This window comes from Hippopotamus amphibius, chromosome 16 (genome assembly GCF_030028045.1).
Source record: "Hippopotamus amphibius kiboko isolate mHipAmp2 chromosome 16, mHipAmp2.hap2, whole genome shotgun sequence".
Taxonomy (NCBI): Eukaryota; Metazoa; Chordata; class Mammalia; order Artiodactyla; family Hippopotamidae; genus Hippopotamus; species Hippopotamus amphibius.
In genome coordinates, this window is record NC_080201.1 from 51,007,569 (window position 1) to 51,079,657 (window position 72,089).

Sequence of the window (72,089 nt, forward strand, 5' to 3'; positions counted from 1 at the left end):
TATGCCTGTTGTTGTGCCAGTACCACACTGTTTTGATTACTGTAGCTTTGTAGTATTTTCTGAAGTCTGGGAGCATTATGCTTCCTGCTTTGTTCTTTTTTTTTCTTTCATTCACTTTATTTTTTTTTAAAGATTTATTTATTTATTTATTTATTTATTTATTTTTGACTGTGTTGGGTCTTTGTTGATGCATGCAGGCTTTCTCTGTGTGGCGAGTGGGAGTTACACTTCAATGCAGTGCACAGGTTTCTCATTGCGGTGGCTTCTCTTGTTGTGCAGCATGGGCCCTAGGCATGCAGGCTTCAGTAGTTGCAGCACGTGGACTCAGTAGTTGTGGCTCTTGGGCTCTGGAACACAGGTTTATTGGTTGTAGCACACGGGGTTAGTTGCTCTGCAGCATGTGGAATCTTCCCAGCTCAGGGATCAAACCTGTGTTCCCTGAATTGGCAGGTGAATTCTTAACCACTGCACTACCTGCGAAGCCCCTGAAGTTTTATAGTTGTCAGCATATGAGTCTTTTAGCTACTTGGTGAGGTTTATTCCTAAGTATTTTTTTTTGATGTGATTTTAAAAGGGATCATTTTTTTTACATTCCCTTTCAGATATTTCATTGTTAGTGTAAATAAATGCAACTGATTTCTGTGTGTTAATCTTGTATCCAGCTACCTTGCTGAATTCGTGTATCAGTTCTAGTAGTTTCTGTGAATTTCACCTGATATGCCTCATATTACAAAGTTACTTCCCCAAATCACCAATTATAGCTTTGTGATTATAGACAGATCCGTCATATCTTGGTTTAGTTTCTGAAATGGGGAAAGGATTTGATTCAGAGTGTTTGACATATATAGTAGGTACTATTTAAGGATATCGTTAGTAATGTCTTTGCAGACATTTCAATGACCCTGTCCCTTACTCCTTGTGTCAGAGAAATAGCTATCCTCTTAGCTTCCTTGATCTTTTCCATAGTACTCTCACACCCCTCTTGGTGATGACCACTTATTCTTTTTTCCCCAAAGCAAGAACCAAACCCTATTAAGTTTTCAGAAGTTTTAATGACCAAGTTTTGGGGAAGGGTGAGGAGGCACCATTCTGTTAGTGAACTCTGGGAGTCGCATGGTCACTTAGATGGAGGAATCTCCTTGACAGTGAGGAGTCTGGTCACATCCCTCTCTAGCAGACACACACTGAGGACAGGGGGACATCTCTCCACACCTGCAGGAACTTCACAGATTGTGGTGGCAGTCGATGGGCAAGGCTGTAATATTTTTGGCCATTTACCATTACCTGGAAGGGAAAACGTGTCAGAAATACGTATGCCACCCAACAAACTTTCAGTCTTCCTTTCTACTTCTGCCCTAATACACACACCATCCACTCAGAAAACCCCTATTAAAACATCAAAACCCAGTAGATATACTTCTTTTTATAGACTAACTTTTGGGACTACTTTGGAGCCTTGTTCACTCTATTTTCTGTATTTCTCTATTCCTCCAGGGAGGGTCTGCCACTCTCTGTTGCATGGTCTGTATTTGCTTGGCCTTTCCTCTAGCTTAGAAACTTCTCATGGCCAAGAACTGTGTCTCGTGAATCTTGAGTCCCTGTCTCTTGCACAGGGTATCACAAGTTAACTGGTTGATAAGTGTTCATTGAATGCATACATTTCAGTTCTGCACAACTTTGCTGCCATTTACTCTGATCACTTAGTTTATTCATTGAGTAGCTTAGATTTGGGGTGATGGTGAAGAATGAAACTCAAGAGGTCCTAGAGAGGTAGAATAATACAGATAGCTAAAAGTAGGATGTTATTTTAACAACTTATAGACATAAGAAAAGATGCTCTACCTCAGTCTGAAAAATATTCTTTTTTTTGTGTAGCCATTTAAAAAGGTCAGAATATTTGAACATATTCTTTATTGGTGAGGCTCTCCAGAAACAGTCATTTTTGGGGGGTTAGTTTGTCATGTTTAAAATCCACATGCTTTTTGAACCAGTTCTTCCTCCAGTGTGAGTACTGGAAGGTCGATAATGACACAAGTGTGGAAGAGAAACCTTAATGCAGCACCACTCGTGAGAGCAAAACATTGGAAACCACCTAAGTGTGCATTAATAAGGGTCAAGTTAAATCACTTTTGGTAATTCTTCTATTGGAATGTTATTCAAACATTGAATGATGAAGCTTCATGGATAGAACTGTTTCTCTAAGAGATATTCTTAGATCACAAAGAAACTGTCGTCCTCCTGGTATGATACATAGAGAAACTCATAGCACCATTTCCTTAAAAAGAAATGAAAGTATATCTATATATGTGTGTGTGTGAATACACAGTGGATAAATAGATATACTTGTATAAGCATATATTACCTCTGGAAGGAGTGTAAAGAAACTAGTAACTGTTGTCCTGCTTTGAGAGAGAAAGACTTATATTGGATGGATTATTATTACTCATATGCATATTTTAACTCTTTAGTGACATAAAAATTCAAATAATCACAGCATAGGTAGCAATGATAACTATGGGTGAAATCAGAGCAAGTTCTCCACCTTGAGGGAAATGGCATGTAAACTGATCTTGACCCTGGTTAGATTTGGGGAAAGACCGGAGGATGGCAGCACAAGCAGAGGGTGCTTTGTGATGAAAGGGGCAGGAGAGTTATGGGAGATGGACCCTGAAGGACACTTGGAGCAAGGCCAGGGAGAGCTTTGTCCTCCTCTGAGCAGCTGTAGAGGCCATAGAATGGATGGTTCCTGGGTGCACTTACCTGGTACTCATTTTGCAGCACCAAGATGTGCATTTCAAATGGTTGGCCATCCACAAAGGGCATTTTGGAGGATGCCACCTCAGAGTCCCAGCTCCCATTCTGACGGCTGTTTATCTTCATAGATGTGCCAAAGGACACTCGGAAATGGAAGGCGATGTCTGAGTTCTCATCAGTCCCAGTGTGGAAATCCACCTGCATTTGTGGGTTCTTGCTGATGGGCAAGCACATAGCATGTTGAACAGGCCTCTTCCTTCTGGAGGAACCCACATTTGACACACACATACACATCCTTTCCCAATTTCTCTGGTAGAAGGAAGACCTTCCTGGAGGATACTATAATCCTTCTTCCTGTGGAGCTGCTTCAACTCACCCTGCCCAGGGTGGTGGGATGGCCTGTTTCTTGGCCCAAGACTCAAATTGAGCAGCAGTCACTGGCCTGGGCCTACTGGTTGTTCATCCCCTGGAAGCCCTATGGCCCTTGATAAAGAGCTAAAGCCCTGAGCCCTTCTCCCAGACCCCAAGACCTCTGCAAGTGCAGGCTTAATGCCTGGTACTACGGGAGTCTCCAGGACATGCCCCTGCATTGTGCTACTCTTATGCTATTTACACGTCAGATTTTAACACTAATATATGAAGTGACACCCGCCCATACTCTAATATTCTCACTTCTCCTTCACCTCCCCACCCATGGACTACAGAGTACCCACCTGAAAGAGATGGCAGGTTTCCCTCTGATTGTCACTGAAGAACCGACAGACAAGGACACATGCTGTGTGTATGGGACCTGCCATGGGGAGAGGAGAATGGATGAGGGGCAAGGCCAGGTGTGGGCTCCCCTCCTAGAGCAGTTCCCAGGGGTGCAGCAGGTTACACATCAAAGGATAAACTGAGAGGACCTCCCATCTCCCCACCTCACCACAGGCAGGTCCCTGTGTCCTTGAAGAGATGCGAGGGTCACAGTTCAGAGGAAGAGCTCCAGAGCCAGGCTGCCTGGATTCAAATCCTGAATCTGCCCCTTACTAGCAGTGAGATCTTAGATCCATTACTTGAACTCTCCCTGCCTCAGTTTCCTCAGTACAAGGAGGAGTATCAGAGATTCCTACTTCCTAGGGTGCTCTCAGGAATAGATGAGCTAATATATGTAACACCTTTAGCCTAATCACTGGCACATGCAGGGTCCATAGAGGGGGGACATGTCAGAAGGGGGAGAACCCTTTCAGGAAATCCGCCTGCAATTATTTTCCACCATCTGCAACTCTGAAGACAAGACTTGAGGATGGAAAAAATATAAAAATGTTAAAAATTCACTGCAGTGAAAAACATTTCTTTAAAGGGAGAGGGACATAATAATGGAAAAGGAAACCCCTGTGTGTGGAACATATATGCATGAAGATTATCAAGGGGAACGCTTGTGCTTTCAAAAATGTGTACAACACTGTTGAGGACACAGTCAGTACTTGTGCGAAGGGTGTGGTGCGGGGAGCCGCCCTGGAAAAGGGGTCCTGCTCTCAGGACATGGCTCTGGGAGCTGCCTTAATTCAAGGGTTTGTGTAAAACAGACATAGCTCTCTGTCCCACCACCCCTGACCTTGAGTATGCTGGAACAAAGAGCATGTGATCCCTTGGGCTGCAGTACGTGCGCACATAGACTCATCACATAAGTACATCCTGAGACAGTACATCTTGAGACCGTTAACGGAATGTGCAGAACAGTCTCCCCTTGGGGAGGAGGCAAGTTGTAACAAAGAAGGAGCCATTTCTTTTGTCCCCCTTTTCCGAATCTGTAGAAAAAGCCACCGTATAATAAAGAAGTTTGTCAGTTGCCCTAGAATGTTTCTGCATTCTGGGCTCCTGATCCTCTCGACCTCATTCTTTGTGTGTTTGTCTTTCTTTCTTTCTTAGCCACGTCATGTTTGCCTAAGGACCTGATCGATTTTGCCGGCAGGCTCCGGCAGTGTGGGACAGGAAGGTAATTGGGAGAATCTACAAGTTGTTGACTGCTATCTCCTGTAAACTGTCTGGAATGAGGCTGAATTTGTTTCTTGCAGCTTCAGGTGATTTGATTCTCTGAAACCAAGTGCCCCAACAGCTTTCCCCTGGGGGCCAGGATCTGCTCACTTTCCTCCTGTGAGGCAGTGGGAAGGGCTGACTTGGAGGGGAGACCCAAGGTGGAGTGTGTGTGCACCCAGACTAGACATGCAGCACCCTATAGTCTGAGGTCACCTTCTCCCACTCTTCTTGAGGCATCTAAGGAATCACTCATTCTGCTCTCATGAATGCTCAGAGATGAGTTCTGGGTAACTCACAGTCCACAAGGCCACCAGTTCTGCCAACATTGATACCCATGGAAAGACCCACAGTCATTTAAACAGTCACTTCTGTGTAGAGGAGAACCCTCACATGCAGACAAGTCCACACACATATTCACAGATCAACACCAAGTCACAAATTCTCACACACACACTTTCACACATATAGTCACACAAAGACATGCAGCTCACCATGTTACACATACCTCCCTACATTCTTACTCACTGTAACATGCACTGGTGTGCTGTATGCACACACACAGAGCCATGAAGACAAATGCACAGCCTTACCTCCTTGCACTCCCTCATCCCAGTCAGTGTCCACCTCCCACACAGTCACAGTGTCTCAATAAAGTTCACTCTCAGTCAGATAGTATCAAATGCTGACATAGGATCACACTGGTCCAGGCTCAACACATGATTCCCCACAGGGATTCTGTATCGTATATCCCCAGGGTCTCTCTCTTCCACACACTCATGACTCTCAGTAAAACATTCCAAATACAAATGCACATATTTTCATCTTACATGATCTTCTACATTTTCCTCCTCCCTTTATCTGACCTGGGATCATTGATGACTGTCTTTTCAACTCACCTGTTGCTCTGGCATCATTGTCTTCCTCAGGGCAGCTCTTGCAAACTGTGTCCAGTTGTGTGTGTGAAACTCTTGGAGTTGCAGAATATAAATGATGCCTGGCAGCCCCACTCTCTGGCTTTCTTCCTGATTCTAAGCCTCAAAGTTTCCCAACAGGGTGAGAGGGGGTGGGGTGTCAGAAATAGAATCAGTCACAACTATGCCTGTGGATCTGTCCTTGAGCAGGGTGTGTTTGTGATACAACAGGAAATTCAGTGAGAGAAATGCCCAAGGAGAATGGATTAGCAGGGGAAATGTAAGAATAGAAGTGTTGGAGAGAGGAGGTGAGTGGGTCTAAAATCCAGCCTACATGCCTCTTACCAAGTCTTTACCCCACAGGCAGAATCCACACAAAAGGTGTACATTTTTCTAAGAATTGGTGATCCTAGTGTTGCACAACGGAACTTGGGTCCACTTGCCTGCCTTGCAGCAAAGCCAACTTTCTGATAGCTCGTGATGAAGTATAGAGCTTACTGCAGGTGCCAAGCACGAAGAATGGGCAGCTCATGCTCAAAAGACATGAACTCCCTGATGGCTTCCAGGGAAGGGTTTTAAAGGGCAACATTTGGGGTGAAGACTACAGGGTGCATGCTTTTTTTCTGATTGGTTGATGGTGAGGTAACAGGGTGATGTTTTGGGAATCTTAATCATCAACCTTCTGGTCCAACCAGTTTGGGGTCTAGTTGCTTGTGGTCAACGTGTTAGTCACCGTTCTGCACATGGGTGGGGGGTGGGTCCCTAGTTTCTTCAGAACAACTCAAAAGTATGCATCAGATTGTTAAGTATACCACTTGAGGAGAAATTAGGACTCCTCAAGTTTTATCACTAAACTATTGTTTTAGGCATCATTACTTTTCTTGCTCAACTGCTCCTCCTGTGTTTCTGCATTCCCTCCCTTCCCCAATTAGCAGCACCTTGAGTCTACTCTTTGGAACTTCTTGAAGGCCTAGGATACTTAAGCTTTTTTGTACAAACACGAAATGTGGGACATGGAAGGACTTCTGTACCCAGGAGGGCCCTGCAGGGTCCTGCTTGGTTTCAATCCCCCCTTTTCTTTGATACTCCTCAGTCCTGAGGGGAACAGGGGTGGGACAAGAAATAGAATACAATTTTAGGTAGAGAGGCTAATCATAAACTCATTAGGAGAGTTCAGTTTTATGGGAACACAGAATTAATCCCTACTATCTTTTTTTTTTTTGGCTGAGTTGGGTCTTTGTTGTTGCTCTCAGGCTTTTCTCTAGTTGTGGTGAGTGGTGGCTACTGTTATTGCAGTGCGCAGGCTTCTCATTGTGGTGGCTTCTCTTGTTGTGGAGCACGGGCTCTAGGTGCACATGCTTCAGCACTTTGAGCACCCCTGTGCAGTGGTTGCGGCATATGGGCCCTGGAGCATGCAGGCTTCAGTCGTTGTGATGTGCGGGCTCTAGAGCTCAGGCTCAGTAGTTGTGGTGCACGTGCGTAGTTGCTCTGTGGCATGTGGGATCTTCCCAGACCAGGGATCGAACCCATGTCCCTTGCATTGGCAGGTGGATTCTTAACCACTTTGCCACCAAGGAAGTCCCCCCTCCTCCTGTCTTAACCTTCCCCAAATCTTTGAGGGGACAGGGCAGTGACTGCTCTGGCTACTCACTGCTGAAACAGGGCATAGTCCTATCTCAGTTTGGGGAATGGACAATGAGTTGGAGATATTCATGTGTTCCAGGTCCTGGATCAGAGTCTTGCATGATTAACATGTTAGTCCCTTGGCCCACCCTTTTGGTGCCACAGACCCAATTAGAAATAGGAGAAGGAGTGACAACTCGAACTTTAATAAACCTTGCAAAATAAATCCTATTTCTTGAGGAATTCAGGAGAATAAGTTTGAAAACCATTGTGTACCTTGCACTTTTGAGACTTCTTGTAGCCAGTTGTGTAATTTTATCTAAGTAGATTTTAACTTCAGAGTAATATATACATACCAGGAGCTGTTGGCCACTACACGTATGTCTCCCTTTCTGCTAAAATCTAACATAAAGCAATTGTATCATCTAGTACTATTCTGGCTAAAGAATCTAGTGCCTTCTGTTGGGAGGCTATGGTTTGAGCTGTCTCCTTTGTTACTATTCCCAAAGTGAGAACAAGTTTAATAGTTACAGAAGGAGACCTTGAGGTCACAAGGCTACAGCTGGCATTTGCCAGCAGACACTGCTTTGAGAACAGCCAGCAGACTGCTTTGAGAATGGCATCCCAGAGTCCATCAGAGTTCAGAAAATTAAAGTTCTCAGCAGTACAGGAATGTGTCTAAAATTACATCCACAGTGGTGATCCAGCTCCATCTTGGTTGCCTGAACCACAGCCACTCCACTTTGACGTTTAAATGAATCCCCCCTTCAGTGGCCAAAGCAGATATACTACATGTGTTCATAGGCCACAAACAGGCTGCTCTAGTCAGCATAAAGTTGAAGTTGCATCATGTATAAGCCAAAATGACTTACCCATACTTCACATATATGAAAATTTCTTCAGCTATTTCCCCTTATGTCTATAAATCTTTTGATCAAAATATTTGTCCGTCAATGCCAGGGTGGTTGCTTCTGGCCCTGGGTCCACCATGTCCTTCAGTGCTCAACCTCCTTTTTGTGTGTGTGTGTGTGTGTATGTATATGTATATGTATGTGTGTGTATTTGCCTAGTTATTAGTTATTCTTATTGGGGGAAACTAATCAGACATAGTGAACAAGCTCAGAGATACGCTAATGGGGAGACATTTTATAGGTTATAAATTTTATAAATTATATGGAATTGTTGCACAGACATCATACAGATGCTTTTTACAGCAGACTTTAAGCAAGCAGTGATACATGTCCTGTGTAGTTATAGTCTGACAACTTCACTAGAGAATTTTCTTTCCGTCCTAAACATTAGGGACAAAAGTATGGTTAGAGGTAAAATAATAACTTTCAATGTTGATAGGGAGAAAACCATTTGGTAAACAGTTCCATGAAATTAGTAGAATGGGTCTTAGAGCCAGGCTGGGTCCAGATTCTTGGGTCAGCTGCCTACCACTGCTGTGGTCTTTTTCTCATCCTAGTGTGGGTGTCATTTGGGGTCAGCAATCCTTTCTGTAGACCAGCCCAATGCAGAGGCCCTTTTTATGTGTGAAATATACATTCGAGTCAATTCCCTTCATTTTACTTCATGTGAGCTAGTTAAGAATACTTGATGTGGGTCCTTTTATCTAGGTTGGAGACAGTTCTTTAAATAATGCCTTTTCCAGGAATTCCCTGGTGGTCCAGCGGTTAGGGCTCTGCACTTCCACTGCTGGGGTCACGGGTTTGATCCCTGGTCAGGGAACTAAGATCCCACATGCTGCACTGTGCGGCCAAAAAAGTGGGAAAAAAAGTCATAAATGATGCCTTTTCCACTTTGCATAATGTGGTTGCAGGTCATGAGGCATCTGATTTTTATCAAAAGATAGATTGCTGTGATACACTTCAGAAAGAAACATAGAGTGTCCTTTCAATAATTCAATTAAACTTTACAGTAATGTAATACACCATGAAGGCGCTATCTGGGAGGTGATACTAAATACAGACCTCAATTAAGAAAACTAGATACTAAATACAGTCCTCAGTTAACAAAACTAGAATTTAATATCCACTGAAACATGATCTTCTTCTCTCTAAAATTACCCTCATTTTAATAAAATATAAACACACTAAGACTGATTGGTTTGAAAAATGTCTGCTTTCAGTAAACTTGTCCTGACTTTTACGTAAGTGTAATTGATGACCTAAGTACTTTTAAATTAGCTGTGCTTTAACTTTTTATGAGGAACCTCAGATTGTGCTCATAAAAGGACTCTCAAGGCCAGGAAAGCCATGTCAAGGGCTTGCCACAGATTCTGCCTGCACTATCTGTATATTTGGATGAATTCTTCCCTTCTTGAGGTCTTCACAATATCTTGAGGTTCCTGCACCTGTCAGGAGGTGACCTTCCTTATTCGCCTGATAAGGCTGCTGGGAAGCTAAGAGTTTTCAATTTCTAAAGGGATCAATAGAGAGAAAAGATGAATCTTTCACCTCTGCTTACAAAGGTATAATTTACCAAGTTGCTGTAAATCATAGTTTGAGGCTAAAGGTTTTCTTATATCTGGAAATCACAGATTAAAAGCCACTGATATCGAAGATAAAGCCCATAAAAATTATAACCATATTCACCACTTCACTCAGTCCTATGTAACTAATTCCTTATTGTTGTTTTATGAAGCCTTCAAGGTTTCCGTGAGAATTAATCAATTTCTTATCCAGTTCAGCAGTATTTTCTGAAGTATATCATATATGTGTACTTGTCAAAAATTCCTTTTTATGACTTTTTTAAAAATGTGTCATGTTGAAGAAACTTGGTTTTTTTATTTGTTTGTTTTTTAATTTACTTATATTTATTTTTGGTCGCATTGGGTCTTCTTTGCTGCACGTGGGCTTTCTCTGGTTGCGAGTAGGCATTGCTCCTCATTGCAATGTGTGGGCTTCTCATTGTAGTGGCTTCTTTTGTTGGAGAGAATGAGCTATAGGTGCATGGGTTACAGTAGTTGCAGCATGTGGGCTCAGTAGTTGTGGCACACAGGCTTAGTTTTTCTGCAGCATGTAGGATCTTCCTGGACCAGGGATTGCATCCATGTCCCCTGCATTGGCAGGCGGATTCTTAACCACTGCACCACCAGGGAAGTCCCTTTATGACTCTTCTTGAGGGTGAGGTTTTTTTGGGGAAAAAACAGAATAAAACAATAACTGTCTATAAATGACAAAAGACTTAAAAATGCATAAAGATCTGATTACAATGCAACTGAAAAAGAAACTTGGTTATTGCTGTGACATACAACATTTAAACTAGAATTATGACTAATACCATTATACCAGGACATACAAGATTTTTAAAGAAATTTCATATAATTTCTAGAATATCCATAACATTTAGCCACACAGTATAACCCAAGAAGGCTTGTCACTCATTGGGCAATGCTTCCCATATGACTTAACATACCAAATAATCCTAGTGGGTTTAACATTTCTCTCAGAGATGCTTCAGGGTTCCTTTCTAAAAATCTTCCAGAATTTTTTGTATCCGTATTGGTTTGTCCCTTATTTTCTTTCCCATTTAGAAATAAGCAGCTTTAGGACCAAATGACTTTTATTCTCCTTAACAAAATGCATTTCCATTCCTCATACCTTCTTTTATTGAAAACACTCATTCTTACTTTCCTTGCATACTGAAATGTTTCCCTCATTATTTCTAATAGCTTCAATTATACATTACAATTTTTAACTCTTAAAATCCTTAGTATTGACATTTATATACTATCAAATGTAAAATAGATAGCTAGTGGGAAGCAGCTGCCTAACACAGGGAGATCAACTAGATAATTGGTGATGACCTAGAGGGGTGGGATAGGGAGGGTGGGAGGGAGGCTTAATAGGGAGGGGATATGGTTATATAGGTATAAATACAGCTGATTCGCTTTGTTGTACAGCAGAAACTGGCATAACAGTGTAAAGCTCTTATATTCCAGTAAAGACTGGAAAAAATGTAATTGACTTTTATCTGTTGAAAAAAAAAACAAAAACAAACAAAAAACCACCTTAATGTCTAATGAAAACCAAAAAGCAAGCAGTTGTGAACAAATTAGCATTTCCTGATTGGCAAATTTATGAACATATTCTAGAAACATAGATGTGTGTCTAATAAATGCAGACATCTTTAGTTTTTCTCTCACAAGTAGACAAAAGTAGTAAACTTGGACCTGTTTAGAAATTAATATTGCAGTATTTTATCCTATTTGAAACGGTCTGGATATTCAGTGAATTCCCATTACTTAATTTAGCAAAACTCTAAAGTTTCAAATTACGACCACCACCAACAAAAGTCTGGAGAGACTATTTCTGAGTAGGCATTCTTAAAGTGTAATTATTCCCAAAGAGTTCACCCTAAAACTCTTCTCATTTACATTTAACTTACTTAAAAGTTTTATCATATCTAATTACTTTCCTTTTTGACAAATTTTATAACAGGAATAATATCTTAATGATTTTCAGTAAACCTACATATAATAAAAATGTCATAATTAATATTGATGACTCTAAGGACATGTCCATATTAATTCAACCAGTAAGCTTAAACTATCTTCCATACCAGACATTAACTTAATAATAAATATTTCCCAGATCATGTGAACTGGAAATTCATTTGGGTTAGTTTCTTTTTTATATTTCTGAGAATTTATGTAAGTGCTTAATTGCCTTTAAGCCAAAATATATATATATATATAGTTCATTTACAAATTAATTTTGATATAATACCATCCAAAGGTAAAGACATATCATATCCATAATGTATGAGTACAAGACATACATTCATATAGACATAGAGAGCGCAGAGTTTTCCCGCTTCAGTGTTGGGTTTTATTTAAGTTTTTGTTTTTGGTTTTTGGTTTTTTGTTTTTGCTGTGAACCATTTTTAAAGCCTTTATTGAATTTTGTTACAATATTGCTTCTGTTTTATGTTTTGTTTTGTTTTTGGCCAGGGGGCATGTGGGATCCTGTCTCCCCCACCAGGGGTTGAACACTCACCCCCTGCATTGGAAGGCAAAGTTTTAACCACTGGACTGCCAGAGAAGTCCCCCTGCTTGAGTTTTTAAAAAGTCTGTTTTACCTTTTTTTCTTCCATCTCAAGAATTGGAGATGGGCAGATAAGATGAGTTCCTGAGAGTCCTGGTAGAATATTTACATCTCAGAGGCACAGGAAGAGAAATGCAGGTTCATCCTAGGAGCCAACTTCCTTTAACTGCATATGCAAAAACCAGTTTTAGAATGTCATGGCCCCATGACATGAGGGGGCCAAAATGACCCCATCTTGGCCATTTTCAGGGCAAGATTTCTTTCAGTTTGCATATAGCCAATTTAGTTTAAACAAATAACTGTAACAGATAATGATACACATCACTTATTGACATTCACAGGCCTCACTTTCAGGTGCACTTATTGGCTCTGAATCACACACAAGACCAAATTTAAGCTGTCAGTTTCCAGGAGTATCTAGATCACATTCAGATTACCAGGACTCGCTAAGGAAGGTCAAAATCAGGGTCCTCTAACAAGGGTCAATACCAGGAGTGTCTCTGAGAATGATTAATCCTTTCACTTCTTTCTCTCCTAGCAGTGCTGTGCCCCCGCAACAGGACCCCCTAATGAGGGTCAGAATCAGGGCCCTGACAGAATAAAATTTATATTCAAAGGCAGGTCAAGAAAATGTAAACATGAAAGGTGTCCATTTGGGCCTCTTCCCTCCCTAGTGTGCAGTGTGCATCTGCATTACACATTGATCAGACCTTGTCAGAGATGGGAGTGCCTACTGGACCATAAAGATAGTTTTTCCCCTTTTATTCTGATGCTAACAGTGTAACTTCTTAAAAGAATACAGTTCTTTCCCAACTCCATAGAGGGTCGTGGTGACTTGTTGCTTGCTTTGTGTTTACCTGGACTGTGCATCCTTGGTGAACTTTATGTAAAATATCAATATGCCATTTTGATGTGCTATCCTTTGTTTAGAAAATATATATGAATGTGCTTTCAACTTGTAACAGATGGAACAGTTCTCATTGCTTTCCAAAAGTCTGTCTCCTGGGTTGTAATTCTCAGCTTGGCTTGAGAGAAGTCCCTCTACCCCTTACAAAAACCTTTAAATTGAATTTCCATTGCAGTATTCTTGGCATAGTTGGCAGGGTATTAGAGACACCCACCAGGGGACACCTAGAGTCTACCCTGAACAGGTGCTTGGTACCAGCATGGTGCCCATTGAGCCCCACCCACTTCCTGGTATTCCTCAGGTGCTTTGCTGATTTCTCCTAATATCCAGACATCATTGCTTTACATGATGTCCCGAATTTTATTTAAGCTGTTTTTCTTTGGACTTGGAGTTCTAAGAGGATGCTAGTAGATTTCCAGTGCAGGAACCTAGAGGAAACTTTGGAGTGAGCTGGGTTGGCTGGCCTTTGTAAAGATTTGGCTTATGTTGGAAAGATTTTATAGATATTTTCTGAACAACGAGTTTGCTAGTGAAATTAAAGACTGAGCCTGCACAGCTCCAAAGAAAAGGGACTTTTGTTCCTTCCGGCACAGGGCATTCTCAGGTGACTGAGAACTTGGCAGAGGTGTCTAAGGATCAGTCCTTGTGATGTGCAGCCATCCCACAGTGGATCCTACCACAGTCATTAAGTAAATTCTGCTCTCTGGGGATGCATGACGGGGCTGATCACCTAGAGCTCCAAGCAGCCATGGAAATTGTAGTCTGTCAGGAGAAGCAGACATGTAAGAGAGTGAGACCCACCCAAGGATGAGTCCTTGGGAAAATAGACTCAGAAGTAGCACATGTTTAATCTATCCCACTGCCCCTGAGAAAGCTGTTCAGATCATATCCAAATTAGGCTATGAAATTAATAATGGGAAACTGTGCTCAGAGGCCAAAGTGCTCCCTGATGGACAGGCACTTACCAGAACTCTGCCTGACTTCATGTACACTTGGAAGAAAGCCAGTTCTTGTAAGCACTTCTCTTAACTCTAAAATCGCCAGGATGGAACTCTTTTGATATTCCAAAACTGTAGAGAAAGTTGATTTGATAAAACATTTCTTCAAAATTTTGAGCCTGAGAGAACAGAAGTATTCCTAGGAGAAAACCTAAAATTATAGCTTTTACCATGTTCTTGAAATGTAAACACCGCCCACATCACCTGAGACTACAGCCTTGGCTAAATTAGTACAACCTAAAATGGAGAGAAAAAAGGTAAAAGAGGCCTTTGAAACTCAAGCAAGAAAACGATGAGATATCTGTCTGTTTCTGTCTGGATGTCTATCTGTCTGTCTGTAAATTGTAAACATGATATGTCCCTACCTCCAGATGGTGTGATTAAAATTAATTTGTAGAGAGAAAAGATGGTGGCGAAGTAGAGAGACTTGGAGTGCATCCCTCTCCACAGATGCATTGGGAATGCATGGAAGGACTCAGTAATTCCCACAGAGAACCAGCTGAACACCAGCAGACGGCCTCGGACACCAGAAAGGACTGCAGGGAGCCCGACACAGCCAGTAGGGAGGCATCTACAAAGGCTCAAAGGGGGTGAAGCGGCAGAGCTGTGGCAGATGGGAGGGAGTGAGAAACATAAGGAGGGTCCGCAGCGCAGCTCAGCATTCCCGGACCGAGACATCGATCCGCGGCTGAACGGAGGGTCCGGGAGCGGGAGCGTGGGAACCGGAGAGGTGGTTCAGGGTGAGAAACATTGTTGCCGGTAGGGTGACGGACCAAGAGGACAGGAGGGAGGAGGTCCACGGAGAGGAGTGCCCATCCCTGAGAGCTGCCCGGCCATGATGGCGGCTGGAGGCTGCAGGCTCACGGGCCGGGGGGAGGAGCCGCGTGCATAGCCTCTCTCTTTTGGCGCCTCTGCAACAGGCAGTGGAGAGACGCCCGTGGGCCACCTAAGGCGCTCAGGGATAACAAGCACTCTCAGGCACTTGGGTGGGGCTAGATTAAAACCCCTTGCAACGCCAGCAGCAGGGAGGCTGCCGAGAGAGAAAAAAAAAACACACAACAACAACAGCAACAACAGCAACAAAAAATCCGGAGAGAGGCCCAACTCTAAGACTTTCTGTTTACGCCTGAGCCATGGGCATCCCTCTGCAACAGGCACCTCCAAGCCCGACTGAAACAACAGTGCGCCACTGCTCACTCACTCCCAGGAGAAGGAGCCACTATTGTACCCTCTCCCTCCCCACACACCAATGCTTACAGACGAACAATAAAGGAACCTCTGCTGGTCACAGAATAATGCAAAAAAACCCAAGGCAAGGAGAAGGACACTTACAGCTGAGACACTAAGGAAACAGAAATAGTAGTATCAATACCTATTGAACTGGTCCATTCTGGGATCAGTTCTGGATTTTTTTTTTCTTTTTCTCTCTCTCTCTTTTTTCTTTTTTTCTTTATTAAATACGATCTTAGCCCTAAGGAATCTACAAGTTTTATAACATAATTTTTTAATGATATTTTTTCTTTCTTTTTTTTTTTTTTGCCTTTTTATATACTTCTATATCTAGCTAAGTTCTTGGTAGTACAGACAATATATCTCTCATACTTTCCTTTCATCCCTATCTTTTATACATTTCTATTCCTTTCTTTTTATTTGCATATTTCCAACCACATTACGCTCTTCTGTTCCCTTTTCTTCCAGCCATTTTAAGTTTATTTTATCTTAACATACTTATAGGCAACACTATCAGTCTGCTCAGACTCCTTGCTCTGTTCTCCAGATGATGCACTGCCTTGGTATTTAATATTAGGCTTTTGTCTTTATCTTAGTTCTTAGTACAGTTGTCTAATTACATTCTGAGAATCTCCATTCTCTCTGGTGGTACTCTGGCTCTTTTCTATATTTGATCCTAGCTTACAAAATCTCCCTGGATTAATGTTTGTATGTGTAAGGTGTTATTTGTTTGTTTGTTTGCTTTTGCGTTTGTCTCTGATGTGTTCTGTTTCAGTTGTCAGTTTCTGTTGGGTTTCTCTTTGAATATCTGATAGCACACTGGGGTTCTGTCAGCTCTTTCTAGAGCCTTATGTCCTAACGGATTCAGTAATTGTGTGTCTTATACATGTATGTGTTTCCTAGACTTAATATTCATTTAATCCAATACTTGGACATTAGTCTGAGGCTTGGACAGTCTTCTATAAACACCTCTATCGCCAGGACAAGCAACCCCAAAAGTTTGGACAACCATGAGGAAACAAAGAAACACCATGCAGGCAAAGGAGCAGGAAAAAACCCCACAAGACCAAATAAATGAGGAGGAAATAGGAAAAATGCTTGAAAAAGAATTTAGAGTAATCATAGTAAAAATGATACAAAATCTCAATAACAAAATAGAGAAAGTACAAGAAACAGTTCATAAGAACTCAGAAAAACAAACAGCAATGGATAACAAAATAACTGAAATTAAAAATACTCTAGATGCTATAACCAGCAGAATGACTGAGGCAGAAGAACGAATAAGTGAGTTGGAAGATAGAATGGGGGAAATAAACGCCACAGAGCAGGAAAAAGAAAAAAGAATAAAAAGACTAGAAGACAGTCTCAGAGACCTCAGTGATAACATTAAGCATACCAACATTCGAATTATAGGCATCCCAGAAGAAGAAGAAAAAAAGAAAGGGTCTGAGAAAATACTTCAAGAGGTTATAGTGGAAAACTTCCCCAACATGGGAAAGGAAATAATTAACCAAGTCCAAGAAGCACAGATAGTCCCATACAGAATAAACCCAAGGAGAAATACACCAAGACACATATTAATCAAACTAATGACAATTAAACATAAAGAAAAAATATTAAAAGCAGCAAGAGAAAAGCAACAAACAACATATAAGGGAAAACCCATAAGGATAACAGCTGACCTTTCTATAGAAACTCTGCTGGCCAGAAGGGAATGGCAGGATATACTGAAAGTCCTGAAAGAGAGAAACCTACAGCCAAGAATACTCTACCCAGCAAGAATCTCATTCAGATTTGAGGGAGAAATCAAAAGCTTTCCAGACAAGCAAAAGTTAAGAGAATTCAGCACCACCAAACCAGCCTTACAACAAGTGCTAAAGGAACTTCTCTAAGTAGGAAACACAAGAAAAGGAAAACACCTACAAATACAAACCCAAAACAATTAAGAAAATGGTCATTGGAACACACATGTCAATAATCACTTTAAATGTAAATGGATTCAATGCTCCAACCAAAAGACACAGACTGGCTGAATGGATACAAAAACAAGACCCTTCTATATGCTGCCTCCAAGAAACCCACTTCAGACCAAGGGATACATATAGACTGAAAGTACAGGGATGGAAAAAGATATTCCATGCAAATGGAAGTCAAAAGAAAGCTGGAGTAGCAATACTCATATCAGACAAATTAGACTTGAAAGTAAAGACTATTAAAAGAGACAAGGAAGGACACTCCATAATGATCAAGGGATCCATTCAAGAAGAACATATCACAATGGTAAATATCTATGCCCCCAACATAGGAGCACCTCAATACATAAGGCAAATGCTAACAGCTATAAAAGGGGACATCGACAGTAACACAATAATAGTGGGAGACTTGAACACCCCACTTACATCAATGGACAGATCATCCAAACAGAAAATAAATAAGGACACACAAGCTTTAAATGACACATTAGACCATCTCGACTTAATTGATATTTATAGGACATTCCATCCAAAAACGACAGACTACACTTTCTTCTCAAGTGCACACGGGACATTTTCCAGGATAGATCACATCTTGGGTCACAAATCAAACCTCAGCAAATTCAAGAAAATTGAAATCATATCAAGCATCTTCTCAGACCACAACGCCATGAGACTAGATATCAATTACAGGAAAAAACTGCAAAAAATACAAACACATGGAGACAAAAGAATTCACTCTTAAACAACCAAGGAATCACTAAAGAAATCAAAAAATATCTAGAAATAAATGACAACGAAAACACAACAACCCAAAACCTATGGGATGCAGCAAAAGCAGTTCTACGAGGGAAGTTTATAGCAATACAGTCCTACCTTAAGAAACAAGAAAATTATCGCATAAAGAACCTAACCGTACACCTAAAACAACTAGAGAAAGAAGAACAAAGAAACCCCAAAGTGAGCAGAAGGAAAGAAATCATAAAGATCAGAGCAGAAATAAATGAAAAACAAAGGAAAGAAACCATAAGAAAAATAAATAAAAGTAAAAGCTGGTTCTTTGAGAAGATTAACAAAATTGATAAACCATTAGCCAGACTCCTCAAGAAAAAAAGGGAGAAGATGCAAATCAACAGAATTAGAAATGAAAAAGGAGGAGTAACAACAGACACCGCAGAAATACAAAAGATCATGAGAGACTACTACAAACAACTATATGCCAATAAATTGGATAACCTGGAAGAAATGGATAAATTCTTAGAAAAATACAATCTTCCAAGACTGAACCAGGAAGAAATAGAAACCATGAACAGAACAATCACAAGTACGGAAATTGAGGCCGTGATTAAAAATCTCCCAACACACAAAAGCCCAGGACCAGAAGGGTTCACAGGCGAATTCTATCAAACATTTCAAGAAGAGTTAACACCTATCCTTCTCAAACTCTTCCAAAATATCGCAGAAGGCGGAACACTCCCATACTCATTCTACGAGGCTACCATCACCCTGATACCAAAACCAGGCAAAGATGTCACAAAAAAAGAAAACTACAGACCAATATCACTTACGAATATAGATGCAAAAATCCTCAACAGAATACTAGCTAACAGACTGCAACAGCACATTAAAACAATCATACACCATGATCAAGTGGGGTTTATCCCTGGGATGCAAGGATTCTTCAACATACGCAAATCAATCAACGTGATACATCATATCAACAAATTGAAGGATAAAAACCATATGATCATTTCAATAGATGCAGAAAAAGCTTTTGACAAAGTTCAACATCCATTTATGATAAAAGCTCTCCAGAAAATGGGCATAGAAGGAAATTACCTCAACATCATAAAAGCCATATATGAAAAACCAAAAGCCAACATCGTTCTCAATGGGGAAAAACTGGAAGAATTCCCTCTAAGAACAGGAACAAGACAAGGGTGTCCACTCTCACCATTATTATTCAACATAGTTTTGGAAGTTTTAGCCACAGCAATCAGAGAAGAAAAAGAAATAAAAGGAATCCAAATTGGAAAAGAAGAAGTAAAATTGTCACTCTTTGCAGATGACATGATATTATATATAGAAAACCCTAAAGACTCTACCAGAAAACTGCTAGCATTAATTGATGAGTTTAGTAAAGTAGCAGGATACAAAATTAATGCACAGAAATCTCTTGCATTCCTATACACTAACAACGGAAGAGCAGAAAGAGAAATTAAGGAAACTCTCCCATTCACCATTGCAACCAAAAGAATAGAATACCTAGGAATAAACCTGCCTAAGGAGGCGAAAGATCTGTATGCAGAAAACTTTAAGACATTGATGAAAGAAATCAAAGACGACACAAACAGATGGAGGGACATACCATGTTCCTGGATTGGAAGAATCAACAGAGTGAAAATGACTGTACTACCCAAAGCAATTTACAGATTCAATGCAATCCCGATCAAATTACCAATGGCATTTTTCACAGAACCAGAGCAAGAAATCTTACAATTTGTATGGAAACACAAAAGACCCCGAATAGCCAAAGCAATCTTGAGAAGGAAAAATGGAGTTGGTAGAATCAGGCTTCCTGACTTCAAACTATACTACAAGGCCATAGTGATCAAGACAGTATGGTACTGGCACAAAAAAAGAAAGGAAGATCAATGGAATAGAATAGAGAACTCAGAAGTAAGCCCAAACACATATGGGCACCTTATCTTTGACAAAGGAGGCACGAATATACAATGGAAAAAAGACAGCCTCTTCAACAAGTGGTGCTGGGAAAATTGGACAGCAACATGTAAAAGAATGAAATTAGAACACTTCCTAACACCATACACAAAAATAAACTCCAAATGGATTAAAGACCTACATGTAAGGCCAGAAACTATAAAACTCCTAGAGGATAACACTCTATGACATCCATCAAAGCAAGATCCTTTTTGACTCACCTCCTAGAATCATGGAAATAAAATCAAGAATAAACAAATGGGACCTCATGAAACTTAAAAGCTTTTGCACAGTGAAAGAAACCATAAACAAGACTAAAAGGCAACCCTCAGAATGGGAAAAAATAGTTGCCTATGAAACAACGGACAAAGGATTAACCCCCAAAATATACAAGCAGCTCATGAAGCTTAATACCAAGAAAGCAAATAACCCAATCCACAAATGGGCAGAAGACCTAAATAGACATTTCTCCAAAGAAGACATACAGATGGCCAACACACACATGAAAAGATGCTCAACATCACTAATCATCAGAGAAATGCAAGTCAAAGCCACAATGAGGTATCACCTCACACCAATCAGAATGGCCATCATCACAAAATCTGGAAACCACAAATGTTGGAGAGGGTGTGGAGAAAAGGGAACTCTCCTGCACTGTTGGTGGGAATGTAAGTTGGTAGAGCCACTATGGAAAACAATTTGGAGGTTCCTTAAAAAACTACAAATAGAACTACCATATGATCCAGTAATCCCACTTCTCAGCATATACCCACAGAAAACCATAATCCCAAAAGAAACTTGTACCATAATGTTTATTGCAGCACTATTTACAATAGCCAGGACATGGAAGCAACCTAAATGCCCATCAACAGACGAATGGATACAGAAGATGTGGCATATATATACAATGGAATATTACTCAGCTATAAAAAGGGATGAGATGGAGCTATATGTAATGAGGTGGATAGACCTACAGTCTGTCATACAGAGTGCAGGAAGTCAGAAAGAGAAAGACAAATATTGTATGCTAACTCACAAATACGGAATCTAAAAATGGTACTGATGAACTCAGTGAGAAGAACAAGGATGCAGATACAGAGAATGGACTGGAGAACTCGAGGTATGGGAGGGGGCGGGGGGTGAAGGGGAAACTGAGACGAAGTGAGAGAGTAGCACAGACATATATATATACTACCAAGTGTAAAATAGTCAGTGGGAAGTTGTTGTATAACAAAGGGAGTTCAACTCGAGGATGGAAGATGTCTTAGAGAACTGCAACGGGGAGGGTGGGGGGGACTCGAGGGAGGGTGGGGGGGGACTCAAGGGAGGGAGGGAATACGGGAATATGTGTATAGAAACAGATGATTGAACTTGGTGTACCCCCCAAAAAATAATAAATAAATAAATAAATAAATAAATAAATAAATAAATAAACTAATACATTTGAATGGAAAAAAAAAGCTTGGGGTAATTTAAGTTACATTTAGAAATATTTTATTGTATATACTTTTGTTTAGGTCAATCAAATAGAGCTCTTTTACAAATTAATTCTTTTTTTTTTATTTTTTGGAGGTACACCTTGTTTGAGGGCTATTTTGGTAACACCTCTCTTAAGAAGAAGGAGAAGCTACTGAAGAGATAGTAATAGGGTCTCCTTGAACTATTTATGTCCCACACTCTGAGTCTCTTCTGAACCCTCACCACACTCAGTACTACTGTGTAAGCTGACTAACTTCTTATGAAGTATTGTTGCTTTTTGCACCTAGTATTACTTTGTTTTGATGCAGTAACCTTAACCCTGAAACTTTACTTCCAGCACTAGAGGAAGAAAACAACCACAGCTGCATTTTGTTAACAGGTTATCTTCTTGCTCCCAGGAATAATTTACAAGAAGTCCCTGTTGACATGGCTGATGTAATTAGATTTACAGATGGGTTCTACTTAAAGGAGAGCAGGGACATTACCAAGCTGGATATGCAATAATGCCCACAATGGGCATCACTGAAAGCTTTTATTTACCAGAAATAAATTCAGCACAATAAGCTGAATTAATTGCCTTAACCTGAGCTAGTTAAGGTAAAGACCAGGTAACAAATATTTACACTGGCGGTCGCTACCTATGCCTTTGGAGTGGTACAAACTTTGGAATGCTATGAAAATAATGAGGTTTATAACCTCTTCAGGACAACCTATTAAAAATGGAAAGCAGGTTGCAGAGGTATTAATTCTTATACAAATGCTAAAACAGTTAGCAATTATTAAAACACCACAGCATTCCAAATCTGACACTATAGAAGCGAAAAGAAGTCAGCTTGTTGATGCTGTAGCCAAACAGGTAGCTTAAATACTCATCCTGTCTAGGCTTGAGAGTGTCCACTGTTCTCCACTAACCCTGCTAATCCAGTAAAATATTTCTTTCTACAGTTTCAAGAAATCGCTACCAAAGGAGAGAAACAAATATAGCATCAAAAAGGGGATATTTCACCCCACCACACAAGTATGGTTTAGACTTGATAAAGCAAACAAACAAACAAAGAAGTGTCTGTTGGAGGACAGTACTCTAGCATGTATGTTCTTTAACTCATTGGGCCCCTGAGAAAATGGTTTTATGGGGAAAACAATATTTTTGGAAACTTTCACCCTAGGGAAATATGTTACATTATTTTCAGAGTCTTATTGAGGCACTTTAAAAAACTGGTAACTAATTCCTTTTATGGTGAGCTCCCAGGGGATGAAAACCTTAAAGGTTATGGATTAAAACCAGAGATTTTGTTTATTGAAAAGAACGTCAAATAAGTTTTTTTGCAGCCACCTTGGAAAGAATCTTATCAGATATTGTTAACTAATCCATGCACAGCCAAACTGAAAGACAATAATTGATGAATTATCTTCTCTCATTTTTAAAAAAGCCCCTTCTTAATGGATATCAACCCCTGTTTCTAACACCAGGCTTCAATTAACTAAGACAAGCAGCACCCAGTTTGGGTGAAAAGAAAATGAGACTAGTAGCAGACAGCTCACCTAAGAGTCTTGCCCAGGTTGTAAAACCAATGCTACTAGTTCAGTTTCTGTAGGTACTGTCTATGGCTGCACAACAGTGGAACTGAGTAGTTGCAAGGGAGATCGGGTAATGTGCAAAGCTGAAAATATTTACTCTCTAGCCTTTGCAGAAAAGTCAGCAAAGTCCAGAGGAACACTGTGTACCAGGAGACACTTATAAGGATGTCCACCTTGGCAATGTTTGTCATAGTGAGATTTTGAAAAACTTTCAATGTACTGAAATAGGGGAACCCATAGATTAGGATATATACATCTAGTGGAATACTATACAGAATATAAAATTTACTAGATCTTTATGTATTAACATGGATAGAATAAAAAAACAGAAGAATGCTACATACAGCATGATATTTTTTATGTGCATGTTTAGACACTATATATGTGGATAGATATTTAAAAATAAACTGGAATGGCATATGCCAAATCCATGATTATCTTGCTTCGACTCTATATAAAGTATTTTCATTAAAACATCTGAGGTCAAAAAGTGACAAAAATCTGAAGATTCACAAACACTACAATATATTTTTTTGCCATATTGTCCTCTGTAGGTTTTGTTGTATTTAAAATTGAAGCCAGAAATACCCTAAGCTATTGAGCTATAGGGGAAAGTAACTGAACATCAATAATCCAATGCAACGGAATATAATGTAGCCCTTAAAAATGTACATGAAGAAGACATAAGAAATAATTGATTTAATTGTCCATGATTAATATAGCAATAGAATACAAAATTATCCACAAAGTAAGGTTACAATTATATATTTCTTAAAAGTGCAGTCCTTTTTTTTATTCCTTTTTTTTCCTTTTGGTTGTCTTATCGAGTTTTTCCTTTAAATCAATATATACATACAAAAAATTGCTAAGAGGACAACAGTAGATATGTTTCATTTAATACTTTTCTTTCTCTTTTATTTTCCAAATAATATTAAATAAATACATATTACTTTAAAGTGAAATGTGGCGATAGAGCTTATGTGTGGCAGATGGAACTAACTGCACACCCAGTATCCATTTTCCTGTTCATCCTACTGTGCTCAGTTAAAACACTACAAATCTTAGCCTTCCTTGCAAATATGGGTAACCACGTGATACAGTTCTAACCAATGAGAAACTGCTGGGTGCAGATCTCTAAGATGAGGTGGACTTGACTGGCCTTCACCTTTGCCCTTTGCCCTTCTACTTCTTTCCTTGAATGAGACTGTGAAGCAGGTGAGAAGCCATCTTGTGAGCATGGGGACAAAGCCACTCATGAAAGGAGGGCAGAGAGGAAAGTCAGGAGGAGTCTGGATTCCTGGAGGCATCACAGAGCTACTGCACCAACCCTGGACATCAACCCTTCCTGTTACATGAGGAAAAGCCCCTCCAAAATCCTTTCTTCTGTATGCAGCCAAACATAACCCTTAACTGAGACATCTTGCTAAAATTAAATTTTAACAAATTATACCACTGAAAGGCACATTAAAGTTTATCTAATCATGCTACCTTCAGATGAGAAAGGTAATTTTCAAAAAGGTTGAAGGCTTGAAGCTAATCTGTATCTGAACAAGGACTAGAACCCCACTCTCGCTTAAGTAAATACTTTTTTCTAAAATATTAAAATCAAGTCCACTTTAATGGTCCAGTTTGAAAACAAAAAAACAAACAAAAAATGATTTTTTTTGATGTGGACAATTTTTGTTTTCATTTTTTTATTTTGTATAGTGTGTCTCTGAGACAGTCATTTTTTTCTTTCTTCCTCCCTCTCTTCTCTCTCTCTCTATCTTGCTCTCTTTCAAGAGAGATTGAATGCCCCCCCACCAAGGAATAGATTGTATATTGTTCTGGGAAGAATGAATGTTATCTATAAACAACAGGGGATACCACAGGAACTACCCAAGTCATGCTATGATCAGGTAAATTTTTAAAGCAATGAGGCCTTTTTATTTTTTTTTAAATATATTTATTTATTTTTGGCTGCATTGTGTCTTTGTTGCTGTGCATAGGCTTTCTCTAGTTGTGGTGAGCAGGGGCTACTCTTTGTTGAGATGCGCAGGCTTCTCATTGCAGTGGCTTCTCTTCTAGAGCACAGGTTCTAGGTGCGCAGGCTTCAGTAGTTACAGTGCATGGGCTCAGTAGTTGTGGCTTTAGGGCTCTGGAGTGCAGGCTCAATAGTCATGGCACATGGGCTTAGTTGCTCCACAGCATGTGGGATCTTCCTGGACCAAGGCTCAACCCATGTCCCCTGCACTGGCAGGCGGATTCTTAACCACTGCCCCACCAGGGAAGCCCCAGATGTGGACCATTTTTAAAGTCTTTATTGAATTTGTTACAATATTGTTTCTGTTTTATGTTTCTGTTTTTTGGCATGTGGGATCTTAACTTCTTGACCAGGGATCTGAACCCATACCCCCTGCATTGGAAGGTGAAGTCTTAATCACTGGACCACCAGGGAAGTCCCTCTCTGTCAAAATTGAAAGTGATTATTTTAATTCTAGCCATGCTTTTGCCTTGTTTTTTTAAATATTTATTTGTCTGCACTGTGTCTTAGTTGCAGCACACGGAATCTTCGTTGCCGCATGTGGGATCTTCATTGTGGCATGAGGGAGTGAGTTCCCTGACCAGGGATCGAACCCAGGCCCTCTGCATTGGGAATGTGGAGTCTTAACCTCTGAACCACCAGAGAAGTCCCCTGCCCTGGTTTTTGAGATGGAAGGAAAATTCTTTAGTAAAGCTATCACAAAGTATAGGTATTGGAAGCAATTTAACTGATTGTCAGATCTGTCATCAAATTCCTTGTTCAATAACAGGCCAGTATAGGCTCCTCATGATTCCTGTCACTGACTTTTCAGATATTCCTATCATTTAGAAAATGTTTCCCCATCAGCATATAGCTACATGTTTGTTTACTACATTTGATTAATTTCCTCAATTACAAAGTTTCTATGATGGGACAGTGATATTGCAAAACCAAAAGGCTCTTGATTTTTAAGACTGCTTTGCAGGCGAGAAACTTGTACCTTAATCTAGACAATGTTGTGCTTTCATGTCAGCTGAGTTCTCTAATATAACCATTTAGTGACTCACATATAAAGTCAAATTTCTGCATTGAATGATCTGCTTCCTATTCTAGGTGAAATCTTGAGTAAATGGTTCAGCTTTGCGGATTCATGGCTTAAATCTCTGCTTCTGACTTTGTTATTTTTGTTGGCTCTGTTGATTTTGTTCTGTTACACTAATAGAGGAATAATCCTTTGTGCATCTCAATGTATATTCAAAACTCCAACTAAAATAATTATGTAAATGACTTGAAGCTGTTGATCATATCTATAGTTCTATATAAAATAATGGTCATGTACAGTGTACATACAGGTTAAAATTGCCATAAGTCCTATTGCACAACCTAGACTTGACTCTCAGTGCTTGTCAAGCATTCTACTAGCCAAACCCTCCAGAAGGAAAGAAGTGAGTTAAGACCTTCTGTGAAGGGACAGAAGATCCAGGGCAGGTAAGGCACTCCTGGCATCGGGGAATCAAATATTTGATCACCTCATACTTTCTACCAAAAGATTAATGATCAAAAGGGGGAAAACGATGAAATAAAATTTGTTTTAAAAGGCAGGACAAGAAAATTTAAACATAAAACTCTCTCTCTGTGTCATTTGGGCCTCCTCCCTCTCTCCCTAATCTGCGATGTGCATCTGCATTACACATTAATCAGAACTTCTCAAAGTGCCTTCCTGACCATAAAGATATTTTTCCCCCTTACTTCCGATGCTAGCAATATATCCTCTTAAAAGAATAGCATTCTTTGCCAACTATATCAGGGGACATTGTAACTTTGCTGCTCACCTTGTAAGTGCTTACCTGGACTATGTATCCTTGATGAACTTTATGTAGAATATCAGTGTGTCATTTTGATATGTGATCCTTTGTTTCAAAATGTATGACTGTGCCTTCAACTTCTAACGAGTGGAACATTTCTCAGAGCTTTCAGAGATTGTCTCCCAGTTCATAATCCTTAGCTTTACTCAAATAAGGTCCCTTTTTTGCCACTTAACTTGATTGTTTATTGAATTTTCCTTGACATCCCCTAATGAGGGTTAAAACCAGGACCCCCAACAAGGGTCAAAACCAGGCCCCCCTAGTTACAGCCAAAACTACAAGATTTGGACTTATGGACTTATGCACCAACACAGACACTCAAGGTAAAAGCCAAACAAATTCCAAAAGTCTCACTCTGATACAATAGCATTAAAGCCTATACATAGGAAATTTCAGCCTATTTTCTTCCCTTTTAGCATACAGTTCTAGTTGAAAGATGGTTTTATAGTCTAAAGTGCCCTTGAGGGGCTACCATTCCTCAGAGCCTAAGGGACATTGGGGCCATGCATCATTACAGTGTAATATAATTTTCTTTGTTTTCACGGGAGCATAGCCGAAGATCTCCCTGTTTTGCAAAATATACCCTAGGGGACTATAAGGTGGACTAGAGCTCTGGTTTTCCATTATTCTTTCACATGGAGATACTAGCAGGAACAGACAGGCAGACCAGTATCTGACAGCCTTTCAGGGTCACAGTTTCGTAACACAGGGAAGTTTCCTGCCTGCTGTTCCCGATGGCGCTGCAGATGAGCCTTGGTCTAAAAGGGAGTTTCGTAATTACCACTCAGGTGCTGCTGGGTGGCTGAGAAGGGGAAATCCTATTAAAGTGGCACTCCAATCAAAAGCAGATGACCAAGTCGAATGCATCCCCCCTCAAAAGGAAAATTCCAATTAAGGCCATCCAGTAGGGAAGAATGCTTTGGTGTTGTCACACATAAGGTTCTGCCACTTACCAGAGACATGTTACAGACCAAGACCAGAGCCTTCTTTCCCTCACAAAAGTAAAAGAACACCGTGGTCCAGTGGTGCCTGTTTGGTGCCAAGTACTCGGAGCTGTTCCTGAGATAAAAGTGCCCAGGCAGCCACCGGCCAGGGGTCAATGTGCCATGAGCAAGATGTCCCCTCGGGAGGGCTCTCCATGCATGATCATCACCAGAATTGTTACTGAACTGAACTGGAATTGGTCCGCTCGCCGGGAAGCAAAGCCAACTTATTGACACCAGGTTGTGGTGAAGGAAAGTATAGCATTTACTGCAGGTGCTCAGCAAGGAGAGTGGGCAGCTCATGCTCAAAAGACTCGAACCCTCACCCCCCTAGGACTTTCAAGGAAGGGTTTTTAAAGGCAACATTTGGGGTGAAGGCTGCAGGAAGCATGATTTTATTCTGATTGGTTGGTGGTGAGGTAACAGGGTGATGTTCAGGACTCTTAATCATCAACCTTCTAGTTCCAAGCAGTCTGGGGTCTACATGCTTGTGGTCAGCATGTAGTCACCACCCTCCACCTGAGTCAGGGTCTTAGTTTCTGCAGAACAACTCAAAGATGCGCATCAGGTTGTTCTGTGTATCACGAGAAGGAACTAGGACTGTATTTTATCACTGACCTGTTTTAGGCATCATTACTTTTCTTACTCAACTGCTCCTCCTTTGTCTCTGCATTCCCTCACTTCCCTAATTAGTAACTGCTTGAGTGTGCTCTTTGGAACTCAGGGAAGGCCTAGGAGACTAAAGCCCTTTCCTACAAACAAGCAACAGTGGACATGGAGGGGCTGTTGTACCTGGGAGGGCCCTGTGGGGTCCTGCTTGGTTTCAGCCCCCTCCTTTTCTTTGATACTCCTCAATTCTGAGGGGAACAGGGGTGGAACAAGAAAAGGAATCAAGTTTTGAATAGAGAGGTCAATTATAAACTTGGCATGGGAACTTGGTTTTAGGGTGGCTCAGTTTCACTGAGGGTAAGTCCTCTCTTCTGAATGTTCTGTGAAAGCATAGACGTTGATCCTCAGCAGACCCAAGATAGAGGTGGAGAAAGTCTTTGTGTCATCTCCACTCCACACTAGGTCCCTTGGGACCACTTTGCCAGGTTAGGGCTGCTCAAACTCTGTTCTGCCATACACCTGGACTCTAGCCACACTTTTCTTTTCTCTCGGTCCATGTGCATCAAAACCCCAGAGATCCTGATTCTTCTTTCAGTTCCAGGAGAAATATGAGATCCTTAAGTTCTACTCCTTGATTTGTGTGCTTCTCGGTTCCAGGCCTATCTGAGGACAGGGACAAGTTCAGGTAATCGGACTTACGCCATAATGCAGGATCCCTTCTTCAAGCTCTCCTTTAGGGCTGAGAGGAGGTATCTTCAAAACCTAAATTAGAAATTTAAAGAAGGAATGTCAGTCGTTACTGACATGAAGTAGTGTTTCCATCACCTGCATGTTAAACTGTGATTAATCAAATGAGGATTCTCTCTGTGGCTCTTGTCAACTACAAATTGGCACTTGCTATGGGCACTTGCCATTTGCCTTTACAAGGATTAAATCACTCGTGCTGCTGCAGCTGCTGGCCTTCAACAACCCCTGAAGGGAATTCAGGGTGGAGACCAGGAATGAAGCACTCTCCTTTGGAAAATGGGCAGAACAGGTCTTCAGATAGTTAGATGTTTTCAGGAGCTGATTCTATGAGCCCAACCCTTGCATCTCCTCACATCTAGAAAAGCACTAAATCCCTACATGGTGACATTTGCTCCCAATGACTAGCAGAAACCCCCTACAAAAATATATGTTTGATTGCATGTACTCCTCCTTCACCAAGATTACAAAAATCACTAAGATTACATATATACTAATCTTCCCCCCTGCCCCATTGGAACAGTTTCTCAGAGCTATCTGGGATGCTGTCTCCCAGGCTGCAGTCCTCATTTTGCCCCAAGTAAAACTTAACTCCTAACTCTTACATTTTGCATTTTTCAAGTTGAGACTCTGCAGAGATTGAGAGCAGCGGTCTGTTAGCCATTTGGGGGCAGCAAATGGGGTTGCTTCCTGCCACTCAGAGTCTCTGCATAGTAGCAGTCCCTGGACCTCCTCTGTGAGGTTATTTTCAATGACTCTCACCCCCTGAAAATCCTCAAGAGGTGTTAGTGATTATGTGATAAATATAAGGTATTTGCTTTTATGTGTTGTATTCATTTATTAGTTTAGATGGGGGAATACTTTTATGGAAGCAACATAAGACTACGATGTAATGACGACATTATAAAGGGGCTATTCTTCTGTCTTACTCTGCAAAATGTTGCTCCATTTGGTGTCTGTGCAAATTCTGGGAACTGAGAGAGACAATAGCTTTAAATGTGGTCTTCAGGTCGTTATAAGAAAGTTTTTCTTGGTTTGGGCAATTGATCCTTTGTTTGTACTATGTGAAATGTGGCATTCTCCTTTCAGACTCCCATGAAGAAGTCATGACTGGCAGGGGTGGAGAAGGTTTCTTTCTGCTTTTCCACTCTGTAGTCATAGCAGGTACAACTTCAAAGGTGCAGTCACTTCAGGCTTCTTCCACAGCAAATCACAGTCTGACTAGAAAAGCCATAAGATTTTTCTTTTGACTCGCTCTTCTTGCCAGAGCAAAGTGAAGAAAAATTGGGGGTGGGGGGTTTAGCAAGATGTAAAGATTCTTGCCTTCAGAATGACTAAGAAAATGCAACCAAATATAAGGGGAAATACCCTCTGGAAAAATAGTTACAGACCTTTTGTTTCACCTTCTTGGTCAGCTTCCAATATACATCAAGAGGGACAGTTGAAATGAACAATTATGGTAGTAGTGAAACTTGATTAAGATACTGTTTCACAATAGGGGACTATTCAATAAATTAGAGCACAGACAATTAATGAAACTTTTTTTGAGGGGGGTGGTGAGTGTATACTATTTTATTGACATTTAAATTTTACCAACAATGAGCTCAAGTATATGCTAGCCATATGTTCAGATTTTTGACATAAAGATAAAAGGACAGACAGCTTTAAGGTTGTGATATATTTAACACTGCACAATATACCCAACAACTAGACAATCTAGGGGGTGGTATAACTATACACTTAGGAACACTTAGGAGCAGAACAAGTATAGGGACAAGGCCTGGAATTGGAGGAAAAACCTGCCGTTCAGGACTGAACAGAAGTCCTTGGTTGCTGACAGAATCTCCCCTTGACTTCAGACTTGAGACAAACTGAGGGAGTCCGTCAGCATACAAAAAGCACTGAATTCAGGACAGTTAACTGGATAGATTGACCAAAGCCAGTTCAGATTGTGAGGGCCAGTCTGAAACGAGCAGGGTGGGCTGGAGGCTGGAGACGTTGCAGCTGAAGTCCAGGATCTGTAGATTTAGATGAGCCATCTTCTAAAAATGGCTGACTTCCAAACAAGTTCCTAAGATGCTTTTTCCAAACAGGGAATGGCACACTTCTAGCATTGCTAAATGGAGTTAGATCAGAAAGTTTTCAAATATTAAGCTTTCAAATTGGTATGAACAGTTTACAAAATACAAGTAAGTTGTAGAAATATGTAAAGTATAATCTTTATCATAACTTCTTGTCTTTTACTAACCTGATTTTGGCTCTGTAAAGATATACAAAAAATTGTCAATATAGTTCCTTTGAGTAAAAGAAGCTTTAGATTAAAAATTTTCTGAGCTATCCTTCCTCCCCTCCTGCCTCCCGCTCTCCTTCCTTTTTTTTCTTTTTTATTCTTTTCTCTCCCTGTCTCTTTCTCTCTCTGTCTCTTTCTTTCTCTCTTCCTTCCCTTCCTGCCTGCCTTCCACTCTGTCATTATTAAACAACCATGACTTGACTACTTCTCATCACTTGCCAATTCATTGAAGGCAGACATTTCCTCTATTTTGTTTACGACTGAGTGCCTTGCTTATAGCAGATGCTCAACAACTCTTTATTTAAAACAGAAATTTTTTTTCTATGATTTCTTTCTGGAATGCAAACAAGCATTTTTCAGAAATCAGCAGTGGGATTTCCCTGGTGGCACAGTGGTTAAGAATCCACCTGCAAATGCAGGCGACATGGGTTTGAGCCCTAGTTTGGGAAGAGCGACTAAGCCCGTGCGCTTTAGAGCCTGTGAGCCACAACTACTGAGCCCTCATGCCTCAACTACTGAAGCCCGCATGCCTAGAGCCCGTGCTCTGCAACAAGAGAAGCCACCACAATGATAAGCCTACACACAACAATGAGGAGTAGCAACCCACTCGCGACAACTGGAGAAAGCCCATGCGCTGCAACTAGAGAAAGCTTGTGCACAGCAACAAAGACCCAATGCAGCCAAAAATATAAATAAATAAATAAATAAATAAATAAATAAATAAATAAATAAATAAATAAATAAAATTTATTTATTTAAAAAAAAGAAATCAGTAGTGTTTTGAGTAGCAAAATATGGCTGGAATATGTTTTTCTTCAGAATGTATTCATGGTTTTTTATGACTAGAAGAGAAATGAAGCAAACCCAGTTTTTCAGTTTGGTTTTAAAGTTCAGTTCAGTCAGTACAATGAGGAACTGAAGTTCTCACATGCTGGGTGTAGGCAGGCTGTCATTATGAATGTAATAGGGTTTAGTAACTGAACTATCCTATTTTTCTAATGATAAATTAGGAGAAAAATGTCAAACCATAATTTAAACATCACTTATCATATCTGTGACATATAAAGAGCAGCACAAAATAAACGGACCACTTAGGAGAATATTATGAGTAACGTATAAATTGGCCAAATCACAAAAGAAATAAAAATGTCCAGTAACTGGAATCACACACTAACTCACTAGGACAGAGGTAAGTGCAAATATTATCAAGGTTGATGATAATTTCATTTACCATATAGGCAAAAAATGAAAAGGTAAATCATTTGCCATGTTGGTGATGACCTGCAAATTGGTTATCCTTTTGCATTGTGCATTGTACAGCATGTTTTGGAAGGCATTTTGAGGAATCAGCCAACACAATGCTCACAGAGTTCCCACATAGGCAGGTCTTGTGTGTGTGTGTGTGTGTGTGTGTGTGTGTGTGTGTGTGTATGTGTGTTGGGGAAGGAAAGGGTTAAATGAAAATAGGTGCAAAACTAAGGCCATAAAACCTAGAGTTGATGCATGTTAATTCCTAGTGCTGGTCCTGCACTGAATATGTGCTCAATCTATGGAGTGTAGGAGGAGGGACTGCAGTCAGAGTCAATGCCCTCTTGTTTATTGTCAAAACAAGCCTCCTTCCTCATAGAATTGTGTGGAATATGGTCTCCCAGGCAAGACAGTTCATAAGACTCTATTGTCAAGAATCCAGGACTGTTTGCTTCTTTTCTTTTCACACTGAGCTATATAATAAGATCTAAGCTCCCTTTCCTCCTTGTCTGTAAAACCTCTTCCACCTGCTTAGGTTTTCCAGACCCTGGGCTGAGGCCAACAGCAGGGTCAGTAAGGTACTGGTACATATGATGCCTCTGTGTGAATTTCAGCAAGGTGCCCTCTTCAGGACGGATGAATTTCTAAATGATTCCTTTCTGTGTGGAGTAATTGGAAGAGTGCACCCCTACTGCAGTGGGATGCATGCTCCACCTTTGCTCTGATCCTCTGTGTCACATGCAGCATCCTTGAATCCCACTGCCCTTCTGTGTCATTCACGCCCTGTCTCAGGGTATCTCTGAGCCTCCATTTTGCTGCAGATTGTCTGAGGCATAGGATCCTAAGGCCTAACTGCCCCTGGGAGTCCCCTTCTCTTATTAACTCTCTGGAACTGGATGCATTGTGGTTAATCTCTAAGCTCTGAGAGTGTGGGAGCATCATCAGTAAGTGTCTGTCCTGTTCATCTCACTGCGATACTTGTGAAGGATAGCAAGGAAGGCTTCATTCAAGAGGGACTATGCAGTGGGGTATTGCAGTAGGGGAGAGATTGAGCCTTATCTCTGAATACAAGAGGGAGAGGTGAAGATTAATAGCCAAGGAACTGGAAACATCAGGGGTAAGGGAATTCTGGCTACACAAACTCAGACAGGATTGTTGCTGGAGGCAGGCCAGGGTGATAAGATAATCAGGCTGGGGGAGGAAGCATTTGGTCAGTTACCAAGGGTGGTTAGATATCAAGGGTGAGGAATGAGAGATTTGTTCCAATGTTGAAGATGGGAGGTTTTTGCTAACCTGACCCAGCAGAATTCTCGCTAAAAGTTGACCAAGTGGGCCAAGGACAGAGCCCAAGTTCAGAACCTAGTCAAGAAGAGGGCTCAAAAGAGCCTGACTCAAGTTTAGCACCCATTTCAATATAGTTTTAATTTGCATTGCTTCCATTCTTAGTGTTGTTGAATACGTTTCTGAATGTTTAAAAGCCATTTATGTTTCCTTTTCTATGAAATGTCTTTTTTTTTCCCATGCTCATTGTTAATTTTTCTGTTGGGTGTCTGGTATATGTCTTTACCGATTTTAAAGAGCTCTTTATAGATTAAGGATCTCAAACTTCATACATCATTTATGTTGTGAGTATTTTCTCTCTTTGTTGTCTTTAGTTTAGTTTTTTTGTTTGTTTTTTGTTTTTTTAAAAATATTTATTTGGCTGTGCCAGGTCTTCGTTGCAGCATGTGGGATCCTTTGTTGCAGCATGAGGATCTTTAGTTGCTGCATGAGGGCTCATAGCTGCGGCATGCACACTCTTAGTTGCAGGATCTAGTTCCCCCACCAGAAATTGAACCCGGGCCCCCTGCATTGGTAGCACGGAGTCTTACCCACTGCACCACCAGAGACGTCCCTGTTTATCTATTTTGTATATAGTAGTGTGTATCTGCTAAATCCCAAACTCCTAATGTATGCTGCCCCCACCACCACCTTCTTTCCCCTTTGGTAACCAAGTTTATTTTCTGTGTCTGTGAGTCTGTTTCTGTTTCGTAAGTAAGTTCATTTGTGTCATATTGTAGGTTCCACATGTGAGATCATATGATATTTGTCTTTTTCTCTGACTTACTTCACTTAGTATGATAATCTCCAGGTCCACTCTTGTTGCTGCAAATGCTCTGTTTTAGTGCCTATTATATAATATACTGTTTTTCACGGCAACAACTCATTTCCCACTTTTAGATGATTAAAAGTGGTACACATACATACATACATACACACATGCTAAGTTCCCTGCTCCCCTCTCCCATAAGAAAAGGCCATGGAGAGCCTGGAGTTGTACACGTGCAGGGATATAATGAGGTGCTGGGATCCCCACCAAGGGAAAAAAGAGCTTGGAAGGTAGCATTGGATGTCAGCAAGGAAGACTGGAGTTCCATCATAAAGACCTTGCCTTTGGAGGTCATCTGAGTGAACTTGGGGTCCGTAGAAAGCTATGGGTCATAGGAGCAGATTGGCATTATTTCTTGGCATAATTTAACCATTGAATGCCCAAATGAATGAGGAGAGAGGATTATATGCCTTCTGAAATAATCCTTCCTGTTTAATTTGGGGGCCTAGTGTTCCCTGCTGGATGCTGGTCACCCCTCCAAGTTACTCCCAGTACATACACACACACCCACACACCCACACACACAAATCTATATGGATGGAGGGATGATTTACATACAGGCACCAATAAACATGAAATACAGTTTGTTACCTGTACAGTAAATAGTAAAGGGATTCCCCCAGGATAAGGCTTGGTTGGTGGGAAATGAAGTCAGAGCAGAGTGGGGCAGGAGGCTTTGGCTTTATTGATTAGGAGGTGGGTCCAGGGTGAGGGTTCCATCAGGGCCCAGAAGTGCCTCTGTTTGAAATTCCCCAGGTGTACACGCAGGCTTTGTTATATGGTTCCCAGGGTAGCAGGGATTAAGCAGGGAGGGGACAGGGGAGCCTATCAAGGACCAAACATTAAAGATGTTTGTCAGTGTAAACAATGTAGACATTATTACACTTTCCCTCATCCCAGCACACTCAGGCCTTCCCTGCAGCTTAGAACCAGTCCACGGTTCCATCTCTGTCCCTGTTGCAGCAGCTCAGCCCAGACCTGAGTTATCCCTGCTCATCTCTCTGTCACGCCAAATATGTGCTTTGTCCACAAGTCCTCTTGGCTCTACCTCAAAATTCTACATTAGTTGACCACCACGCATCACCTGACAGGTCAGTGAAGGCGGAGATTGTGTGCGATACATTAGTATTGCATTCCCATGTCCTCGAAATGGCCTTGCTCATAGTAGATGCTTCATAGTTATTTTATTTTTATTTATTTAATTTTTTAAAATGTGATTTATTAAAATTTGAAGGCAAAAACATAATTTTAAAAGATTTAGACCTATGTCAGGTGTGATAGAGTATAGATGCTTTCTTGAAATTCAAAATCAGACCCGAGAGTATCACCTTCAGAGTGTTCTAGTAGATCGAGTTTACTTCTAGTTGTCTTTGATAAAACAGTCTGTGTTCTACTCTCTTTCTTAACAGAAAAAAATGTTTTTGAAGACTCACTTTTAACTGGTTCATTAAGCCAAGAACTATTTTGCCTGATTCCTTTGCTTTTCCGCTTTAAGGGTGCGTCAGAACAGGAATGCAGGTCCTTCCCAGTTGTTTCTTAGCAGAGTGCTTTTTGGCATATTCATCTGTTTTGGTCATTTTCCCTGCTATTTCTTGAGAATTCCTCTCTCTTTGACTTCCAGTTCCAAAAGTTACATCTGCTGAGGGAGAACCTGTTCTAGTAATGAAATCTTCAAAAGACTCCTGCCATTGCCCTGTGACTGGGACCCCCAGGTTGTCTTTGGAAGTTTCTAAGGCCTCCTGAGTAGAGACTGGGACATGGAAGGAGTCTAGAGGCAAAGGAATTCTAGTATTGCTTGTAATTTTCGGAAACTTCGTTAATGTTCCTTCATTGTAAGCTGACCGCATACAAATAGAAACTTGGATATTTTGCATTTGTGCTAGGACACTCTCTTTGATTCAGGTTTTTCTTCTTCTAGTGCCTTCTTTTCTTCTTTAGATGGACTACTAAGAGTAGAATTCATCTGGGACGACCTAGTAAGTGAAAATCTGACTGATCTAAACCAGCCATTGTGGCCAGCTGACCAAGCCCAGCATCTTTAAGGAGATCCAAGAAAACATGGAATTTCTGAAAAGAATTCTCAGTGCTGACCAAAACACCTTCACCATCCAGGGTCATGCTTGTCAATGGCTGTGCATGAAGGGCTTCAGACAAAGAGAAATTTCTATTTCTTAACTGGGCATTTTCGTGTTCCAGCTCACCGACTTGTTTATCAGCCTTAAGCCTTATTACTCTTTCCTCCTTTAACTGCTTGAGGCACTCCGCCAGCTTTTCCTGCCATGGTGCTTGTTTCAAACTGATTTTTGGCTCTTCCTGAGCCCTTTCCAAGGAATCATAAACCTCTTTGACTTCTGAGGAGGAAGGACTCTGTAACCCTTTGTTTAAATGATTCTCTTCTCTTCCTTCTCAAATAAAAGGCGTGTAACATTTCTCAGAAACCAGCAGTGATTTCTATCAGTTAAATAAGTCTCAACTATTTCTTCAGAATCTCTTTATGATTATACAACATAAAGAAAAGTAAATAGAAAAATATCTCATGTTTAAAATTTAATCAGCATGAGGAAGTGAAAATTCTGGCGAACACATGCTGAGGTATGTTAGGACTTACTGCAAACAGGATTTAGTAGCTGTGCCAACTTTATTGTAATGCCAAGCCAGGAGGAAAGCTTAAACAATATTATAAAAAGTAATTAATATGTCTAATACACAAATATGTACTTTGAGGCCAGTCATGAAATGATAGTGCAAGAGAAAAATTGGCCAGTTTGCAGAATTAATAATTGTATTGACTCTGCATCTACGCTTAACCTCACTCGTGATGAGGAAACTGCAAACACTCTGTATTATGTTACGGAAAAACCCGAGTGAACTTTTTGGCCAACCTGGTAGTTTCCACAGTGCTGACAACTGCCTCATCTTCTAGAAGAAGAGGTGACTACCGTCCTGTGTTTACTGGGCATCTTCATTTAAGGTTGGCAGGAGTGATATTTAGCACAGTCTTCTTATTGCATAGTTTTGAAGAATCAAAATATAAATCTGTAGTTTACCTCACGTGAGGCAAAAAACGTCCGTGGAAAGTTAGGAGAGAATTGTAGAAGTAGGGCAAATTTGTACTTAAGATTAAAGGATTATTTGCTGGATTTGAATTGAGGGTGAGTAAATGCAGAAAGTAAGACAAATGGCAGACTTACTAGCTAAGAACACGGAGGTAATTAACCATGATTGGGGAGGGGGCATTTGGTGAAGAGATCACGGATATGCTTCATATGTTAGTTTAAAATTTTAATTCACAGGGTACAAGGGCATCTTTAAAAAAATGCCAGCAATGTCTTCCAGCTCTGTCTGCTCCTGGCACCACTGTTTATGTAGTTTGGCTTCCTGCTAAGAAGGCGGATTTCTAAGCATGTGACAGAATCTTTTTTCTTTTTTTTGAAGTCATGAGGATGACACGTTTTAATATTTATTTATTTGGTTGTGCCAGGTGTGAGTTGTGGCAGGCGGGCTCCTTACTTGTGGCATACGATCTCTTAGTTGTGGCACACGTGTGGGATCTAGTTCCCTGACCTGGGATTGAACCCAGGCCCACTGCATTGGGAGCTCAGAGTCATAACCACTGCACCACCAGGAAAGTACCCGTGTGACAGAGTCTTGTGGACAGAAAAGCTGCTAATCAAGAGCTGATCTCCTAGCGTCCCATCTTAGAGAAAGAGGAAGTAAACAGCTCTTGATTGCCCGCTCTGGGTCTCTAGTCAGTTGTTCCACTTGGAGAAGAACATCTCTAGTCGGCTTTAGGAAAAGAGGGTGGGGGCATGGCTATGAGACTAAGTACCTTATGTTTACACTCTGTATTTTAAAAAAATTAAAATTCACATGAAGTTATGAAACATAGCATGGAGAGTTCCCATGTACACCTGATCAAGCTTTCTTCCAATGATAACAGCTTGCATAACCATAGTACATTATGAAAACCAGGAAATGACGTTGGTATAACACTATTAAACACAGACTTTATTACAATTTAAGCAGTTTTTGCATATATTCAAAGAGTGTGTGTGTGTGTGATACCATGACATTTTGTCACATGCATAGACTCATGTAACCACCACCACAGTCAGGAGACAGAACTGTTCCATCAACACAAGAAACTCCTTCCATCACTAGAATTTTGTGCTGTCAAGAGTTGAATCATACAATAAGTAACCTGTTGAGATGGATATTTCTCATTCATTATAATACCCTTGAGATTCATTGCAGTTTTTCAAGTGTCATGAGTTCATTCCTTTTCATGGCTTACTAGTATTCCATTGTACCGATGTATCCCCATTAGTTTATTCATTTGCCCACTGAAAGACATTAAAGTTGTTTGCAGTTGGGGCTATGGCAAGTGAAGCTGCTATAAACATTTGTGTATAGGTTTTGGTGTGAACATGTTTTTATTTCTCAGGGATAAATATACAGGCCTTGTGATTGCTGGATTATGGCAAGAGCATGTTTATAAGAATCTGCCAAACTGTTTCCCAGAGAGACTTTAGCATTTTACATTCGTGCCAACAGTGTATGAGAGATGCAGTTGCTCCACATCCTTGTCAGCACTGGGTATTATGAGTCTGTTTTATTTTAGCCTTTCTGATAGATGTCCAGTGGTATCTCATCATGGCTTTGACTTGCCTTTCCCTAACGGCTGTAGCTGTTGAACATGTTTTCATATGCTTATTTGTCATATGTACATCCTCTGTAGCAAATTGTACAAATCTTTGTGCACTTTTTAATGAAATTATTTGTTTTCATACTGTTGAATTTAGAAAGTTTTTCATGTACATATTTTGAGAAAGAGGGCAGGGGAAGGGGAAGGAGAGCGGGAGGGAGAGAGGGAGAGAGAGAGGAGGACTATGTTTGTCCCTGAGGAGGTTGTTTTCTGCAGTAGAAGCCTGACTGAGGGAGCCAGCCTCTTGTCTTTGCAGAAAGAACCCAGAATTTGTGGTGGATTTCTGTGTGAGCCCTGCTCAAGGCAGTGACATCGCATTCCACTTCCGAGTCTATGCAAACAGTGTGGTGGTGATGAACAGTTTACATAAAGGGGGATGGAGGGAGGAAGAGAAATCTTCTTCTGACCCTTTTGTGCCAGGGCAGCCATTTGAACTTCGATTTTTGGTGCTGGAGAATGAATACCAGGTGTGCGGGCCCTAAGGGGTGAGGGGTGTGCAGCGCCATGGCTGCGGTGGGGCTGCTGTGGGGAAACATACAGAGAGTCAACTCTGATCTGATCTCAACAGACCAATTTTTTCGTTTTGTGTTTTTAATACATGTGCTTTGTAAAATTGAAGTGTAGTCGATTTACATTATTGTGTTCATTTCAGGTTTACAAAAAGGTGATTCAACTATATTCTTCTATCTATCTATCTTTATTTATTTTCAGATTATTTTGCATTATATGTTAGTACAAGATATTGAATATAGTTGCCTGTGCTGAACAGTAAATCTTTGTTCCTTATCTACTTTACATATAGTAGTTTCTATCTGTTATTCCCATACTTCTAATGTATGCCCCCCCTTCCCCGTTGGTAACCATAAGTTTATTTTCTATGTCTGTGAGTCTGTTTCTATTTTGTATATAGATTCACTTCTATTTTATTTTCGATTCCACATATAAATGCTATCATATAATATTTGTCTTTCTCTGACTTCACTAAGTATAATATTCTCTAGGTCCATTCATGTTGCTGCAAATGGCAATATTTCATTCTTTTTTATGGTTGAGTAACATTCCATGTTATTGGAATATGTATACACACACACACACACAGAGCCCATCTTTAGCAGACCAATTTGATTCCATGTCCTACCACATCCTTTCCTCCTCGTAAGGCTCAACCACAAAAGCTTACCTCCTGGTCTGATGCTTGTCTTGTCTTCTCAACAACAATGTGCCACATTTGTAGATGCAGCTCAAACATCAAATCTCTCAAGCCCTATTGGCCACCATCTCTTCCTCAGTGAGGACACTCATGTCACAGGCCAATTCTCTCCCAATCCTCCGTGCTTCAGGGCACAGATCCTATCTCCTATGCATGGCAGAAGTCCTATCCTGTGGGTGATGACTTAGAGGGCCAGGATAGAGAGGGTGGCAGGGAGTAGTGGGAGGGAGGGGATATAGGGATATATGTATAAATACAGTTGATTCACTTTGGTGTACCTCAAAAAAAAATATTCCCCATTGTCAAAGTCTTTCTGTGCTATGAACTTATAACAATACTTTAATATGACTCTATTGTAAAGCAAAAATATTGGCTCCATGAAATAAAAATGCTTTGGAATTCAAAAAAAAAGGGTTAAAGAAAGAAAAAATGCCCCTTTATAATTATGGAGATTTATAATTACTGGGTAGTTTACAACAGTCTTACTTACAAGACACCTTCCTTTTATAACTAAAGCTAGGATCTTTCTGAATATTATTATTTACTGGCTTCCCTTGCATCTGGCACCCAGTGCAGAGCATAGTATATAAAAGTACGATCTGGCTTCTGATGATAAGAGAACAAAAGGGAAAGTATAATTGGCATGACTGTATTACTTGAAGCATGTAAAGAAATTGAATTAGATCGTTTATATTCCTTATCCTTAAACTGAACTTTGCTGAGCAAGACAGAAAAAAACTGTTCAAGAAAGAACATTAAAAAGTAAATTGAATGAGGATATAATCATTACAAAGTGAAATACTTTATAAAGGACAGGTGAAATAGATTTTGGTGAAATTACAAGTAGCAAATGTGAAATGTGGAAATTAAATATAAGGAATGCAATTAGAAAAAAAAGTCCTATCCTGGGGGAAAATCATTGAACCCAACTTTTTAAGCGCGACCCTGTGCAAGCAGAGATCCAGAGTTGAATCCCACACATCTCTTGCTCTCATGGACAATCAGGAATGTGGAGGGAGAAGTGCAGCCCCACTGCCATCAGGGTAAAGCTGGGATGGGGAACTCTGGAGGCAAGAAGTGGTCCCTGGAGGATGATTCCCTACAGCAGTGTCATGGCAGGATTTCCTGGAGAAGGAGATATTTGAGCTGCTTTGCTTTTATGGGTAAAGAATTTTTACAGGCAAGGAAAAGAGGAAAGGGAAGGAGGAGGCCTAACTGTTCTGAGCTCACAAACAATATTCTCTTTCCTTAGGTGTTTGTTAATCACAAGTCCATCTATGTCTTTGCCCACCGCCTGCCCCCACAGTCTGTGAGAATGCTGGAGGTGAGGGGAGATATTGTGCTGACTTCAGTGGATACCTTATGAAACCAGGAAAATAAGGGACAGACATGAAGCCAGCTAGGATGGCTGTTCATCAGGGAGCAGTTTGGCCTTTGAGGCAGAGTTTCTTAGTATTAATTTGGTAGCCTAATTCACATGTGATTGGAACAACTTTCTGAGGGCAAAGTGATGCATCGAATGTGTGCTCTTTCTGACGAGCTCCCCAAGGACTTACCCTTGGGGTAGTTAAAATTTCTGGCAGGTCTCAGTTTCTCCCTCTGACAGACTAAAAGTGCCTTGGGTGCTTGGAGCAGTAGGTGATCAGCCCATTATGCATCCTGTCAGGCATGATATAGTTAATGGTTGTAGTGGGATCCTTTGTAGGATGGCCTCACGTCATGAGGATTTACCCTCAGCCATTTCTGCTAAGTTCTCAGTTGCCTGAGAGAGCCTTGTGGCTGGAAGGAGTAAGTGCTGCTTTTCTTTGGAGCTGTGCAGACTCAGTCTCTAATTTCACTAGCAAGCAGTTTGATACACACACACATACACACACACACACACACACACGCACGCACACACACTGTTTCTAATTGGAACCAAATTTTTAAAAAGGCCTGCTAACCCATTTCACTCCAAAGTTCCTCGTATGTCTCTGCCTAGGAAGTGTACCGGTACCCTCTTAGGACTCCCAAGAAAAATGGTTCAAATGAAATTCAGGACATTATACAGCAGTGCTGTCCAGATGTCAAGAGAATTTACCAAAGCACCTGAGAAATTCGAAGAAGTGGTGGGGCTCAAAGGGTGCCATGCTGATATAAAGCACAAACTTAGGGTAGACTCTAGGTGTCCTGTAGTGGGAGGCTCTGATATCTTTCTGACTACACCAAAAAATGTCATCAAAAATTCAGTTAACAACTAAGTTAAGGAAAAAAAAAAGGAAATTTTATTCACACCAAACTGAGGATTACAACCCAGGAGACAGACTCTCAGCGAGCTCTGAGAAGTGTTCCGCCTGTTAGAAGTTGAAGGCACAGTCTTGTACATTTTCGAGACAAACGAATGCATATAAAAATGACATACTGATATTTTACATAAAGTTCCCCAAGTATACATAGTGCAGGTAAACACTTAAAAAGCAAGCAGCAAACCACCAGGACCTGCTACAGAGCTGGGAAAGAATGCTATTCTTTTAAGAAGTTACATTGCCAGCTTCCCAAGGAAGGAAAAAAAACTTATCTTCCATCCAGGAGACAATCCCATTTTTGAGAAAATATGGTTAATGTGTAATGGAGACGCACACTGAACATCAGGGAGAGAGGGAGGAGGCCCACATGGACACATTTTATATTTAAATTTTCTTATCCTGCCTGAAAATATAAACTTTATTTCCTCAGGGTCCTGAGTTTGACCCTCATTAGGTGGTCCTGTTTTGAGTCTTGTTATTGGATCCTGGTATTTGACCCTCCTTAGAATGTCCTGGATTGGGGGGAGCTCCTCCTGGTAGGACAGCAAGGAAGTGAAAGGATTAATCTTTGTCAGAGACACTCCTGGTATTGATCCTCATTAGAGGACCCTGGTTTTGACCTTCATTAGAGGGTCCTGGTCATTTGAATGTAGTCCAGATACTCTTGGACACTGATAGGTTACGTGTGGTCTTGGGTGTGATTCAGAGCTGGCAGGTCCCTGTGGAGGTGAGGCCTGTGAATATGGATGAGTGGCATCTGCCGGTATCACTGTGTCTGTTACTGTTATTTGTTTACACAAACTTGGCTACTTGTGATCTGAAGAAATATTGCCCTGAAAATGGCCAAGATGGGGTCCTTTTGACATTCTAAAACTTTTTTTCCATATGGAGTTAGAGGAAGTTGGCTTTCTTGGAGGAACCTGCATTTCTCTTCCTGTGCATCTAAGGTGCAAATGTTCTACCAGGGCTCTCGGGAACTCATCTTTGCTTATGTGAGCATCTCTAATTTCTGAGAATGAAGAAAAATGGGAAAAGAGGCTTTTTAAAAACTGAAGTAGGAAAACTGTGAGATTTCTTTGTCTGTATGAATATGTGTATGTCTGTGTGCATTATAGATGTGACGTCTTTACCTTCAGATGGTACTGTATCAAAATTAGTTTGTAAAAGAGTACTGTTTTATTGTCTTAAAGGTAATTAAGCACTTGTATAAAGTCTCAACATAAAAAAGAAACTAACCCCAATGAATTTCAAGTACACATAATCCGGGAAATATTTAGTATTAAATTAATATCTGATATTTGAAGTTAATTTAAGCTTGTTGGTTGAATTAATACAGACAAACCTTTACAGTCATCACCATTATGACACTTTCATTGTACTTAGGTTTACTGAGAGTCAATAAGATCTTACTATTTCTGTTAACAATATTTGGCAGCAAGGAAAGTGACTGAATCTAATGAAAGTTTTAAATTAGTTAAATATAAATGAGATAAGGGTTTTGGGGTGAATGCTTTGGGAATAATTACCTTTTAGTAATGCCTCCTCAGAAATAGTCTCTGAAGACTTTTTTTTTTTGTAATTTGAAATTTTAGAGTTTTGTAAAATTAAGTTATATGATGGGAATTCACTGAATATCCAGATCATTTTAAATAAGATAAAATACTGAAACATTTCTTGATAACCAGGTCTAAATTTACCTACTTTTGTCTACTTATGAGAGAAAAACTAAAGAGGTTTGGATTTATTAGACACACATCTTGTACCACATTGAGGAAAGAAATTATGCTGTGGGAAGATGTATATTTCTAGAGGTTATAGAATATGTTCTTAAGTTTGCCAAACAAGAAGTGCGAGTATGTTCACAGTTGCTTGCTTTTTGGCTTTTGCTAGACATAAAGGTTTTTAAGAGCTAAAAACTGTAATGTTTTGTTGAAGTTACTGGAAATACCAAGGGAATCATTTCAGTGCACGAGAAAGTAAGGGTGATGAAGGAAGGTATGAGGAGTGGAAATGCATTTTGTTAAGGGGAAAAAATAGTAATTTTGTCCTAAAGCTGGTTATTTCCAAATGGGAAAGAAAACAAGGGACAGACCACTATGGACTGTTGTGGAAGGTTTGTGAAAAAGGAACCCTGAAGCATCTCTGAGAGAGATATTAAACTCACTAGGGTCATTTTGTATGTTAAATTACATTGGAAGCATTGTCCAATGAGGAACAAGCCTTCTTAGGTTCTACGGTATGGCAGATGTGATTAATGTAGATATTTTAGAAATTATATGGAATTTCTTGAAAAATCTGGTATGTCCTGGTATAATGTTATCAGTTGTAATTCTAGTTAAAATGTTGTGTCACAGCAGTAACCAAGTTTCTTTGTCAGTTGCATTGTAATCAGATCTTTAACCATGCCTTTTAAAGATTTTTGTCACTTATAGACAATTATTGTTGTACTCATGTTTTTGTGAAACAATGCTGTGTTTTTTTAGTAGCTAGTATTCTCTTATTAATTAATTAATTAACTAATTGAATTATATTGGCTGTGTTGGGCCTTTGTTGCTGCCTTCAGGCCTTCTCTAGGTGCAGAGAGCAGGGCCTACTCTTCGTTGCAGTGCTCCTCTCATTGTGATGGTTTCTCTTGTTGCAGAGTACCAGCTCTAGGCACGTGGGTTTCAGTAGTTGCAGCACGCAGGCTCAGTAGTTGCAGCTCGCAGGCTCTAGAACGCAGGCTCAGTTGTTGTGGCGCATGGGCTTAGTTGCTCCCTGGCATGTGGGATCTTCCTGGACCAGGGCTCCAACCTGTGTCCCCTGCTTTGGCCAGTGGATTCTTAACCACTGCATCACCAGGGAAGCCCCAATGCATTTTTTTAGGAATACTCATAGAAGGACTTTTTCACAAGGACAAGTTTCTGATAAGTTTCAGATCACATTTTTGAACTGGGTAAGGAACTAAAGAATTCTAACAGAAATCCTGATGTCTTCATAAAAGTGTTAGGAAAAAGGAATTAATTACATAGGACTGAGGGGAGTGGTGAGTATGCTTATAATGTTTATAGGTTTTGTCTTAAATATTACTGGTTTTTAAACTGTGCTTTCCAGATATAAGGAAACCTTACCCCTTGTGCTAATTATGATTTATAGCAACTTGGTAAATTATACCCTGTAGGCAGAATTGGAACATTTATCTTTTCTCTCTATTGATCCTGCCAAAGTTGGAAGCTCCTAGATTCCCAGCAGTCTTATCAGGTGAATAAGGAAGGTTACCCCCTGACAAGTACAGGAATCTCAAGATATCCTGATGTCCAAGCCCTTGTCATGGCTTTCCTGGCCTTGGGAGTCCTTTTAAGAGGTCACGCTCAGATTCCTTATAAAGAGTTAAAGCATAGCTAACTTGAAAAAGCCTATATCATCAATCACACATATATAAAAATCAGGCCGATTTTATTGAAACCAGAGTTATTTTACACACAAATTAGTCTTGATTTTGCTCTATTTGGTAGAAATGTGGGTAATTTTAGAGAAAAAAAGATTGATTCAGTGGATGTTAAATTTTGATTTGGTTAATTGAGGTCTGTATTGACTGTCTAAGACTCACTTCCCAGATAGCTCCTTCTTGTTATGTTACCTTATTGTAAAGTTTAATTGAAGTATAGAAAGGACAATATAAGTTTATTTTTAAGCTTATCACAGCATTCTGTCTTTGGATGAAGATCAGATGTCCTGTGACTTGCACTCAGAAGATTGTGCATACTGGAAAAGGCATCATTTAAAGGACTGTCTGCAACCTAGACAAAAGAACCCACATCAGGTACTCTTAACTAGCTCATGGGCACCCAAAATGAAGGGAATTGACTCGTGAAGTCATATCTCCCATGTAAGAAGGGCCCCCTCATTGAACTGGTCTATAGAAAGAACTGCTGACCCCACTGATACCCACACCAGGACAAGAAGTAGACGACAGCAGTGACAGGCAGCTGACCAAGAATCTGGACCCCGCCTGTAAGAGCCATTCTACTAATTTAATTGAACTGTTTACCAAACGTGTATCTCCTTCCAACATTGAAAGTTACTGTTTTACCTGTAACCAAACTGCTGCTCCCAGTGTTTAAGATGGAAAGAAAATTCTCTAGTGGAGGTGTCACAGACTGTAACTACTCATGGCAGGTATCACTGCTGGCTTTAAGTCTGCTGTTAGAAGCACTGTGACAATTCAGTATATTTATAATGTGTGGCATATGAGGTATTTCCCCATTAGAATGCCTCTGAGCTTGTTCACTGTGTCTGATTAGTTCCCCCCCACCCCAATGTGGAAAACTAGGCAAATATATATAGCGAGAGAGAAAGGAGGCCTAGCACTGAAGGACATGGTGGACCCAGGGCCAGCAGCAAGCAACCTGGCATTGAGGGACGAATATTTTGATCTATCGAAAGATTTGCAATGAAAAGGGAAAATGGTAGAGGAACTTTTCACATATTGAGGTATGACAAAGTCATTCTGGCTTATCCGTGATATAACTTGAAGTGTATGCTGCCCAGAGCAGCCTGTGTTGTGGCCTATTGAACATTCATTGTACATCTGCTTTGGCCATTGAACATGAGCATGCATTTAAAAGTCAAAATGGAGTGACTGTGGTTCAGGCATCCAGGGTGGAGCTGGATAGCCATTGTGGACATGATTTTAGACACAAACCTGTTTTGCTGAGAACTTGAATTTCCTGAACTGTGTCAGACTGAGGATGACACCAGTTGTTCTCAGAGCAGTGTCTACCTAGCTGCCAGCTGCAACCTTTTGGATTCAAGGTCTCCTCTTAGAGCTATTAATTTTTCTCTTACTTTGGGAATTGTGAAAAGCAAGAAGGTGCAAGACATAGCCTTCCAGCAGAAGTCACTGGAGTCTTTTGTCAGAATAGTAATATGCAATTACTTTAAATTAGATTTGAGCAGAAAAAGGAGACATATGTGTAGTGGCCAGTAGTTCTTATTATGTGTATATTAATACCACATCTGAAGTTAAAAGCTGCTTAGATAAAAGTAGGCAGAAGTGCCTGTTTCCGAGTGGTTTTCAGACTTATTTCCCTGAACTCCTCGAGGAATGAGATCTATTACCTAGGTTTATTAAAGTCCCACTTGTCAGTCCTTTTTTTACTTCCCAATGGGTCTGTTGCACTACAGGGTTGGCCAAGGGAATAAGGTGTTAATCACGCAAGAGTCAGATCCGAGACGTGGAACCTGGGACTCTTTCCAACTCGTTGTCCATCCCCTAAATTGAGGTAGCATTGTGCAGCTTTAGCAGGAAGTAGCTCAGAGCAGTTGTTGCCCCGTTCCCTCAGAGATTTGAGGAAAGTTAAGGCAGGAGTGGGGACTGAAACTGAGTCCCCCTGAAACCTACTTTCCCTGTCGAGTTTATGATTAACCTCTCTACCAAAAACTTTATTCCCTTTCTTGCCCCACTCCTGTTCCTCGCAGGATTGAGGATTATCAAAGAAAAGGGGGAGCTGAAATCAAGTAGGACCCTGCAGGGCCCTCCGAGGTACGAAAGCCCCTCCATGTCCCCTGTTTCTTGTTCTAGAAAAAGGCTTTAATCTCCTAGGCCTTCTCTGAGTTCCAGAGAGCAGACTAAGCAGTTGCTAATTGGGGGAAGTGAGGGAATGCAGAAACAAAAGAGGAGCAGTTGAGCAAGAAAAGTAATGATGCCTAAAGCAACAGGTCAGTGATAAAACAGAGTCCTAGTTCCTTGTCAAGTGATCCACATAACAATCTGATGCATACCTTTGAGTTGTTCTGCAGGAAGTAAGACCCCCACCCAGTGGAGGATGGTGACTTCATACACCAAGGAAAGTAGATCCCACACCGGTTGGAACCAGAAGGTTGATGATTAAGATTCCTGAAACATCACCCTGTTACCTCACTACCAACCAATCCGAAGAAAGTCATACACTCTGTCACCCTCACCCCAAATGTTGCCTTTAAAAACACTTCCCTGGAAGCCATCGGGGAGTTTCATGTCTTTTCGGTATGAACTGCCTGCTCTTCTTCCTTGGCACCAGTAATAAACTCTATATTTCCTTTGTCACGACCCCGTATCAGTAAGCTGGTTTTGCTGCATGGCAGGCAAGTGGACCCAAGTTCGGCTGTGTAACACCAGGATCACCAATTCTTTGCCATTGTGCAAATTAGAAAAAGGCACACCATTTGAGTGGATTCTGCCTGTGGGGTAGGGACGTCGTGAGAGGCATGTAGGCTGGGTTTTAGACCCACTCACCTCCTCACTCCATCACCTCTATTCGTACATCTCCCCTGCTACTCCTTCCTCCCTGGGCATTTCTCTCACTGAAGTTCCTGCTGTATCACAGACGCACCCTGCTCAAGGTTTGAGCAGGGCAATGTTTGATTGAGTCTATTTCTGACATCCACCCCCCATCCCCCCGAAACTTTGAGGCTTAGAAACAGGAAGAAAGCCAGAGGGTGGGGCTGCCAGGTATCATTTATATTCTGCAACTCCAAGAGATTCACACACACAGCTATTCACAGTTTGGAAGAGGTGTCCTGAGGAAGACACAACAATGTCAGAGGAAAAGCTGGGACGTTATGAAAGATGAAAATGTGTGCGTTTCTCTTTGGAATGTTTTACTGAGAGTTGTGAGTGTGTGAAAGAGAGAGACCCTGGGGATATACGAGGGTGAGTCAAAAATGATCCGCACTCCGGTTATATTAAAACTTCTATAAATTCTGCAGCCTCTAGAGTGCGGATCCCTTTTGACTCACCCTTGTATTATGTGGAATCCTGTGGGGAATCATGTGTTGAGCCTGGACCAGTGTCAGCATTTGACAGTCTCTGACTGAGAGGGAACTCCACTGAGACACTGTGACTGGGTGCAGGGGGTGGAGCACTGACTGGGGTGAGGGAGTGCGTGCATGAGTGCCAGAGGGTGAGGCAGTGCATTTATCTTCCTGGCTCTGTGTGTGTGTGAGCGGAGCTCACCTGCGCATGTGCAGTGAGTAGGTGTATGCACAGGTTCCTTAGGGATGCAAATGAGCATCATGAGGAAGGGAGAGAACACTTAGAAACAGTGTTTTCCTTGGGATCAGAATTAAGGCAATAATGTGCGTGCAAGTGTAGCATGCGCATAGAACACACTTATATAAAACTCTGTGACAGGGAGTGTCTCAAATGCTTTATTATAGGAATTTGTCTTATCTTATGCCAAATGAACACCATAGCAATGTTTATGTGTTGAGAGGACAGCACAGGGTGTTAGGCAGTGATACGCTCAAGGTCACACGGCCTCTGGGGAGTGGAGACGAGGACCACACAGGTGGCCTCCCCAGCCTGACGTTCTTGCTGTGCTGCCTCCCGCACAGGCTTGAGGCACATGTAATCCATTACCTCCCTTTCCTGAAAATCCCTCAGTTACTTGCCTTCCAGGGGTTCAGCTGAGGCTTTCAGTCAAAACTGAATGTCGATGTAGGAAGGAAGGACTATTTCATGTTTTCAAAGCCCACATCTCCCTCTCTATGCAACACAGCAATGGAACCCTGGCCATCACGGCTTCTAGGAGTCATGCCAAGAGCAGAAGGACAGTCACTTTCTAGAGAAGCTCAAATCATGTGCCTGTTACAAAGTTTGGAGAGCAAGGCGCTATTGAAAATTTGGTCCACTTGAGTCTGAAATAAAATTGTTAGGCTTCGGGAAGAATGGCGTAGACATTCGTGTCCTCAGCCCGTCTAGTGAGTAAGTGCAGCTAAGAATCCCGATGTTACGTGTATCAGACAAACATGAGGAGACTCTTACCCCTTCTCATACATGATATATTTTGCTTGTGTATTACAGTTTTAAAATTACTGCATGTCCTTTGCAACTGGAATGTAAGCTCCGTGGACTAGGATTTTTGTCTCTTTTTCCCACTTATTCCTCACTCAATAAGCAATTGTCAAATGAATGGACAGATGGATGGATACACAGATGGAAGGATCCCTCTGATTGCTTTACTAACAACCCTTTGATCTGGGATTATGTTCACCAGATTTTTTTTGGGGGGGTGCAAACCCTGCAGGAGCATCTGCAATATTGTATTTCTTTTTTTTTTTAATTTTATTTATTTATTTATTATTTTTTGGGGGTACACTAAATTCAATCATCTGTTTTTAAACACATATCCCCATATTCCCTCCCTTCCTTGACTCCCCCCACCTCGAGTCCCCCCCACCCTCCCCCTCCCAGTCCTCTAAGGCATCTTCCATCCTCGAATTGGACTCCCTTTGTTATACAACAACTTCCCACTATCTATTTTACAGTTGGTAGTATATATATGTCTGTGCTACTCTCTCACTTTGTCTCAGCTTCCCCTTCACCCCCTGCCCCCTCCCAAACCTCGAGTTCTCCAGTCCACTCTCTGTATACCAGATATTTTATATATAAGAAGCCTGGGTTTAGCAGAGGTTAAATTTCTGTAATAAGTTCCCACAGTGGCACAGCTACGATTCTTATCCAGGTGCTGTGTTCCTCCAAAGCTAGGGTGAATAGGAAAATTGTCAGTAAAGATTCTGGCATAGATTTAATGTCAGAGAAAAAGTTAGCTGCATGGGATGGGCAGCAATTTTATGAGGCAATGCAGCCAGGGAGCTCTTTTGTTAAAATTGCATCATTGTGGCTTATCAGCAGATTGTTACAGTGACTCTGCCACCTAGAAATGCACTTAGATAAAGCCTATCAGCATCTCCAGTACAATTAGAAGCTGCTTCTTGTTATCACAGTGGACTTTGGGTAGTGCAGACTGAACACACTTTTGAAGTCACAAATTCCAAAAGACTAGAGGGCAGGGCTCTATAAGGTAAGTGACACGGTCAGGGGTGACCCACCGCCTAACAGCATTTATAGGGCCCCTTCTCCAGACAGATTCACATAATCGGTTTCAATAGGGAAGAAAGTCTGAACTGGAGACTATGGAATCCTTGGTATGAAGGATGGGAAGAAGGAATCTGATCACCTCAGCTTCTTGTGCCAGGTTACCTGGGCACAAATCATTGAATGAGTATTGGTAGAGAATGAAAAAGAGAATGTGTATATGTGTCATGAGAATGATTGGTTTTGCACAACTGTATGTCTTTTTTGCCTGTGTTTCCCTCTGGATTTGGAAGTGTTTGTATGTACTACGTGCATGTGTGCCTCTGAGTGCATGCCTGGACTCAGATTAATGTCTCTCTGTCAGGGGTGTGCGTACATCTCTTGGCTGCAAGAGAAAACCATGTTTTATGTCCTGATTCTGCCTGGGCAACAGTGTGGGAGAGGAAACACTGGCCTTTCACTCAGTGATGCATCCATTTCTTCCACAGCCAAACCCCTACCGACAGTCTGTTTCTCTGAGTGCGGGTTGTGTGGTGAAGATCAACGCAGATCTTATGGTACGCTGTGGGTGAGTAGAGCCTACTTCATGTGTGAGGGCAGGTGAGGTACAAGGGGAGAGTGTTTGCATGTCTTCGGGACACTCATTGGAAACAGTTCAGTTTTCTTTAATCACCAGAATGAGCTGAGGTGGCTCATGTAAAAGTGTGAGATTACACTGCATGCAGGATTTCCTTCCTCTGTGTGTGTATGTGTCTGTGTGCTTGTGTGCTGTCAAGCTGAGAAAGGGAGATGTTTCTGACATGGAGGTGGGAGGGGAAGGGAGAGAGAGAGAAGGACTTTTGTCCCCGAGGAGGTTATGTTTTGTGTAGTAAAGTCCTGACTGAGGAAGCCATTTTCTTGTCCCTGCAGAGGGCTCACAGAATTTGTGGTGGATTTCTGCGTGAGTCCTGTGGAAGGTGGCGACATCGCATTCCATTTCCGAGTCTACATGAACAACGTCGTGGTGATGAACAGCTTCCAGGAAGGGGGATGGAGGGAGGAAAAGAAAGCTTCTTCTGACCCTTTTGTGCCACAGCAGCCATTTGAGCTTCGATTTTTGGTGCAGGAGAATGAATACCAGGTGTGTGGGCCCTAAGGGGTGAGGGACGGGAAGGACCATGGCTGTGGGGGCGCTGCTGTGGAGACATACAGAGAGTCCAGCTCTGATCTGATCTCAACAGACCAGTTTGATTCCATGTCCTACCACGTGCTTTCCTCCTCGTAAGGCTCAGCCGCAAAAGCTTACCTCCTGGTCTGATGCTTGTCTTGTCTTCTCAACAAAAATGTGCCACATTTGTAGATGCAGCTCAAACATCAGATCTCTCAAACCCTTTTGGCCACCCTCTCTTCCTCAGTGAGGACACTCATGTCACAGGCCAATTCTCCCCCAGTCCTCCATGCTGCAGAGCAGAGGTCATATCTCCTATGCATGGCAGAAGTCCTATCCCTGAGGAAAATCATTGAACACAACTTTTGAAAATTATTGAACGAAACTTTTTGAGCACTACCCTGTGTGCTGTGCAAGCAGAGGTTCAGAGTTGAATCCCACACATCTCTTGCTCTCATGGATAATTAGGAATGTGGAGGGAGAAGTGCCGCCCCACTGCCATCAGGGTAAAGCTGGGATGGGGAACTCTGGAGGCAAGAAGTGGCCCCTGGAGGATGATTCCCTATAGCAGTGTCACGGCAGGATTTCCTGGAGAAGGAGATATTTGAACTGCTTTGCTTTTATGGAGTAAAGAATCTTACAGGCCATGAAAAGAGGAAAGGGGAGGAGGAGGCCTAATTGTTCTCAGCTCACAAGCAATGTTATCTCTTTCCTTAGGTGTTTGTGAATAATAAGTCCACCTACACCTTTGCCCACCGCCTGCCACCACACTCTGTGAAAATGCTGGAGGTGAGAGGAGATATTGTGCTGACTTCAGTGGATGTTTGTTGAGGGCAGAAGATCTTGCAATGAAAATACCCACCCCATTGCAGTCTTTTATAATGTGCAGGGTCAGAGCACCTCCCAGTAGATGCCAAGATATCCCCCTGCCCCCACACTTATGCTAATGGGAATAAAATCTTCCTGGTGTGAACCCGGACTTGGCTCTTGCTCACGGGGAAGACATCAAGGGCAGATCTGGTGCAAAGGGAAAGTCGTCCCAGGTATGGGATGGGGAGTGTGGTCTGCGAAGGGCCCAGGTGGCCAAAGTCTCAAGGGCGGTCCCTGAAATAGAGACAGTGAGAGTGTCTCAGGATGTTATGAAGAAAATGGATAGGTTTGGGGCTGTGTAAGGAAGGGATACAACTTTGTGTATGTGAGCTTCTTTTCACTTATTTATTGATGCAGAAATATATACTCGTCCCTGTATTTGTCAGGGTTTTCTAGAGAAACACGTGTGTGTGTGTGTATGTGCGTGTATACACCCACGTACACATGCACATATAATTATATATGTAAAGAGACTTATTACAAATAATTGGTTTATATGATTATGGAGGGTGACAAGTCGCAAGATCTTCAGGGTGAGTCAGCAAGCTGCAGGCCCAGGAGGGTCATGATGTTATTCCACTATGAGCATGAGACCCAGGAAGAGCCAGTGTTTCAGTTCCATTCTGAAAGCAGGAAAAATCCGCCCCTATCTAGGCAAGGTCAGCTTTTGTGTTCTATTCAGGTCTTCAGGTGATTGGATGAAGCCCAATCACATTAGGGAGGGCCATCTGCTTTACTCAGTCTATGGATTCAAATGTCAATCTTGTCCAGAAACAGTCTCCAGACACACTGAAAATAATATATAACCAAAGACCTGGGCACCCAACAGCGCACTCAAGTTGACACTTAAATTTAACCATTACAGCCCCTTTCTGTAATATATCTTTATACATGCCAGACATTCCAATATGATCCCTATGTGTTGCTAAGAGGACCAGAGATTGATGTTATTGGAGAAAGGAACTTGAGACTGATGAGTCAGGAATGAAGTCAGCCCTAGAGGGATGTTTGAACTCAGGAGCTGAATGTCAGGTGTTCAGGAAGATATGACTTAAACCCTGGTGCATGGCTTTCCTGGTTTCTGTCTCCTCTCACTTAGGAACACCTAGAGGCTTTCAGGGGTTATGAGGTGTGACCTAGGAGGCTGGGCCCACATCCTTCCAGACCCCTCCAGACTGAGGTCCTCTGGAGACAGACAGATAAACCAGAATCTCTGGACCCGATGAGTCCCTAAGTTCCTGGAGACTCTGAGTTCCCACAATTTCCCAGGCCCTCCATACATAAAGGAAGAGTGGTTGCTTTTGTCATCTTCAGGCCCTCTGAGCATTCTTCCTGATTTCTGTGCCTTGGCAATGAGCAATCTGTAAAGGAAATTAAGAAATCAATTCTTTTACAATAGCATAACAAAACATACAATCCTTAGGAGTAAATCTAACCAAGGAGGGGCAAGACTTCTACATTGAAAATGACAAAACACTGTTGAAAGAAATTACAGATGACCTCAATAAATGAAAATACATTCCATGTTTATGCGTTAGAAGACTTAATGTTGTTAATACTGTTAATAATTATAAATATTGTTAAGGTAACAATACTTTCCAATGCGATTTGAAGATTCAGTGCAACCCCTATCAGAATGCCAACGGCCTTTGTATGCAGATATGCAGAACTGATGCTAAAATTCATATGGAATTGAAAGGGACACCGAATAACCAAAAGAGTCTGGACAAAGAACAAAGTTGGAGGATTCACGCCATCTCAATTTTAAAGTTTATTACAAAGCTATGTTAAGGACTCTAAGGCAGAAAGTAGAACATGCAAGAGCAGATGGACAATATAAGCAGAGAAATGGAAATTCTAAGAAAGAATCAAAAAGAAATCCTACAGATTAAAATATTTACCTAAATGAAGAATGCATTTTGAGCCCCTTAGTAAATTAGATAGAGCTAGGAAAGAATCTCTGAGCTTGAGGATATGTCAGTAGAAACTTTCAAAACTGAAAAAGAGAAAAAAGACTGAAAAAAGAAAACCCAGAACAGAATATCCAAAACCTGTGGGACAAGTGCAAAAGGTGTAGTGTGGGAAGACATTCGGGAACCTTTCTGAAACGTTGAAAATGTTAAAGTATGTGGGCCGAGCAATGGGATTCAGAATGTCCTGCTTGAGCAGTGGAGGAGCTGAGGGTGCGGGGTGTGGAGACTAATATCACCCTGTTTGGTCCTGAGGGATGGCTGGTTAGCCAAAGACGGGTAAGATTCCTCAGAGGAGGAACAACCTAAGACAGGCACAGCCGCAGAGGGGCCAACAGGGGTGGTGCATAGAGCCTTCCTTATATCACCGTGTTTGGCCCTGGAGGATGACTGGTTAGCCAGAGACGGGTAAGATTCCTCAAGGGAGGAACAACCTAAGACAGGCACAGTCGCAGAGGGGCCAACAGGGGTGGGGCACAGACCCCCAATATCTGAGAGAGGTCTCCTGCTCCCAGGGCTGTTTTGCTCTCCAGGCCCAGCTCAAATCCACACCTGCTCAACTGGGACCCAGGAAGCAAACAAAGATAATTGCCTCAGTCATGTGAGGCCTTTGATTGTTTATGGGTGTAACCTGAGAATGTTAGCCCACGAACTCAATAAAAGCAACCTGGGATGAGTCAGCAGGGCTCTTGATCCGAGAGGTCTTGAGCTCCCCGGTCCCACTTTTCTCTTCAGTCTGTGTCTGTGTCTTCTTCAAGCTTGCGGCACCCGTCACTCACCTCGAGTTGCCGAGCTGGTCTCGGCAGTGTAGCATATGCTTACTGGGAACACCGAATGCAGAAGAGAGGAACAGAAGAAATATTTGAAATGTCTGAGAACTTCCCAAATTAATGCCAGACACTAAATCACAGAAAAAAAAAGCCAGAGGAAAAAATATACTTGCCCACATAGGAGCAAAAATAAGAACTGTATCAAACTTCTCCTTGGAAACTATGAAAACAAGAGGAGAGTGGAGTGAACACTGAGAGAAATTCAATGCAACAACTATGGAAAACAGTATGGAGATTTCTCTAAAAATTGAAAATAGAACTGCCATATGATCCAGCAGTTCTACTTCGACTTCTGGATATTCCTCAAAGGAAATGAAAACCCTAACTCAGAATGATATGTAGTAGTGCCCCCTTAGCAACAGAGGTTATGTTCCAAGGCCCCCAGTGGATGCCTGAAACCCTGGAAAAAACGAAATCCTACATATAAGTATATGTTGTAGGTAATCCTTCAGCAGAGCAAGGCTGCTGGGGGACTTGGTTTCAGAGATTCACATCACCTGAAGCTGATTCAGCTCCAGACAGTTTACAGTAGATATCAGTCAACAGCTTGTAGATTCTTCCAATTACTTTCCTGTCCTACACGCTTTGTACAAGTACTGACTCTGTTCTCAACACTTGTACACATTCTTTTTTTTTGGTATCTTTATTGGAGTATAATTGTTTTACAGTATTGTCTCGGTTTGTGCTGTACAACAAAGTGAATCAGCCACACGTATGCATATATTCCCTCCCTCTTGAGCCTCCCTCCCAGCCTTGCTAGCCCACCCCTTTAGGCCTTCACAAAGCATCAAGCTGGTCTCCCTGTGCTCTGTATTGGCTTCCCACTAGCCATCTATTTGACATTTGGTGGTGTGTATATGTCCATGCTACTCTCTCACTACGTCCCAGCTTCCCCTCTCCCTGGTGTCTTCAAGTCCATTCTCCATGTCTGCATCTCTATTCCTACCCTGCCACTAGGGTCATCAGTACCATTTTTCTAGATTCCATGTATATGTGTTAGCACATGGTATTTGTTTTTCTCTTTCTGATTTACTTCACTCTGTATGACAGACTCTAGGTCCATCCACTGCCGGGATCAACTCGGCGACTCGAGGTGAGTGACGGGTGCCGCAAGCTTGAAGAAGACACAGACACAGACTGAAGAGAAAGATGGGACCGGGGGACTCAAGACCTCTAGGATCAAGAGCCCTGCTGACTCATCCCAGGTTGCTTTTATTGAGTTCGTGGGCTAACATTCTCAGGTTACACTCATAAACAATCAAAGGCCTCACATGACTGGGGCAATGATCCTTGTTTGCCTCTTGGGTCCGAGCTGAGCAGGTGTGGATTTGAGCTGGGCCTGGAGAGCAAAACAGCCCTGGGAGCAGGAGACCTCTCTCAGATATTGGGGGTCTGTGCCCCACCCCTGTTGGCCCCTCTGCGACTGTGCCTGTCTTAGGTTGTTCCTCCCTTGAGGAATCTTACCCGTCTCTGGCTAACCAGTCATCCTCCAGGGCCAAACATGGTGATATAAGGAAGGCTCTATGCACCACCCCTGTTGGCCCCTCTGCGGCTGTGCCTGTCTTAGGTTGTTCCTCCTCTGAGGAATCTTACCCGTCTTTGGCTAACCAGCCATCCTTCAGGACCAAACAGGGTGATATTAGTCTCCACGCCCTGCACCCTCAGCTCCTCCACTGCTCAAGCAGGACATTCTGAATCCCATCGCTCGGCCCACATACTTCAACATTTTCAAGGTTACAAAAAGGTTCCCGAATGTCTTCCCACAATCCACCTCACTATGAATAGCTCAATTTCATTCCTTTTTATGGATGAGTAATATTCCATTGCATATATGTGCCACATCTTCTTTATCCACTCATCTGTTGATGCACATTTAGGTTGCTTCCAAGTCCTGGCTATTGTAAATAATGCTGCAATGAACATTGTGGCACATGTATCTTATTAAATTACGGTTTTCTCTGGGTATATGCCCAGTAGTGGGGATTGCTAGTTCATATGGTAGTTCTATTTTTAGTTTTTTAAGGCACCTCCATACTCTTCTCCGTAGTAGCTGTATCAATTTATACTCCCACCAACAATGCAGGAGGCTTCCCTTTTCTCCACACTCTTTCCAGCATTTATTGTTTCTAGATTTTTTGATGATGGCCATTCTGACTGGTGTGAGGTGATACCTCATTGTGGCTTTGATTTGCATTTCTCTAATGATTAGTGATGCTGATCATCTTTTCATATGTCTGTTGGCCATCTGCATGTCTTCCTTAGAGAAATGTCTATTTAGGTCTCGCACCCATTTTTGGATTGGGTTGTTTGTTTTTTTCATATTGAGCTGCATGAGCTACGTGTGTATCTTGGAGATTAATCCTTTGTCAGTTGCTTCATTTACCAATATTTTCTCCCATTCTGGGCGTTGTCTTTTTGTCTTGTTTATGGTTTCCTTTGCTGTGCAAAAGCATTTACGTTTCATTAGGCCCCATTTGTTTATTTTTGTTTTTATTTCCATTATTCTGGGTGGTGAGTCAAGAAGGATCTTGCTATGATTTATGTCACAGAGTGTTCTGCCTATATTTTCCTCTAAGAGTTTTATAGTGTCTGGTCTTACATTTAGGTCTTTAATCCATTTTGAGTTTATTTTTGTACACATTCTTGAAAGGACACGCGTTCCCCTTGATAATCTTCATGCATATACATCCCACTCACAGGGATTTCCTTTTCCATTATTATGTCCCTCTCTCTTTAAACAAATGTTTTTCACTGGAGTGGATTTTTAGTAGTTTTATATTTTTGCATCCTCAAGTCTTGTTTTCAGAGTTTCAGATGGTAGAAAATAATCCAAGCGTGAAATTCCTGAAAGGGTCCTCCCCCTTCTGACAGGGCGCCCCTCTATGGACCCTGCATTTGCCAGTGATTAGGATAAAGGCTCGTCTATTCCTGAGAACACCCTAGGAAGTAGGAATTTCTGATAATCCTCCTTGTACTGAGGAAACTGAGACAGGGAGAGTTCAAGTGATGGATCTAAGATCTCACTGCTAGTAAGGGGCAGATTCAGGATTTGAATGCAGGCAGCCTGGCTCTGGAGCTCTTCCTCTTAACTGTGACCCTTGCACCTCTTCAAGGACACAGGGACCTGCCTGTGGTGAGGTGGGGAGATGGGGGTCCTCAGAGTTTATCCTTTGATGTGTAACCTGCTGCACCCCTGGGGACCGCTGTAGGAGGGGAGCCCACCCATGGCCTTGCCCCTCATCCACTCTCCTCTCCCCATGGCAGGTCCTGTACACACGGCAGGTGTCCTTGTCTGTCCGTTTGTTAGTGACAATTAGAGGGAAACCGGCCATCTCTTTCAGGTGGGTACTCTATAGTCCATGGGTGGGGAGGTGAAGGAGGAGTGAGAATAGTAGAGTATGGGGGGGTGTCACTTCATGTATGTGTGTTAAAACGTGTAAACAGCATAATAGAAGCACATGCAGATGCAGGTCCTGGAGACCCCTATAGTACCAGGCATTAAGCCTGCAGATGCAGGACTGTTGCCAGGTCTTGGGGTCTGGGACAAGGTCATGGCCTTGGCTCTTTATCAAGGGGCATAGGGCTTCCAGGGGATGAACAACCAGTAGGCCCAGGCCAGGACTGCTGCTCAGTTTGAGTCTTGCACCAAGGAACACCGCATCCCGCCACCCTGGGCAGGATGAGCAGCCCCCACAGAAGCAAGGGTTACAGTGTCCCCCAGGAAGGCCTTCCTTCCACCAGGGAGGAAATGGGAAAAGATGTGTATGTGTGTGTCAAATGTGGGTTGCCACACAGCTATTATTCTTTTTGGGGGGCAAGAAATTTTATAATTTGAGTAAATCAGGTGAAATTTCTTACTTTTTCCTTGATTCTAAGCATGTTTAGGGTATATCAGCCCATTGCCTGGCTTTGTGCAAGATGCACAAGAGAAATTAAAGAAAGAAAATGACAAAGTTAGCATTTGAAATTTTTATTCAAGAAAAAGTTGGAGAATCACAGAAAATAGCTCTCAGTCTTTTTTTTTTTTTCTTGTATCCAAAACAGTTGCAAGAATGTTTTTCAATTTATGTGGGCAGAAACCTGGGGCTTATGTTTGGAAATGAATCATCAGGGTTTCAGACCAGGGAGGACAGAATATATTGTTGGAAGAAGCATAATTTATACACATGGATTCAGTCACCATACTCTGGTTTTGATGTTGTTCCAGTTAATCACTGCAGAATAATAAATCTCCCCAAAATATATTGGTTTAAAACAATGATTTATTATGTCTCCCAGTTTTGCAGGTTTACTACACTCATATGGGTACCATATCATTGCAGCTTTAATCCGATTGTGGTGGAAAGCTTTCTGCAGGATCTCCTGGTCTGGTTTAGCAGATGGATGCTTTCCTCATGCCTGATGCTTCACTTGGGCTGGCTAAAACAGCCGGGGGCTTGCTGGTTTTTTTGTTCCTACACAACCTTCATGGCTATCTTAAATCTCCTCAAATCATGGAAGTCGCATGGGTTTTGGACTTAATGCATAGTGACTGGGGTCCACTGTAATGGGCCCTCAGAAAGGCTGAAGCAGATGGTACGAGATATAATAGCTCTGGGAGTCAGGGCAGTGTCACTCCCGTCACATCCTGCTGTTCAAAAGCAAGTCAGAGGAACAGCCAAAATCATGGGGAGGAGGCTACATAGGGCATGGGTCTTCTGACTTATGGTTCTTGGGAAGTCACCCTTGGAGGATAGCTACTGTTCCACCCTCAGACCTCAGTGACTTCACACTTCCTATGTAACAAAACACTAATGTCTCTAAAGAATTCCCAAATGTAGTACAATTAAAAAAACAGGCTCAGGACTGACATCCAGCATCTCATCATCTAAACCAGGACCTGGTGCTCATGAAGTCAACTGAGTATATAATTTTCAGGTGCGTTCCTTTCAATGGGAGCACTAAAGGGTCAAATTATCTGCCTCATACACGCTAAGCACACAGTGCTGAAACAGACATAAGGGAAAAATGCCATCAACACCTCCATTTTAAGAGGAGGCAGCAGGAGATGTATAGCAGTCCCTGGTCTCTATCATTTCCCCAAACCTGCCTCAAATCTGTCATTCTCCATGGGAATCTTTCTCTTTCTCTGCAGGATTGACACCACCATCCACTCTCAGCTTCTTTGAGTTTGCATGATGGTAAAATGACAATTCCTTCTTTCTAGAGGCTCTGATCATGTGCTCCTTAGTAAGTCTGGAGAACCACTTACGAGACACAAGATATTGCCCAAAAATAAAGACCAAGATGGGTTCTAAAAAGTCCTCTTTGTCACAGGGACTATCTCAGGCATCAGGTTTTTTTTTTAATTTATTTTATATTGGAGTATCATTGATTGTGTTAGTTTCAGGTGTACAGAAAAGTGATTCAGTTGTACATAAAGATGTATTTATTCTTTTGCAAATTCTTTTCTCATTTTGGTTGTAACAGAATATTGAGCAGAGTTACCTGTGCTGTACAGTAGGTCCTTTTTGGTTAACTGTTTTAAATATAGCGGTGTGTACATGTCAATCCCAAATTCCCAGTCTGTTCCTCCCGCCCACCCTTCCCCAGAGTAACCATAAGTTCATTCCCTATGTGAGTCTGTTTCTGTTTTGTAAATAAGTTCATTTGCATCATTTTTTTAGGTTCTGCATAGAAGTGATCATATGATATTTGTCTTTCTCTGTCTGACTTACTTCACTTAGTATGATAACCTCCAGATCTATCCATGTTGCTGCAAATGCCTTTATTTCACTCTTTTTAATGGCTGAATAATATTCCTTTGTATATATGTACCACATCTTCTTCATCCATTTATCTGTCATGGACATTTAGATAGCTTCCATGTCTTGGCTATTGTAAACAGTGCTGTGGTGAATACTGGGGTGCATTTATCCTTTTGAACCATGTTGTTTTTTGGATAGATGCACAGGGATGGGCTTGCTGGATCATATAGTAGCTCTATTTTTATTTTTTTATTTTTTTAATTTTTATTTTTTAAAATTAATTAATTTATTTTATTTATTGGCTGTGTTGGGTCTTCACTGCTGCACACGGACTTTCTCTAGTTGCTGTGAGCAGGGGCTACTCTTCATTGTGGTGCACAGGCTCCTCATTATAGTGGCTTCTCTTGTTGTGGAGCACAGGCCCTAGGCGCGTGGGCTTCAATAGTTGCGGCACATGGGCTCAGTAATTGTGGCTCACGGGCTCTAGAGCACAGGCTCAATAGTTGTGGCGCACGGGCTTAGTTGCTCCGTGGCATGTGGAATCTTCCCAGGGCAGGGATCGAACCTGTGTCCCCTGCAATGGCGGGCAGATTCTTTACCACTGTGCCACCTAGGAAGTCCAGTAGCTCTATTTTTAGATTTTAAGGAACCTCCATACTGTTCCCCATAGTGGCTTACCAATTTACATTCCCACCAACAGTGTAGGAGGGTTCCCTTTTCTCCACACCCTCTCCAGCATTTATTGTTTGTAAACATCTTGATGGTGCCCATTCTGATTGGTGTGAGGTGATATCTCATTGTATTCTTTTTTAAGATTTTTTAAATTACTTATTTATTTATTTATTTACTTTTGGCTGCGTTGGGTCTTTGTTGCTGTGCATGGGCTTTCTCTGCTTGTGGCGAGTGTGGGCTACTCTTTGTTGAGATGTGCGAGCTTCTTATCACACTGGCTTTTCTTGTTGCAGAGCACAGGCTCTAGGTGCGCAGGCTTCAGTAGCTGTGGCAGGTGGGCTCAATAGTTGGGCAGGGTTCAGCTTCTCCTCCCTCCTGCTATTATCTTCATCTTGGAGTATCTGTCCACAGGCGACAAACTCCAGCTGCTCAGCCTGGGGCCCATCTATCTCCTGCCTCAGTCAGGACTAAGAGTAGATTAAATTTAATTTTAAAAATCTATGTTAATATTAAAGGTGAAATGGGGCAAAACTAGAGTTTGGTTTTTTTCTCTGTTAAAAGGACAAAGTTTCCTGAAATACTGATGCTTTTGATAACAGATTGCAAAGTTTTGTAACCTCTTAAGAAATCTGTTGCAGCATTCTGCATTTGCCTTCGACATCTTCTGCTGTCCCTTTGGTTAAGTGAGTGAGTATTGTTTCACAGTGAGTTGTGATCCTGCTTGGCCAAACATTTAGAACCTTTTGATATCTTTGACAAACTCTCCAATCAAACTCTAAATGAAGTTCTTTTCACTTCTAGATAACTTTGAGATGCTTCAAGTGGGCCCCTGAACAGCTCAAAGAGAGATGTTAAACTAATTAGGCTTCTTTGGTATGTTAAATTACATGAGAAACATTGTTGGGACTTTCCTGGTGGTCCAGTGGGTAGGACTCTGCACTCCCCATGCAGAGGGCCTGGGTACATCCCCTGGTCAGAGAATTAGACCCCGCATGCATGCTGCAACTAAGAGTTCACATGCCACAAGAAGTCCACATGCTGCAGCTAAAAGATCCCGCATGCCACAGCTAAGATCCTGAGTGCTGCAACTAAGACCTGGTGCAGCCTAAATAAATAAATAAATAAATAAAGCTAAATTTAAAAAAAGAAACACTGTTAAATGAATAATAATAAACTTTCTTAAGTTATATTGTATGGGTAAATATTAGTAATATAAATGTTCTCGAAATTACATAAAGTTTCTAAATTTTGAGATGTTCTGGTTTGTTGTCAGTCATAATTCTAGTTATTATCTTAAAATATTGTATGTCATAGAAATGGCCAAATTTCCTTGACAATTACATTGTTATCAGGTCGTTAACCATGCTTTTATGTGTTTTCTCATTTCTAAACAGTTAATGTCTTATTCTAAAGCTTTTACAAAAATGCTTGGAGAAGACTTGCGTTAGACTTGATAGCAAAAGGACTTCCACCTTGCTTGAGGGCTATTTCAGCAAAAGCTCTCATATGAAGAAAGAGAAGCTACTGAAGAAATAGTAATAGGGTCTCCTTTAACTATTTATGTCCCACACTCTGTTGAGTCTCTTCTAAACCCTCACCACACTCAGCACTACTCTGTAAGCTAACTTCTCATGAAGTATTGTTGCTTTATGCACCTAATATTACCTTGTTTTGATATAATAACCTTAACCCTGAAACTTCAAGCCCTACAGGAAGAAAGCAATCACAGCTGCATTTTGTTAACAGATTATCTTCTTGCTCCCAGGAATGACTCCCTATTGATAAGGTTGATGAAATTAGATTTACAGATGGGTCCTACTTAAGGGATGAACAGGGATATTACCAAGCTGGATATGCCATAACACCCACAGTGGACATAACTGAAAGCTCGTATTGACCAGAAACAAAGTCACCACAATAAACTGAATTAATTGCCTTATCCTGAGCTACTCAACTACCTAAAGACCAGGTAACAAATATTTACAGTGGCAGTCACTATGCCTTTGGAGTGGCACCAATTTGGGGGATGATATGAAAATAATGACGTTCTTAACCTCCTGAAGACAACCTACTAAAAATGGAAAACAGAGTCATTGTTATACAGCTGCCCAAAGAGTTAGCAGTTACTAAAACACCAGGACATTCCAAATCTGACACTAGAGAAGCTAAAAGAAATCAGCTTGTTGATCCTGCAGCCAAACAGGCCGCTTTAAACATTCATCCTGTCTAGCCTTGAGAACGTCCATTGCTCTCCATTAACCCTGCTAATTCAGTAAAAGATTTCTTTCTACAGGCTCAAGAAATTTCCACCAAAGGAGGGAAACAAATATGGCAACAAAAAGGGAGAATTTTGACCCCACCACGCAAGTATGATTTAGACTTGATAAAAGCAACAAACAAAAGACTCTATAGTGTCTATTGGAGCACAGTGGCCATTACTCCAGCATATTTATTCTTTAACTCTGAGAAACTCTGGGCACCTGAGAAAATGGTTTTATGGGAAAAACACTAGGTTTGGAAGCTTTTACCCATGGTGGTTCAAAGGAAACATATGACGTTATTGTCAGGATCTTATTGAGGCACTCTAAAAAACTGGTAACTTAATCCTTTTATGGTGAGCCCCCAGGAGCTGAAAACTTTCAACATCATGGATTACAACCTAGAGATTTTGCTTATTGGGAGAAATAGCAAATAAAAGTTTTCTTACAGCCACAATTGAAAGAACTTTTCAGGTGTTATCAAGTAATCCATGCACAGCCAAGATGACAGCCAATAATTCATAGATTGAAATCTCTCATTTTAAAAAAGCCCCCTTCTCCTGAATGGCCTTGACCCCTGTTTCTAACCCCCAACTTCAATTAACTAAGACAAGTATCACCAAGCTTGGATGAGAAGAAAATGAGAACAGCAGCAGACAGCTCACCCAAAGTCCAGCCCAGGCCTGTAAGACCCAGCCTACTAGTTCAATTGCACTGTTTACCAAATGTCTATCTCTCCATTAAAATCGAAAGTTATGGTTTTAATCTTAGCTATGCCTTTGCCCCACTGTTTAAGATGAAGGGAAAAAAAAACTTTTTTTGGCCACATCAGGTGGCATGCAGGATCTTAATTCCCTGACCAGGGATCCAACCCAGGCGCCTTTCAGTGGAAGCATGGGGTCTTAAGCAATGGACCACCAGGGCAGTTGAAAATACTTTAGTAAACTTATTACAAACTATAGCTACTTAAGGTAATTTAACTATTTGTTTGATCTCTCATCAAATTCCTTGTTTAATACAAGGCCAATATACACCGCTCATAATTTTAGTCACTGACTTTCAGAACATCTCAAAATTTAGAAAATTTATGTAATTTCTAGAACATTTATATTAATAATATTTACCCATATAATATAACTTAAGAAGGTTTATCATGATTCATTTGACAATGTTTTTTTAAATTTAGCTTGATTGATTGATTGATTTTGGCTGTGCCAGGTCTTAGTTGTGGCACTCAGGATCTTTGCTATGGCATGCGGACTTCTTACTTGCGGCATGTGAACTCTTAGTTGTGGCATGCTTGCGAGATCTAATTCTCCGACCAGGGGTTGAACCTGGGCTGGGTCCTCTACATTGGGAGCTCGGAGTCCTACCCACTGGACCACCAGGAAAGTCCCAACGTTTCTTATGTAATTTAACATACCAAAGAAGCCTAAGTAGTTTAACGTCTCTCTTTGAGCTGTTCAGGGGCCCACTTGAAGCATCTCAAAGTTATCTAGAAGTGAAAAGAACTTCATTTAGAGTTTGATTGGAGAAAGTTTGTCAAAGATATCAAAAGGTTCTAAATGTTTGGCCAAGCAGGATCACAACTCACTGTGAAACAATACTCACTCACCTAACCAAAGGGACAGCAGAAGATGTCGAAGGCAAATGCAGAACGCTGCAACAGATTTCTTAAGAGGTTACAAAACTTTGCAATCTGTTATCAAAAGCATCAGTATTTCAGGAAACTTTGTCCTTTTAACAGAGAAAAAAACCAAACTCTAGTTTTGCCCCATTTCACCTTTAATACTAACATACATTTTTAAAACTAAATTTAATCTACTCTTAGTCCTGACTGAGGCAGGAGATGGATGGGCCCCAGGCTGAGCAGCTGGAGTTTGTCGCCTGTGGACAGATACTCCAAGATGAGGATAATAGCAGGAGGGAGAAGAAGCTGAACCCGTCCCAGATGAGAGAGAAAGAGACCATCTCTTTCTCATTATAAATATCAAGGAGTCCGTTCCAACTATATGTGTGCAGAAATGCTCTTCAGAGGTCAAAGGGGAGGAGGTGTTACCCATAGTAAGTGATGTAACCTGACCCATAGGCCTCTTGGCTAGAATCCATGTTGGCTAAGAGACTCCCCCACACACAGGGGAGGACCATGAGATAAACCAAATATGGACTCAGAACCAGGCAAAGCAAGATGATCGGCCAAAGGAAACCCAGAAGAAATGCCCCATGTAAGTGATTCAAACTACCACAAGGGCATGATTCTCCCTCTGAGTCCACCAGTGCGAGTCTATTCACACATACCCTTTCTCCTCCTAATAAACACTTTACTTGTTTTACTACTTTCCGTCTCTTTGTGGGAATTTCTTCTTCAAGCCACTGCAGGCCCGAGATTGTGACCATGCATAAAACTCTTTTCTCAGGGTTCCACTTTTTATTAATTTCTAGAAATTAATTCATATACTTTCACATACAAATTTTCAGTAAAACACAAAATATATTTATCAGTAGTCCCAAACATATTTGGTCTCCCTATAATGAGAGATCAAAAGTAGGTAAACATAGACTTCTTTAGCAACTAATGATTCAGTATAATGCAGACATTCAATGAATTTCCATAATGTAACTTATTTTAGGCATTTCCCAATGGTTAGGACTCCATACTTCCACAGCAGGGGCCACAGGTTTGATCTCTGGTCAGGGAAGTAAGATCTTGCAAGCTGGGCAGTGTGGCCAAAATTTTTTTTAAAGTTTTAATATAAAAAAAAAAAGAAATTTTCAAGTTACCAAAAATCTGGACTGTTTTTAGGTAGACTTACCATAAAACATAATAATTCTTTTTCTTATTCTTTTTTTTTTTTTCATCTTTCTCGGAATATAATAGCTTTACACTGTTGTGGCAGTTTCCGCTGTATAACAAAGCGAATCAGCTGTATTTATACATATAACCCCCTATCCCCTCCCTCTTGAGCCTCCCTCCCACCCTCCCTATCCAACAACTCTAGGTCATCAGCAGTCATCGAGTTGATCTCCTAATTATTCTTAAAATGTTCACCCAAAAGCTTTTGTCCCATTTATCTCTATTTAATTACTTATGAAAATATGAACATACCAACTTAATTTTCCTGTTGATAAGTTTTATAACAGAAATACAGTAAACCTAGGTACAACTGATGTTGGCGGACCTTGGCCTGCAGTGGCTTGAAATCAGGATTTTGGTTCCTGGCTGGAGATTGAAGTCAGGCCGAGGCAGTGAGTGCTGAATTCTAGCCACTAGACCAGTGGCCAGTGATGAGGCCCTGGCCCATACAGCTTTGCAGAAAATGAATGTCCACACAGAAATGGAAAGTTGTAAAACAAGTGAAGTGTTTATTAGGAGGAAAAAGAGTAGGTGTGGGTAGACACATGGGTGGGCTCAGAGACAGAGTCCTGCCCTCATGGTAGTTTGAATCACTTATATTGGGCATTTTCTCTGGGTTTCCTGGGCCAATCATCTTGCTTTGCCTGGTTCTGAGCCCATATTTGATTTGTCTTAGGATCCCCTCATGTGTGCATGCACATCTCTTAGCCAAGATGAATTCTAGCAAAGAGGCCAATGGGTAGGTTGACCTCACTTCCTGTGAGGTGACACCCTCTCTCTTTTGATGTCCAAGGGCATGTATAGTGGTGTGTGCATGCATAGTTGGGAAGGTATACCTAACCTTGAGAATGAGAAATATGTGGTCTCTATCTTTTATCTGGGCAGGGCCCAGCTCCTCCTCCTCTTCATCTTGGAGTATCTATCCACAGGGGACAAATTCCAGCTGCTCAGCCCAGGGCCCATCTATCTCCTGCCTCACAATGAAAGGAGTATACTTAATGTTGATGACTCTAAAGACATGTCTGTATTAATTAAATCATCAATTTAAACTTGTTTTCATCATTAAAGAACATTAAAAACTTGGGATAATTTAAGTTACATTTAGGAATTTTTTTTGTAAGGGCTTATGTTTAAGTCAAATAAAGCTCTTTTACAAATTAATTTTAACCACACCATCTGGAGGTAAGGACATGTCATATTTACAGTGTACAGAAAGACAGACATCCAGAAAGAAAAAGACACAGATCTTATTATTTTCCTGCCTCAGTTCAAACGTCTCATTTTCCCTTTTTTTCCTTTCAGTTTTAGGTTCTACTAATTCAGCCAAGCTGTAGTCCACGTGATGTGAGCTGTGTTTACATTTCAAGAACATGTAGAATTATAACTTCAAGTTTTCTCCTAGGAATACTTTTGTTCTCTCAGGCTCAAAATGTGAAAAAATGTTTTATCAAGCTGAGTTTCTGTACAGTTTTGGAATGTGAAAAGAGCTTCATCCTGGCCATTTAGGAGTTAAGTGCTTGCAAATATTGGCTTCTTTCCAATTGCACATGAAGGCAGCCAGACTTCCGCTGAGTGGCTGTCCATCAGGGAGCACTTTGGCCTTTGAGGCAGAGGTTCCCAGTATTAATTTGGTACCCTAATTCAGATATGATCAGAACAACTTTCTGAGGGCAATGTGATGCATCTAATGTGTGCTCTTTCTGAGTCTAGCTCCCCAAGGACTTACCCTTGGGTTAGTTGAAATTTCTGGCAGGTCTCAGTTTCTCCCTCTGACAGACTACAAATGCTGCGGTGCTTGGAGCAGTAGGTGATCAGCCCATTGTGCATCCCTGGCAAGTATAATATACTTAATGTTTGTAGTGGGATCCTTTGTAAGATGGCTGCATGTCATAAGGATTTATCCTCAGCCACTTCTGCTAAGTTCTCATTTGCCTGAGAACACCTTGTGGCTGGAAGGAGCAAATGTTGCTTTTCTTAGGAGCTGTGCAGACTCAGTCTCTAATTTTACTAGCAAGCTGTTTGATACAGACACACACACACACACACACACACACACACACACACACACACACACAAAATGTTTATAATGTGAGCCAAATTTTTAAACAGGCCAGCTAACCCAGTTCACTCCAAAGATCTCCCTGTGTCTCTACCTGGGAATTTCCACCTAAGCTCCTGCCTAGGACATGTACCGGTACCCATCAGGACTCTAAGTCCCAAGAGAAATCGCTCAAATGAAATTCAGGAAATTACAGAACAGTGCTGTCCAGATATGAAGAAAACTTACAAAATCACCTGAGAAATTCCAAGTAGTGGTGGGGCTCAAAGGGTGCCATGCTGGTACCAAGCACAAATTTAGGGTAGACTCTAGGTGTCCTGTAGTGGGAGGCTCTGATATCTTGCTGACTACACCAAAAGATGTCACCGAAAATTCAATTAGCACTTCAGTTAAGAAAAAAGAAGAAATTTCATTCAAGCCATACTGAGGCTTACAACCCAGGAGACTGCCTCTCAGAGAGCTCTGAGAAGTGTTCTGCCTGTTAGAAGCTGAAGTCACAGTCTTATACATTTTTGAGGCAAAGGATTGTGCATAAAAATGACATACTGCTCATTAGGAAAAAAAGAAGACGCAAATCAACACAATTAGAAGTGAAAAAGGAGAAGTAACAACTGACACCACAGAAATACAAAAGATCATGAGAGACTACTACAAGCAAGTATATGCCAGGAAATTGGATAACCTGCAAGAAATGGATAAATTCTTAGAAAAGTACACTCTTCCAAGACTGAACCCGGAAGAAATAGAAAATATGAATAGACCAATCACAAGGACGGAAATTGAGACTGTGATTAAAAATCTCCCAACAAACAAAAGCCCAGGGCCAGATGGCTTCACAGGAGAATTCTATCAAACATTTAGAGAAGAGCTAACACCTATCCTTCTCAAACTCTTCCAAAATATAACAGAAGGAGGAACACTCCCAAACTCATTCCACGAGGCCACCATCACCCTGATACCAAAACCAGGCAAAGGTGTGACAGAAAAAAAGAACATTACAGGCCAATATCACTGATGAATATAAACGCAAAAATCCTCAACAAAATACTAGCAAACAGAATCCAGCAGCACATTAAAAATATCATACACCATGATCAAGTGGAGTTTATCCCTGGAATGCAAGGATTCTTCAATACATCCAAATCAATCAATGTGATACATCATATTAACAAATTGAAGGATAAAAACCATATGATCATTTCAATAGATGCAGAAAAAGCTTTTGACAAAATTTAACATGCATTTATGATAAAAACTCTTCAGAAAGTGGGCACAGAAGGAAGTTACCTCATCATAATACAAGCCACATATGACAAACCAACAGTCAATATCATTCTTAATGGTGAAAAACTGAAAGCATTCCCTTTTAGTACAGGAACAAGACAAGGGTGCCCACTCTCACCATTATTCTTCAACATAGTTTTGGAAGTTTTAGCCACAGCAATCAGAGAAGAAAATGAAATGAAAAGAATTCAAATTGGAAAAGAAGTAAAATTGTCACTCTGCAGATGA

General features: G+C 41.3%; 2 protein-coding genes and 1 pseudogene across 2 annotated transcripts; 1 reads left to right on the plus strand and 2 right to left on the minus strand.

The window, feature by feature from the left end:
• Positions 1–1,170: 1,170 nt before the first annotated feature.
• Positions 1,171–29,404, minus strand: LOC130838096 (galectin-10-like). Its single transcript, XM_057710866.1, has 4 exons — positions 29,400–29,404; positions 3,468–3,599; positions 2,761–2,971; positions 1,171–1,284 (listed from the first exon to the last, which is right to left on the minus strand). The coding sequence occupies exons 1-4, from the start codon at positions 29,402–29,404 to the stop codon at positions 1,171–1,173; spliced, it is 462 nt and encodes a 153-aa protein (XP_057566849.1).
• A 7,217-nt stretch (positions 29,405–36,621) lies between these two features.
• LOC130838097 (centrosomal protein of 78 kDa-like) lies at positions 36,622–37,249 on the minus strand (annotated as a pseudogene).
• A 466-nt stretch (positions 37,250–37,715) lies between these two features.
• Positions 37,716–54,148, plus strand: LOC130838098 (galectin-10-like). Its single transcript, XM_057710867.1, has 6 exons — positions 37,716–37,723; positions 40,093–40,303; positions 42,299–42,370; positions 52,659–52,738; positions 53,080–53,290; positions 54,035–54,148. Exons 1-6 carry the CDS (start codon positions 37,716–37,718, stop codon positions 54,146–54,148), a joined length of 696 nt encoding a protein of 231 aa, XP_057566850.1.
• Positions 54,149–72,089: the final 17,941 nt, after the last annotated feature.

Excerpts from the sequence above, each read along its gene's own strand:
- LOC130838096 (XM_057710866.1), bottom strand. Across the intron at positions 2,972-3,467 it reads AAACCTGCCATCTCTTTCAG|CAAGAACCCACAAATGCAGG; the intron begins GTGGGTACTCTG and ends CTTGCCCATCAG. Across the intron at positions 1,285-2,760 it reads TGCTGCAAAATGAGTACCAG|GTAATGGTAAATGGCCAAAA; the intron begins GTAAGTGCACCC and ends TTTCCCTTCCAG.
- LOC130838098 (XM_057710867.1), top strand. Across the intron at positions 40,304-42,298 it reads TGCTGGAGAATGAATACCAG|GTGTTTGTTAATCACAAGTC; the intron begins GTGTGCGGGCCC and ends CTCTTTCCTTAG. Across the intron at positions 42,371-52,658 it reads AGTCTGTGAGAATGCTGGAG|CCAAACCCCTACCGACAGTC; the intron begins GTGAGGGGAGAT and ends TTTCTTCCACAG.